The 71,916-nt window shown below is 46.4% G+C and overlaps 3 protein-coding genes across 3 annotated transcripts; all 3 read left to right on the forward strand.

The window, feature by feature from the left end:
- Positions 1 to 24,620: 24,620 nt before the first annotated feature.
- LOC136474939 (EPIDERMAL PATTERNING FACTOR-like protein 1) lies at positions 24,621 to 25,908 on the forward strand. Its single transcript, XM_066472506.1, has 2 exons — positions 24,621 to 25,048; positions 25,144 to 25,908. The coding sequence occupies exons 1-2, from the start codon at positions 24,938 to 24,940 to the stop codon at positions 25,369 to 25,371; spliced, it is 339 nt and encodes a 112-aa protein (XP_066328603.1). The 5' UTR covers positions 24,621 to 24,937; the 3' UTR covers positions 25,372 to 25,908.
- A 4,663-nt stretch (positions 25,909 to 30,571) lies between these two features.
- On the forward strand, positions 30,572 to 35,005 carry LOC136474940 (protein transport protein SEC31 homolog B-like). The gene is made up of 9 exons (XM_066472507.1): positions 30,572 to 30,957; positions 31,048 to 31,705; positions 31,789 to 31,938; positions 32,012 to 32,222; positions 33,130 to 33,249; positions 33,603 to 33,730; positions 33,841 to 33,931; positions 34,327 to 34,476; positions 34,568 to 35,005. The coding sequence occupies exons 2-9, from the start codon at positions 31,347 to 31,349 to the stop codon at positions 34,706 to 34,708; spliced, it is 1,350 nt and encodes a 449-aa protein (XP_066328604.1). The 5' UTR covers positions 30,572 to 30,957; positions 31,048 to 31,346; the 3' UTR covers positions 34,709 to 35,005.
- Positions 35,006 to 35,198: 193 nt separating this feature from the next.
- LOC136470629 (F-box only protein 8-like) lies at positions 35,199 to 36,589 on the forward strand. Its single transcript, XM_066468406.1, has one exon. It carries the CDS (start codon positions 35,288 to 35,290, stop codon positions 36,587 to 36,589), a length of 1,302 nt encoding a protein of 433 aa, XP_066324503.1. The 5' UTR covers positions 35,199 to 35,287.
- Positions 36,590 to 71,916: the final 35,327 nt, after the last annotated feature.

Raw genomic sequence — 71,916 nt, forward strand, 5'->3', positions numbered from 1 at the left:
GAAATCTGAGAAAAAAGGAAAGGAAATAGGAAAATGAGCACTGGGCTCATTCCACTCCCCTTGGCTCACGGCGGCGGCAGCAGCAGCCCACTTCCCCTTCTCTCTTCTCCCTTCTCTTCTCCCTCTCCCATGACTGGGCCGGCCCATTACCGTGCCCCGGCCCAACTCACACCCGCCTCCTCTTCTCTCCCTCTATCTCTCACTGGCGCATGGGACCCAGCCGTCAGGCCCGTCGTCTACTTTGGGCTGATGATGTGAATACCATGTCACTGCCCGTGCGGCCTGGCCCCGCCGCCACCGCTTCGCCTCGACGAAGTTATGGACACCGGGACGCCCTCGTGAGATCTTTTCTTGACCCCACCTTCACATTTCCCCTCTTTTCTCTCTCCCTCACTACTCCTCCCTCGACACGTGGCGGTGAACCCACCTCGTCGTACCGCCATGGACGAGCCTAAGCTCCCTCGCCCACACGTGTGGGCAAGCCTGCACTGTGGTGAACTGACCTAAGGCATCAGGCATGTTTGTTTTCCTCGGGTGAGCTCGGCAGGCGAGAAATATCTCACCGCCGAAACCGACATGGCCGGCCTATAAATAGGCCCGGCCATTGCCGCTCTGACCCCACGCTCTCCACCACCAGCTACAATGGTATCTATGCACTTGCAGATTTATCTGTGTGCGTTAATAAATACTAACAACAGGCGAGAAATATCTCGCCGCCAGAACTAACATGGCTGGCCTATAAATAGGCCCAACCATTGCCGCTCTGACCCCGTGTTCTCCACCATGAGCTGGAACACCCCATCTCCCTTCCCTTTTCTCGTTTTCCCTTCTCCTCCTTGCTCTACTTCGGTTTTCCCCAAATCGGGAGCCAGTGGCGCCATTGAAGCCGCCTCCCTCCTCCTCCTTCTCTGCTATGCCATTGGTCGATTGGGCTAGTAGGTGAGTCCCTGAGCTCCTCCTCTTCCTTCTATTGTAGCTAGTTAGTAGTTTAAACATCTATGTCGTGCTACTACCGAGCACCGTGCTCGTCGAGCTACCATGGCTGACGGCCACCGTTGACCAGGGTCCGGCCAGGCACTACACCACCACCACTGCACTCACCATTCACCCATGTACACACTCGCGTAGATAGTTGATAGGTTTAGGGCCTCTAGGGCCATTTCTGTCGCAAGGCGCCACCACGTTCCCTCTGGCGAGCCACCGCCACCACCACAGGCGCTCACTGTCATCGGTGACCCTACCACCGGCCGCAGCATGACCCCACGGACACCGTCCACTCCTTGTTTGTCACCTCCAAAGCCTGATGTCGTCGACGAGCTCCTCTCCGGTGAGCTCAGCGCCTCCTTCCCTGTTTCATCACCAACGCGGCCGTTCCATCAGTCACCATTCCCCGTCTCCCCCTCCTTTCTCTCGCTGTCGTGTGGGACCAGACGGCAACGACATTGCCATCATCGTCCCGTCCTATCCATTATGTGGTCTTCCACATTAAGCCCCTTAGTTTTTGGCCACGTTCGAGCCCATGACTATTATGATTATTTTGATGATTTCGTATCATCGACACTGTTTTTTGGGATGATGTGGTATCATCCGAGATTGTATGAAGGGATGATGTGGTATCATCCGGGATTATGAGATGGGACGATAAGATATCCTCCCGAGTTTTAGTGTGTTTTTTCAACCCCTGAGAAGCCACGGTAGAGTTATATGAAAGTCTAGGGTAGCACCGAAGCGGGTACAGGGTCTCGTTAGGCCTATTTCAACCACTGATCAGGGTAGGGATTCTGCCTATCATGTGGGGAAATATGTACACCTCTATAGAGTTACTTAAATCTATTCGAATAGCCACGTCCTTGGAATGGGCAGATGCTAGGATGGGATACTATGATTAGTTTTACTTTTATGTGTAATGAAACTAGTAAAAATATGACTTGACACTAACCTGGGATCTAGCTGGAATGGTAATGCTCCACTAGGATCCAACCCTTAATTATAACCACCACCACACCTCTATTTCCACCCTATGGTTACAGCTTGCTGAGTACGTAAGTACTCACCCATTGTTGACTGACAGACTTCAACACTGAGGAAGACCAAGACTACAATGAGGAGGCGCACCACGAAGATTAGGAGTTATGCGAAGAGTCCAAACATAGGAAATGACATCGAAGCTAGGGTTTCGATCGTGCTCAGGCATGCCTATGGATTAGGTTATCGCTACGTTGTAGAATATCACCGTACTAGAGTCCACCATGAATAAGTGCCACTACGCGGCAGTAGTTTTTGCTAGCTCTGTAAGCCTAAGACTATGCCCTTAGGGTTACTGTTGTAGAACCCTTTTTAGATATCAATAAAGCTCGAAACCTTTCTTTTTAGCTGTGTACCAATTCTATGGATTTTGTGCGTACTTGTGCGTGATCCTAGCGCAAGTACAGATACACCTAGGACTCTTAGAAATGAGGGGCCGATAGAGTGGTATCAGAGCTGAGCTTGACCGTAGGACGAAGCCCTAGGTTTGGAACGCATATAATAATGGTAGTTATAGTAGGAATAATAACACCCCACCTGGTAATGCTTTAATGAACGAACTTTTTCCTATTGTCGCTTCATTTTCATTGCAAAATGTTTCTAACCCATGTGGTGAAATTTTGCAGCCATGGATGATGAATGGGAACGTTCAGACTGCTTGACAGTTTGTGGATTTCCACCGCTCCTATGGGAGACACTCCAGGGCTCGGGATACACTGAGCCTCCCATGTACTACTATTGTGAGTACGATGAGGAGGGTGTACTCTAGTGTCAAGTACACCTGCATATTCCAAAGCATCCATCATGTCCCGCATTCTAGCCCTGGTATATCATAGTATTTGGAAAAGAATATCATAAAGCAACACGTCAGGCTCTTGTAGAATTTTGGCAAATATTCAAAGAAGATATTGAGCAGACTCCAGCCAGATTCTTCCCTATGCCAAACCAGACCACTCCCATGTAGCGTGAAAAGGTTTGAGATTTGGGAAAAATTAACCCTTGGGCACCAGAGTATACATAAGTCTTCAACATCAGATACATGCATGCACTCGACGTCATCTACGAGGACCAATAGAAGGAATTAGCAGGATGGATCACCAAGGCCACAGAGATTAGAGATGCGTTGCACCACACCACCATGGAATTATATCTAGCAAATCAAGAAAGGGTAATTCTGAGGCGCAAGTTGACCAAGAGTCGCTAGGAAATGGACACACTCCTACATATCTGGAAGCATGCAAAGAAGATGAAGAAGGGAAGAAACTTGACCACATGACCTACAGCCACAGGCATAGGAAGTGGAATACCAGCCTACGACCCACAGCAACCACACTATGGATACACATCAAGAGAGCCATTTTTGAATCAAGAGACTGTTGCGACCGAAGAATCTTTTACTCATAACTTCATCAACTAGAAGACCACCGAGAATGCAGCACCTTCACAGGTTGCACATGGGTAGGAAGATGCTAATGGATATGCTCGTGAGCTTTGCAAGCTGCGAGATGAGCAGTTGGCCTAGGAAAAGGGGAAGACTACGCTCAAGGAATTTCCCAAGATACGGTTCAAGTAGAAAACGAGTTTGAGTCATTGCAGCTCTTGTAAAATAAATAATATGAGCTGTAGCATCTAGTAGTAGTGCACCCTGAGTAGTAGTAGTAGTATGTCTAGTAGTGCTTCAATGTCCCTAGAGTGCAAGTAGCCGCGTAGTATCATCCTAGCAGTTAATGCGTATGATGCACCCTTGTGTCATATATATGTAATTGTCTTGTGATGTAATATATTGTGTGTTTGTTTAAGCTTGTTTGTTTTGCTTATTTGTTTTCTAACAAAAACCTAGAGGATGTCTTCTCATCCTCGCTGCCCCATAGCAACAGATGGAAAGGAGATCCGACAGGATTCGTGAACGTCGTGAACGAGCCACCGAAAGGCAGATTCATGAAGAAGAGGAACAAGTTGCACCACCCCCAGCGGTAGGCACAATAGAGGTAATCATGGGCATCATAATCAGGAGGCATGGGCAACCTTAGGAAGAAAATATTCTAATTGTAGAAGAAGTACATGAAGAAGGAGAAGATGAAGTTGAGCAAAACATAAGAAATGACCCGGTACAAGGAGAAGAACCATCGCCACCCCCACCGACATTAGCAGAAGTAATGGATAGGCAGACACAATTATTGAAAAATCTTACAAGAAGACCAGACAATGGAAATGGACAAGGAAAAATGGTAGCCTTTATGAGACTTCACCCACCGACATTCGATAGTGCAGAAGAAGACCCACTTTTAGCAGACGATTGGTTGCGCACCATCACCAAGAAGCTAAATGCAGTACGAGCCACCGATGAAGAGAAGGTCAATTTGGCCACCCATCAACCGGTAGGAGCAGCCGATGAATGGTGGGAGAATTATCAAGATGCAGCTAATGAGCCAGATGCTATCACATGGTTAGAATTTGTAGAAGCAATTCATGAATATCACATCCCTAAAGAAATTATGGAGATAAAAGCCAAAGAATTTCGCTCCCTGAGACAAGGACCGATGACAGTGAATCAGTACATTCAAAAATTCATGAAGTTAGCGCGCTATGCACCTGATGATGTCAACACTAACAAGAAGAAGCAGAGATGTTTTAGAAGAGGACTGAATGCAATGTTGAGAGAGCACATAATTACCCACATCTACCTAGATTTCAACACCCTGATGAATTGCACTATTCTATTGGAAGAAGAGCGCAACAGAAGCGAAGGAGAAAGAAAGCGCAAATTCCTGATACAACGTGCTCGCTAACAAGAAAGGACATCACGAGTCCACACCAACAACACCGCACCTGCAAGATATCAGCCAACCATGCAGTATAGGTCATCCAGATCCAACACCTCACAGACCACATCCAACTACAAGAGCAGCAATACCTGCAACAACAATCAGCCCAAGAGCAACAATAATATAACATCAGAGACATGTTTTGGATGCCGTCAACTAGGACACCGTGTCGCCCAATGCCCTTATAAAGCCATGAACTCTGCCCCAGCCCAGTCAGTAGCCAGTAATAAGATAGCCGCCTCAGGAATCGAACGCACCATACCTCCAAATTTTGGACCACCAAGAAGGAATGCCCAAAATTTTGGGCAAGGCCGTGTAAACCATGTGAATGCAGAGGAAGTACAAACAACACCTGATGTCATGTACGGTGAGTTTCTAGTAAACTCCACATCTGCCACCGTGTTGTTTGACTCCGGCGCTTCGCATTCTTTCGTTTCTATGTGTTTTGTGCTTAAGAATAGCTTAAGGACAGTGTTACTCCCCACCCCTCTCTTGATTTGAACCCCTAGAGCTATCCTCAAATGCACCCTAAAATGCCCTCGAGTGAAGATAATGATAAATGGAGTGGAATTTCAAGCGGATTTAGTAGTATTGAAGACTGAAGGATTGGACATAATATTGGGAATGGATTGGTCAAAGAGACACCATGGCAACATATCTTGCAGCGACAGAGCAGTGACCCTAACAAATCATAATGAAATCACAGTAAAATGTTACCCTCAGGACCCGATAGCAGAACCAATGGTTTGCAATGTACAAGCAACAACTATTGAAGAAGTACCAGTCATATCAAAGAGACCCTACAGAATGGCAGCCAATGAGTTGGAAGAACTAAAGAAGTAGCTAAGGGAGTTACAAGATAAAAGATACATCAGACCAAGCTCATCACCCTGGGGATCACCAATTCTATTTGTGAAGAAGAAAGATGGCAATCTCAGAATGTGTATTGACTACCGGTCACTAAATGAAGTCACCATAAAGAACAAGTACCCTCTACCAAGGATTAACGATCTGTTCGATCAGTTAAAAGATGCCAAGTATTTCTCCAAGATAGATTTGAGATCAGGCTACTATCAACTAAAGATTCGGCTCAGCAACATACAAAGACCGCCTTTGTGACCCGCTATGGACAGTATGAGTTCACCGTCATGTCATTTGGATTAACCAATATGCCAGCATATTTCATGAATCTGATGAACAAAGTCTTTATGGAGGAGTTAGACAAATTTATAGTGGTGTTCATCGACGACAGTCTCATATATTCAAGAAGTACAGAAGAACATGAGCAACATTTGAGAGTGATATTGAACAAGTTACGGGCACATGAGCTATATGCCAAGTTCAGCAAGTGTGAATTTTGGCTACAAGAAGTCGCCTTCCTAGAACACATTATCACCACAAAAGGAGTAAAAGTAGATTCGAAAAAAGTCAAGGCCATATCAGAATGGAAGCAACCAACTAATGTGACAGAGATTCGCAGTTTTCTCGGACTATGTAACACCAATAAGTGCATATGAGGAATAGATGTGATTTTAATATGGATGTAAAATTTTTACAAAGATTGACCGGATGCTTTAAAGAGAGACCATATTTTGACTTTTTGATCCGTTGCCTGGATAGGTGTGTGGAGACCATCGTAGAGCTCATTAATTGTTTTTCCGTTCTACTAAACATGCGTGTTGATTAGAGTTCGGATGTTGGAATTTTATTTGTCGGAAGGTTTATGGGAAAATAATTAGATTTTTTTAGGGGAACGAAAAAATAATTAGATTTTTTTAGGTGAAGGCAAAATAATTAGATGCGCTACAGTAACTCGTGGCTACAGTACTCGCGCCTGCAGTGGTGGCCCACGTTGAGTCCTGGCCCATCGCGTGCCTTTGTTTTCATCGAGTCCTTTCTGCTCCCTGTTCCTTGCGCCGTCACTTCTTCAGATCACGCAAAAGGATAGGATAAATGAAGAGAAGGAGAGGAGAGCTAGGGTTTCTGCCATCACCCACATGCCCGATCTTCTCGGAATCTGATCGGAACAGCGAGACGGTTGTAGCGGCGACGATCACGGCGAGGTGGAGAAGAGAAAAGGACGGAGTGGATCGCCAGGGGTTTGTCATCATGTTGGCCGTGGTTTCCATAGGTGAGGTTTCAAATTCTAATCCACTTATTTGGATCAAGTTTTGTGGATCAAATCGTTTGTTTAGAAGTGGTTTAGTTGGAACAATTCCCGAAATTAATTTTCGTCCATGTTCTAAATTTCTGTGAGACTGAGCAGTTTCTGTTTATTGCCGTTTTAGACAATCTTAGTGGCCATAATAAATTGTCACCATGGACAAAATTGTAGAGGACTTCAGTACCTTTCATTTGATGCCAAGATCACCCTCATAGCCTCTGTAGTTTTGGAAATATGATGTTTCTAAGGAGGCTATTTTGCAGTGATGAGAATCTGGACAGTCTTAGATCTATTCATTTATTTAGCCATCGTAATGGACAAATTTGAACTTGTGACCTAAATGAAAGTTGTAGATATTTTCATAATCTTTCCAGATTGTTATAGAACACGGTTTTTGGACGAGTACATCTCCAGTTATGAATTTTATAAGCTTGCTGTCCAGTTTTGACCATCAGAAAAGTTCAGTTAAGTTGAGAAGATGTTTATGCTATCTTGGAGACCTTTTATGCTGAATATTATAATACCAAAGTTGTAGATAATGAAGTTTTGTACGACCGGGTAGATTTTGAGAATTTTTGAATGTTTGGTTTAATATATATGAAAAAGAGAAGAGACAGTGCTGCTTTCACAATCAGTAGTGAAACGGTAGATGTTTGAACGGCGGGTTAGGGGATGCTCTAGTGTTATTTGTTGTTTGTACTTGTTGGTATGATGATATTGGTACTGAGGTTGGCTTGTGATCAGGTGGTTTGCCTTCAAAGCGCGCCTAGCTCTCTCGCTTGATCGTCGCTAAAGGCAAGTAAATGTGGCGAAGTGGTCCCCATGCTTTGGCTTTGTTGTTTGAATTGCCACCACTAAATTTTTAGTATTTCACACTAGCCACATAATCTGAAATTTAAAGTTATATGCTTTACCTTGAAGCATATGAATTTATATCTTGTGGTTATATTGTTGAATTATGAAGTTCATACATTGCAACATTTGCATTTGCACCTTTTCCATTGATTTGCATATGAAGTAAACCGTAGCCAAATTGGTGCGGTAAGTACCGGTACAACAACACACATTGATGAGCAATGTGGTTGCAACAACGCACGTTGATTAGCAATGTGGTTGCAGCCCTCCCTCACTCCCTCTCCTTGGGACGTGTGGGTAGAAGTGAAGTCATGCATCGCATTGCATCTTTTGCATTTGTATTTTTGAAGTATATTTATATTTCTATGAAGCAATTGTGCTATCTAAATTTGATGATTAATCTAATTGTGATTTAAATAACTCTATTAAGGTAGTTTGCTTGCTGAGCTTTTCCATAAACCTCATACGCTTGTTTCCCTCATCTCAGGTATTTGAGCTTCTTGGATGCTTGGCGAGATGGGAGTAGCTTGCACACATGTTGTACACTTCAAACAATCATATGTAACATGCTAGTTCGTTTTAGAGTTGTTTTGTATGTTGTATTAAACATCTGAGGTTTGTTGGTTAGGTTTGAGAAGATGTCTCTCATCTTTGTCATCGTAGAAGACTTAATTTAATGCTTAATCTAGATGACGTGTTTTTGCTTCCGCGTACTCCGTTGTTGTACTGTAGTGTTGAAATTCTCAAGAGGATTGTTGCGTTTTCTTTTGGGGTGTTACAGTTGGTATCGGAGCTAGGTTATAGGTTCTAGGCTTGAATCTACGACAAAGAAAATGGTTGGAACTAATCAAGGACTACAATCTAAGTGTACAATATCATCCGGAAAAAGCCAATGTAGTCACAGACGCATTGAGCAGAAAGTCATTTTGCCACTACATGACAACTTTAAATCGAAGGCTAGATCTAGCACAAGAAGTTCACCAATTGAACCCACGGATCATACCACAAGGCACCCTGAATGTTCTACAACTATGACCAACACTAGAAGATTGGATCAAAGAAGCCTAGGACCAGGACAAAGAAATACAAGACCTCAAGGAGCAAAATAGTAAGAAGGAACTCCCAGGATTCAGAGTAGATGAGCAAGGAAAATTATGGTATGAAGATCGGATATGCATACCCCAAGATGAAGCCCTCCAAAGATTAATATTGGAAGAAGCACACCATTCCGCATATTCTATCCACCCAGGATCAACCAAGATGTATATGGTCCTCAAACAAAAATATTGGTGGACCGGAATGAAAGGAGATATTGCCGAATATGTCGCCCAATGTGATACCTGCCGATGAGTGAAAGAGGAACATCAACGACCCACAGGATTACTTCAACCATTGCATATACCAGTACGAAAGTGGGATTAGATCAACATGGACTTCAAAGTAAGGCTGCCCAAGTCACAAAATGAACATGATTCCATATGGGTCATAGTGGATCGATTGACAAAAGTGGCACACTTTATATTAGTTAGAGCCGATTACAAAGGGAACAAGTTAGCTCAACTGTACATTGACAACATCGTCTGATTGCATGGAGTACCTAGCCGAATCGTATCAGACAGAGGGACTCAATGCACAACATGATTTTGGAAGAGTTTACACAAAGCACTGGGAACACGTCTGGATTATAGTTCAGCCTATCACCCACAAACTGATGGACAGATAGAGCAGATAAACCAGATATTGGAAGACATGTTAGGAGCCTATGAACTCACTTATGGAAAAGACTAGGAAAATAGCTTGTCATTCGCAGAATTCTCCTACAATAATGGTTATCAAGCGAGCCAGAAGATGTCACCATTTGAAGCATTATACGGAAGAAGATGCCGAACACCATTAATGTGGTCAGAGGTTGGAGAAAAAAGCCTATTTGGACCAGATATGATCAAGGAAGTCGAAGAACAAGTAGCCAAAGTCAGAGAGAACTTAAAAGCAGCACAAAGCAGACAAAAGAGCTATGCAGACACCTGACGAAGGCCGTTGGAATTTTAACTAGGAGGTTATGCCTATCTGAAAGTATCACCAATCATGGGCACTCAAAGATTCCAAGTCAGAGGGAAATTAGCACCACGGTATATTGGGCCATATCAGATCATTGAAAAGATTGGAGCCGTAGCCTATCATCTGGAATTACCTCCAGAGATGTCAGATATTCATGATGTGTTTCATGTGTCTTAACTAAAGAAATGCTTGAGGGTACCAGAAGAATAAGCACCTATGGAAGCCATGGATTTACAACTGGATTTACACTATCAAGAAAGACTAGTCAGGATATTGGATGTTGCACCTAACAAATGAGAAGGACAACAGTAAGATTCTGTCAGGTACAATGGAGTAATCATACTGAAGCATAAGCCATATGGAAAAGAGAAGATGATCTTAAGAAAGAATTTCCCTATCTATTTGAGGATCAGTTCGAATCTCGAGGACAAAATTCATTTTAAGGGGGGTAGGTTTGTAACACCCTGAATTTTGACCTAATTTAAAAACCACTAAAAATTTAAACTTTTTAAAACTTTGCATAACAACCAACACACATAGTTAATTAACCTAAGAATTAATATGAATAGATCAACATAGGAATAAAAACCATAGATGTAGAATTGTGTGCTTGAGTGTTTGCTTGCTTGCTTGAACATATGGTGGTACACCTTGCATGCTTTCTTATTTAAATTCAAATTCAAAATGCATTCAAACATAGTATAGGAACTCTGAGAAAAAGAAAAAAATGAAAGGAAATAGGAAAATGAGCACCAGTCTCATTCCCCTCCCCTTGGCCCACGACGGCAGCAGTAGCAGCCCACTTCCCCTCCTCTCTTCTCCCTTCTCTTCTCCCTCTCCCACGACTAGGCTGGCCCGTTACCGCGCCCCGACCCAACTCATGCCTGCCTCCTCCTCTCTCCCTCTCTCTCACTAGCACGTGGGACCCGACCATCTGGCCCATCATCTACTTTGGTCCGATGACGCGAATACAGTGTCGCCGCCCGAGCGGCCTTGCCTCGCCGCCATTGCCTCGCCCCAATGAAGTTATGGAGACCGAGACGCCCTCGTGAGATCTTTTCTTGACCCCACCTTCACCTTTCCCCTCTTCTCTCTCTCCCTCACTCTCCTCCCTCGACACGCGGTGGGGAACCCACCTCGCCGTACCGCCATGGATGAGCCTGAGCTCCCTTGACCACACGCATGAGCAAGCCCGCACTATGGCGAACTGACCTAAGGCATCAGGCACGTGTGTTTTTCCCTGGGTGAGCTCGGCGGGTGTTGATTGTCATTAACATCAATTATAAACCATCAATATAACTTGCATATATACTTAATTCCATCACCAAACATAGGTCTAGGTATTTAAACTAATAAATTTCATGAGTTTTGGTGAATCTGTGTTTTTAGCAGGGTTTAATTAGAAATCCGTCAAGGAGGACCTATTCGTCAAAGCATATCACGTTTATCTGCAGCGAAACCGATGTGGGAAGACTCTAGAAGACTCCAAAGGGCGAACCACCAAAGATGGGGCCCACCTATCATTGAGACAAGCTGTCTGACCCACCTATAGGCCGACCAGCCTATGGGGCCCATAGGTCAGCCTTCGCTTCGAATGACGGTTCTCCACCGCCTCCTAGATTGCATCTATGTTGTTCTTTCAAGTCGGTTTGATCCGAGGGTCCTAAATTGATGCTACCCCCTATATATATAGCCCTGTACCCCCTCTAGGAGAGCCATCCCTGAAACCCTAATTCATATCTTTAGGATTAGAGCCATTTATCAAGAGAAGATTAGTCCTCCATAAGATCTCGTCTTATGAATAGAAATAGTGAGATAGAGAGTGAGGGAAGAGTTTGGAGGAGGTGTTGTCCTATCAGTGCTCTCTCTATGGCTTGTACCTTGGTGGATCCAAGTTGTACTTGAGCTTGCCTCTAAGATTTCTCTGGTAATCAACTTCTAACTTAAGTAAGCATCTTGTTTATATTATTAATTAGGATCACGACTCTTTGAGTGCTTTATTCCTATTCTAGAGGGCATAAAGTATTAATCATAAGTGTAAGTGTGGTGCTTAGACTTGGGTTAATCATGGATGCACCCTACATTACTGATAAGTGGTAGCTCGCGAGTGTGACTCTTATAGCCTCGTTGAATACTTTGTAGTCCACCTCTCGTTTGTAGGCCAAGTAGGACCCAGTTATGAAGGAAAGCATCCTCTGCTGGTGTCTTTCCCTAGTAATGTCCCTAGTTGAATAGTAGAAGACATAGCTTACCAAAGTCAGAACAAAAGAACCTTAGTTATCCTCTCTATGCTCCTATTTATCCTAACCTTATTGCTACCCTTAGTTAAGTTAGACCGTAGTTAGTCTCACATGTTTCCATGTTGATACGATACTTGTAGTACTTTCGGGTGAAAGCTACAGTGGTATCCGTGCATTTGCGGATTTAGCTGTGTGCGTTAATAAATACCAACAATGGGCAAGAAATATCTCGCCGCTAGAACTAACATGGTCGGCCTATAAATAGGCCCAGCCATTGCGGCTTCGACCCCACGCTCTCCACCACTAGCTCCGTCATGAGCTAGAACACCCCATCTCCCTTCCCATTCTCCTTTCCTCCTTGCTCTACTTCGGTTTCCAACAAATCAGGAGCTGTTGGCGCCATTGAAGCTGCCTCCCTCCTCCACCTTCTTTGCTATGCCATTGGTCGATTGGGCTAGCAGGTGAGTCCGTCAGCTCCTCCTCTTCCTTTTTGTTGTAGCTAGTTAGTAGTTTAAGCCTCTGTGTCACACTACCATCGAGCACCGTGCCCGTCGAGCCACCATGGATGATGGCCACCGTCAACCAGGGTTCGGCCAGGCACTACACCACCACCACTGCACTCACCATTCACCCATGTACACGCTCACGTAGATAGTTGATAGGTCTAGGGCCTCTACGGCCATTTTCATCGCACGCCGCCGCCGCGTTCCCTCTGGCGAGCCGCTGCCACCATCACGAGCGCTCACTACCATCGGTGACCCCACCATCGGCCGTGTTGTGACCCCGCAGACACCGTCCACCCCTTGTTTGTCACATCCAAAGCCCGATGTCGCTGACGAGCTCCTTTCCAGTGAGCTCGGTGCCTCCGCCCCTGTTTCATCACCGTCACAGCCGTTCCGTCTATCGTTGTTCCCCGTCTCTCCCTCCTTTCTCTCACTGTCGTGTGGGACTAGACGACAACGACATTGCCGTCGTCGTCCCATCCCATCAATCCTTTCCCTTCCCTCTTTTCTCTCTGACATTTGGGCCCAAGGCCATAACGACGCTACCGCCATCAGCTGCCGACTAGTCGGCTGGCCCCACCTATCATACACACACGCACACCACACACACAACACTGGGTACGTTTAGGAAAACACTAGGTACACCCGGTTAGTGAAAATAGAAGGCTATAAATCCACTTTCCTAGCTTAGAAAAATTCCTAGAAAATTTGTAAATAAACTAGATGCATTAGGGAATTTAACCATATAGTTTGCACCCATTTTCACACACCAAAAAATACATGTAAAATCTCACTTAGATAATGTAACACCCCTGGTGTTACGAGCTTGTCTAGTACCGCGCTTTAGGCTTAAGACGAATTTTCAAAACGAGTTTCTCGAATTTTTGATTTAAAACGTACTTGATGCGATGAGTGAATCTGGTCACTCAGTTTTGTCGACTCGAATCAACGCCCCAATTGAACTACGTAGTGCATAGAAATATTTAGGAATATCCGTTAATGATTCTAGCAAGTAATTGGCGGATGGTTTGTTATGTTAGATTAAGCATGAAAAGCAACTTTTATAAATAAAATCAAATCCCTTAATAAATAGAACGATATATATATATATACTCACGTGTTTATTTTGAAAAGCTCGCTTAGTAGAAAAGCCTTGGTTTAGTTATTGACTAGCGAGCGAACAACGATGATGGGACGTCTCCCTGCCCTGCTCCGTCGCTTGTCGTCGGTAGTATGTTCCCCTTGTTCAAAATCAATCAACTCCAGTTTATTAGCGTCGCGCCGCATCGTCGAGTTCCATCGTCGTGCCACTGCTCCCCCTCCATCATGTCCTTTCTCTGAGAACGCCTTAAAGGAAGTTGGCTGGGCTGCTGCTGCTGTGTATGATCTTGCTTCTTTTCCTCCCTCGCTACTCGCCATGACGTCTCCTCGCATTAACTTGGCCTTGTCTTTGCTAGCTAAGCATGCCATTCTGTCCCTGCCCACGCTGTGTTCCTTGACTTACTGTGCGCGCGCAGGCATTGCTTCCAGCCACGTTGCGCCAGGCTGCACTTGCTGCTGCTCCTTATCTCTGCTTCTTGGGGACGCCCGCTCACTCTCATGCTCATCTCTGCTCTTTGCGGTCTGCCGTGGCTGGCGAGAAAAATTGACATCTGCTTTTGTGACACACCTCTGACGAACTGCACGTTCTAGACTTGTTATCCAAACATATGATTATAGCACGTTGGCAGAACACAGACAGAGTGTGACTATTGGGAAGCCTAAAGGACATCATGAGTGTACACCAGCAAGCAAACTGAGATTACCGGAGGAACATGAACACTCTCAATCATCCTTTACCACCTTTAACGCATTTTAAAACCAAATCTACATATCATCATCCAATGCGGATGTACCTGACCCTGGTATAGTCCCGACGTGCCAAGGCAAGTCAGGCCGGGTCACCTCCGTGTCGGCAGCGTTGCTTCTCTCTCTCTCCCTTTCTTTTTCTGCAGCCGAGGAGCCCAGTTCCTACTCGTCCTTTCCACTGGCTCTTCCTTTCCGTGCTTGTCTCCTAGCCGAACCACTGTGCTGCCGCGTGCCCTCATCCGCGTCACCTTGGCCTGTTCCTGGCGCCCCTTGCTCGGCACTCCCGCAACTCCCGCGCCCAGTCCACGCCGTCGTCGTGGTTCGCTGCCTCTGTGGCATCCAAGCTCCAGTCCGACCGCCGCCCGGTCCCTCATGAACACGTGCGAGCACTCTGCTGCGGCCTCGCATCGCTGCCTCCCGAGCGCTTTCCGCTTCCACCTGCCGTCGTTTCCCCCTCGCCTCTGTGCCTTCCTCTCCGAGCCTACCGTGGCCGGAGCCCCGCCACGCTCTCTTGTAGGCACAGTCCTGACCATGGTTGCCCCCATCATGGTCCTTCACCACGCGCGAAGCCCCATGGCCACTGCCTCTCGCGCGCAGCGCCTTACCTGCCACTAAGGCTCCTGCCATGCCTCACAGCCACCCCGTGGCGCACGTGGTCACGCCGCGCCGCGCCTTCTGTTCACCGTCGCCACGCTGCACAGACCACCACGTGCGAGTGTGCCCGTGCCCTGGTCCCACGCTGGGCCCGCTGCTCCACGGCGCCCGTGCCACAGCGCCTAGCTGCACCGTGGTCCGTCGCTACCCCGCGCCGTCGTCCCCCACCGGTGGGGGCGATGGTGGTTGGGATTTTGCCGGCCGTGCCCGTCGGTCAGTGCTCCTCTCTGGGTGCTCTGCTTTGGAGGATGAAGAAGGGTATGAATCCAAGCTAAAATATTATACAGGGTCTTTATTGCGAAATGCATGACTCATACAAATAGTATACGCTGGACTGCTAGTTAGTTTCAATAAAGCGCAGGGTCTTTTTTGCGTTTTCACAGGGTCAATTGGGCTGGCCGCGCTGGGCCGGCTTGTTTGGGCCGCTGGCCGCGCGCCCCGCCTAGGCCTCTGGCCGACCTGCTCCTGTGCGCCCGTGTGGGCTGTCAGCGCTGCTCCGCCGTCGCTGGGCTGGCAGGTGCCTGCGCGCCTGGGCCGGCTTGTGCCTCTGTGCGTTGGGCCGGCTTGCCGCCGCCCGCGCTGGGCCACGCTCGCCGCACGCCGTCTGCCTAGGCTGGACTGGTGCCGACTGGGCTGCCTAAGCTGCTGGGCCAAAATGGGTTGCCTCTGGCCCTTTTCGTTATTTAAATACTTTTCTAATATAGGTTTCTAGTTAAATTGTAAAATCAATATAAAATGGTATAGGAATCCAAAAATGGTGAAACAAGTTTTGTTAGTCTCCTAAAATCAGGATCCACCTGTTAGTATATTTTGTTCACATAGTTTAAAAATATTCTTGGAAGCTATATAATTAATTTATGGTACTTAATATTGTAAAAATATAAACTTGTAGGAATGGTGGTGATAAATTAGTAATATTGTTGAATCTAAATTTTGTACGGTAGGCTCCTAGCAATATTAGGTACTCACTATAATTATTGTAGCTTTAGGATAATTAGTTTGCTAGATAGATAATAATGCCCTATTTCGAATAATGGTTAAATCGATAGAATGAAATAAAGAAACACCTTGGGTTTATATAACTAAAATAATTGTTGGGAAATAACGTCTTATTCGACAACTTGGATATGTAGACCAGCGTTAGAGCTATCTCGTTAGCTTGTGAGGCATGATCGGATTTCTAAGCATTTCAACTGTCGTTGATTATTTACATCTATGCATTTGCATCAATGCATATCATATAGATACGATGATGGGTCAACGGATCAATTGAAGGATGATTGGGAATTCGAAGATGGTGTAATGGTATTCTCTCTAGGAGATGATGCAGTGAGCTTTTTATCCAGTTGATGGTGGATGATCTGAAGATGCAGATACTAACTTTTTAATATATATCTTACCCAAGCAAGCCCCGGTGCATAGCCCCTACTTTTTTGCAGTTTAAATTATATTTGTGCATTAAGTTTTAAGGAGTTGAATGAAACCCACTTGCATATATATATCTTTATACTATGAGTCTTACTAGTATGACAGGATCAGGTAGATTGCTATGCTACATAAACAGGTAGAAGTCGAGTGATCGCCTGTCACTCGTGAGATATATGAAATATGTTACTATATCATTATCACTTGGAAATTATAAATGGTGGAAAGGAAAATTGTGACCGGGCAGGGATATGGTTGGGTATTGGTGGGTGTAAGAGGTTGTGTCGTCGTGGACGCGGGGCATGGCATGGTTACACTGCTTTCTCTGTCTGTGTCAGTTAAGGACCGATTGTTGCATAAGCCATCGAGGCAAGTCACAGATTTATTATCCTGGGCACATACTTGTGTATGGGTGCTTGGAAGACTTATTACTCTCTTGTCATGGGTTTTGGCTCTTTTCGGACCGACTGTTAGGGTTTCTTTTTGGTGGAGCAGGTCCTTGCACCGCACTGAGTCCAGAACTCAGGGGCGAGGGCTTGGAGTCTCAGTTTGGACGGGGACCTAGGACCCCAGGACAGGAGGGTGATGGGTTGGTCCTGCTTGTGCCTTAGGTATAAGCGGGGCATGTGTTTTCAGGGTACCCAGCTAGGGACATTGGTTCACGAATCGCCGTCGAGTCGGTATGGCTTGTCTTATGCCTAGCACCGTAGTAAGAACTGAAAGATGAAAGATGGAATGGAAAAAGGAAATCTGATTGCTTACCACCTGCTTGAAAGTAGCACAAGTGCTTACATAGAATGGTTAGTTAATGAACCAATGCGGCTATTAATAAAAATCGAATATAAGGACGCACGCTTAGTAATGCTTCCTGCAAATGCAATAAATCCACAAGCTAGATAGCCTTGCATATCCTTGGAGTCTTTTCTTTTCTCCTGTTGGGTAAGTCTTGATGAGTACAATTGAGTACTCAGGGTTTTATTCCCCCTGTTGCAGGTGACAGGTGGATGCTAGAGTTGACCCTTGTGTGTGGATACCTCCTGGTTAGCTCAGCGAGGATTCCTTTATGCTGCGATCGTAGTTGTTATTTATAACTCTCACCAAATGCTTTTATAAATGAAAGTTTCATAATCTGTTGTCGTAGTTTATATATCAATACTTCATCATGTCATGATTAGATATTTATTTCCGCTGTAATTCTGATCACATGTTTATATTCCGCTGTTCAATTAAACTATTTATAACTCTGATAATATGATTACATTCCACTGTTATAATAATAAATATTATACTCTGATGTTGTATTAAAAGTGATGTAAGAAATGGTTAAGAATGATGTAAGCTTTATTCTCTCATTCGTGATCCTGATAAAAAATGTGGATTTTCGGGTTCTCCCCTGGGGTGTGCCTGATGGGACCGAGTAATTTAGTGTTCTCCTTCGAGTGCTTAGTGTCTAATGGAAGACGAGCACTGCTGGCAGGCATTAGATTAGGCGATTCTACCACAGATAATTAACTATAGAATAAACTTATAAAATGAATAACTTTTGCATCCTAGCTCTTTTTTAGGTGAAACCACTTCTAAAATTCATCTAAAATCTAGCTCTATGCATTCATCCTAGTGCCACCATATTATTCTATGTTTGCTTTTCCTCTTTTATTTTGTGTCTGGCAGTAGTCTTATTCAATAGCTATGTCGACAGATGACGGTGACTACCAGGAGAGTGAAAACCCCGACTACGAGAACGTGCCGGAAGTAGCCAACAACGAAGGCAAGTCCTAGCTCCCCCTCTCTCTACCATCTTGCTTAATCGCCTATAAATGAATAACTTGCTTAATTATTATCATGGAATATGAGCTCGGTTATTGTGAAATGATTAAAGTTGGATTAAGATAAATGGTTATCTTGTTGAATTATGAGCTCCACGATATAGATGAACTTAGGGGATACCTTATGTGGGATAAGTTATCTTGACGGGAATGCCTAGATAGGGTTCCCGGAGAGATGCTCGTCTCGGTCACATAAGGACCGGTTCGTAGTCCCTCTCACCTAGTGCGATGTTACGTACAACCACATGTCTATATGGGTAGACTTGATCTCACACCCCGTTAGATAGAAGTATGATTTCTACTAGGAAGCCAGTGTTGGCAGCAGAATATCAGGAGAAGACATGAATGCAGATCATCCGTGGTCCAGTTGGCGTGGTTGCTATGTGGTCTTCCACGTTAAGCCCCTTAATTTTTGGCCACGTTTGAGCCCATGGCTATTACGATTATTTTGTTGATTTGGTATCATCGGCACTGTTGTTTTGCGATGATGCGGTATCGTCCAAGATTGTATGAAGGGATGATGTGGTATCATCCGGGATTATGAGATGGGACGATAAGATATCCTCCCGAGTTTTAGTGTGTGTTTTCAACCCCTGAGAAGCCGCGGTAGAGTTATATGGAAGTCTAGGGTATCACCCAAGCGGGTACAGGGTCTCGTTAGGCCTATTTCAACCACTGATCATGGTAGGGATTGTGCCTATCATGTGGGAAATGTGTACACCTCTGCAGAGTTACTTAAATCTATTTGAATAGCCACGTCCTTAGAATGGGCAGATGCTAGAATGTGATACTATGATTAGTTTTACTTTTATGTGTAATAAAACTGGTAAAAATATGACTTGACACTAACCTAGGATCTAGCTGAAATGGTATTGCTCCACTAGGATGTAACCCTTAATTATAACCACCACCACACCTCTATTCCCACCCTAGGGTTAGGGCTTGCTAAGTACGTAAGTACTCACCTATTGTTGACTCACATACTTCGACACTGAGGAAGACCAAGACTACGACGAGGAAGCGCACCCGTTGTTGACTCACAGACTTCGTCACCGAGTTATGCGAAGAGTCCAAACGTAGGAAATGACATCGAAACTAGGGTTTCAACCGCGCTCAGGCTTGCCTGTGGATTAGGTTATCGCTATGTTGTAGAATATCACTGTACTAGAGACCACCATGAATAAGTGCCGCTCCGCGGTAGTAGTTTCCACTAGCTCTGTAAGCCTAAGACTATGCCCTTAAGGCTACTGTTGTAGAACCCTTTTTAGATATCAATAAAGCTCAAAACCTTTCTTTTTAGCAGTGTACCAATTCTGTGGATTTTGTACGTACTTGTGCGTGTTCCTGGCGCAAGTACAGATGCACCTAGGACTCTCAGAAATGAGGGGCCGACAAAAGGGTACTTGCTCTCCGTAAGACTATGGCTCTGTTTGGATCATTTTCGTATTGTTAAAAACTAGTTTTTGCCTCTAGTTTCTAAAATATAGATTCTGATCATAAACTGGTGGGGGTGTTTGGATCCCCCGTTTTTAAGAATTTGCATTCGTTTATTGCTCTATGAGTCACAAAAACTAACAAAAGCCGAGTATCAACAACTTCCTGGTTTTTAAGAATCTAACAGCAAAAACGGGCCTGTTTGGATCCCACTCAGTTTCCAAAAGTCAAATTCTTAAAATCTAGCAACAACTAGAAGGATCCAAATATGACCTAAGACCAGACCACAAGTGCGTATTTTCAGGTTTCCAGTTACCACTCCAATGATTTATTTTTGAAGTACTTTGACAAATTTCAAATTAATTAATGTGGCATTTACTCAGGATAAATAGACATTCTGTACATCTAGATTAGTATGTCAAGACCCCTTACTATATTTTTTTATAGTTTGCTGAACCTTTTTCATGCCAATTTGGTGAAAATGTTGAACATTTGGAGACTCGATTTGTTAGTGTATACCAGTATATATTTCTTTGTTGATCAGTTCCGTTTCATTCACCAACCCGAACATTTGGAGACTCGATTTGTCATGAGCCTCGGTATATTTTTTGATGGGTCAACGACGCTAATCTAATGGTATTCGCCTATCTACTGTACTTTTCAGGACAGCATCCAATGGCCTACTCTACCAGTGACGCTTTGACGCTTTCCCCGCCCAGCGGCGCAGTCAACGCTAACCAAACCAATTAACCAACGATGCAGACTTTTTTTTGACAAGAAACAACCTTTATTATCAGCAGCAACAGCTGCTATCAGGGAATAGGACTCCCAATTTACAAACTGCAGTGCCTCACGAAGAGGGCAGCTGGCTACATGAGTGACATTGGTACATGAGAAGTTTCCAATGATACAATTGGTCGACGAGCTCCTAAAGGCCTGATTAGCTAATACATGAGCAGTTACATTGAGGTCTCTTTGGACTTTGAGGACTTTCCAATTGTAGTTGGCAGTTGCATTCAGAAAACTTCTGGGTGTAAGGCTTGATATCCCACTGTGGAGGCGAGTCAAAATCAGATCCATTGAAGAAGCTTGCAAGAAGTTGGCTATCAGTGAGAAAAGATATGTCACTGATGCCAAGCAATGAGCTTATCTCAGCAGCAAGCGCCATGCCAGCAGATTCTGCCATGTGGACAGAACTGATATGCGAAACTTTTGCTTTTATATAGCATTTCATGTGATGATTCGGATCCAGGAAGAAAATTCCTAATCCAGTTGATCTTGCATTGTTGCTAATGCTATCAGTTGCTATGGAAGCATCTGAGTAGCGCCGAGAGTAGGAGTAGCAGGATGATCTTGTAGTAAAGTCTCAAGGTCGATAGACCTGTCGAAAGAAAGCTGAAGATTCCGCAGTATCCTAGCGCAGCGCAGCTTTCCACAGCCGCGTCGTCTGTGGGAATCCGGACCGGGAGGCGCCGCGTGCCCGCGTCTCAGCTCCAGTCGAAGCGTCCCATCCATTCTACTGCCATCTCGCAATCAGCAACGCTTTGCTTGCCTACAGTATCCCCTTCCCCCCAGCTGTCCTTGCTCCCGCCTCCCGTCCCGTCGCAACACGGCAGAGCCCAGTGACCTTCCCCTCTCTGGCTCGCTCTCTCGTCTCTGCCCATGGGCCATGGAGCAGGAAAAAGCTCTCGGTCTTTGGAGATCACGGTCGCCGACTCGCCGGACGCAGGCATAGCCGCATAGGCACGGACAGATTCCTCCGCCACGGCGAATTGAATCCGCTGCCCCGCCGGAACCGGTCTAATTCAATGAACAATAAACAGTGAGCATCATCATGTCAGGAGCCGCAGTAATGGCGTTCCATGTTCGTACCATCCGAGACCGAGAGGCCCGTCGATCGTCGTTATGGCCGGCCTACCGGGGGGATAGGCACCGGATAGTACCGCTACCACATGCCATTGCTGGGCACTTTTGCAGCCGCAGCTTGGAAACCTCTGCCTTCAACATGGCATTGGCATGGTTTGGGCTTGCTGCGACGGCGACGCGGTGCTGGTCGGTCTCTTTGACCTGCCGGTGCCGATGCGTGAGGCCTGGCATTGAACACTGAGAAAAGTGAAAAGACACTGGCGTCGTCGAAGTACGGGTAGATACGTATGAAAGACCCATGGAGACGTTTGACGTATCGATGGCTGGAACAAAGTCCCGTCTTGTTTACCGTATTTCCTGCCGGCTTTTCACCCTGCGGCCTGCGCTCGATCGACCACTGCCACCGGATCTACTGCTCGCCAGTCGCCCACGGGCTGCTAGCCTGCCATGCTACTGGCTGGCTTACACGAGGAACAAGGCCCCGAATGTTTGACCGATCGATGGACACACCTGTGGTTCGATGACTATCTCAGTACTGTAGTCGTTACACGAGTAACGGAGATTGTGAACCTCGGGTCCTTTGAGCTTGTTCGGCTTAGCAACAACCCGGCTTATTCGGCTTTTTATTTTAGCCGGAGCAGTATTTTTCTTTCACAACATTACAATATAAACAGTATTTTTTAGCGTAAACAGTAAATAATCCATACGGACCGAATTATGAGAGTGTCCTGGTGGCCACCGCTGAGAGATGCTCGTTGCTTGAATTATTTTAGAGTTTCGTTGCTTGGATTATCAACCGTACGGAACCCTGCATTGTTCGGCTGGAAGCTGCTGCTTGGTGCTTGCTCAAGGACGATGGGTTGCTCAGGGACTTGGATCATCAGATGCATCATGCATGCAAGGTCGCCACTCGCCGGTCTACTTCGTCTCTGCTGGGAGGATTCAGAGATTGGACCATCCATCCATGTAGAACCGAGCTTTGCCTCAGCTAGTGTAGATAGCTTGGCTGGTAGGGTTGCAGCCAGCATTAGCACTCATCAGCTTTCGTACGGTGCGGGGTCCTCTTTCAGCCTGTTCGTTTGCTCGTATTTGGCTTATAAACTATACAGCCAACGACCAATATTTTTCTCTCACACCAAGCCAGCCAGCAGTACTTTCAGTCATGGCTTATAAGTTAAACCAGCCCAAACAAACATGGCCCTGCTTGCTCCTTCGCCATCACCTACCACTGCTACCACATCCCCGATTTCATTCCAAGCGTCCCGCCCGTGAGGCGTCATTGGTTCATTTGCGTTGCGTAGCTGATCCATTCATTAGAGCATCTCCAAGCTACTCTCTAAATCATCATTTAGAGAGTCATATGAGTAAAGATCGTTTTCTATATCTTTATACTCTCCGACAACTTTTTTATATCTTGTGCATAGTCTAAAGAGTCATTCTCGCCGTTATCTTTGCCTAGCAAGAAATTTGAAATAGAGGATATCTATATTTAGATATCCAATTGAAGAGGCTGTTGGAGGGTATTTTTCAAAAAAAAAAAAATCTCTATTTCTATAAAATAGGAAAGATATAAAGAATCAGATGCTCTTAGTCCACGACTCCATTCATTCGTTGTGATACGACAGTCGGTCAAAGTGTAAGCCCGGCCATGTCCCCAGAACGATAGCGACAGTTGTGGCGCCATCCAACACAATCCTCTCCTTTCATTTCGCTCCTCGATCCTTGAGAGGCGATGATGGAGAGATGGCGGGCGCAGTAGAACGCCACTGGCATGGACGACCAAGGCTGTGTTAAACGAAAGGAAAAAGTCTACTCCACCCCCTCAACTATGGGGGTTGGTCTACATAACCCCCTCAACTATGAAACGGTCTGATTTACCCCCTGAACTTTTCAAAACCGTCTATCCTACCCCCAGGCGGTTTTTTGACGGCGGTTTGCTACAGTAACAGGGGTTTTGCTACAGTAACGGCGGGTTTGCTACAGTGTCGGGGGTTTGTCTTTTTCCTTATTTCCGCTGAATCTTTGAAAAATCATAGTAAATCACAGAAAAATCATAAAATGGAAAATCTAATTTTGTTGGACTCCACATGAGTAGATCTACACAGTAAACATATAATACGGTATGCTTTAGTACAATTTTTTTTGTAGCTTTAGATTAATTGGAAAATCCAATTTTGTCTGTAATTAATTAGAATTTATCTATAACTAAGTTATACATAGTCCAATGAGTATGAAATTTTTACTATAGTTCAAGCATATAATAATTAGCGTACCATAAAAATTTCACCATAATTGGACCATAGAAGCTGCAGCTATGAATTATTCCAATTAATTACGGACAAAATTAGATTTTTCAATTAATCTAAGGCTACAGTAAAAATTTTGTACTAAAGCATACCGTATTATATATTCACTATGTAGATCTACTCATGTGGAGTCCAACAAAATTAGATTTTTTATTTTATGATTTTTCTATGATTTACTGTGATTTTTCAAAGATTCACCAAAAATAAAAAAAGGAAATTCAAACCCACCATTACTGTAGCAAACCCACCGTTACTGTAGCAAAACCGCTGTTAAAAACCGTCCGGGGGGTAAAATAGACAGTTTTGGAGAGTTCAGGGGGTAAAACAGATGGTTTTGAAAAGTTCAGGGGGTAAATCAGACCGTTTCATAGTTGAGGGGGTTATGTAGACCAACCCCCATAGTTGAGGGGGTGGAGTAGACTTTTTCCTTAAACGAAACCAAGCAGCGATAGGTTTACAAGGTGGTGGTCACCGGTCCTGTCCTTGCCGTGGTCTCCATCCGGCCGTGGCTCGCGTCCTGGCGTCCCCCACGTTTGTACATATATATGGCCCATGTCATCGTCTCGTTCCTCTGCTCCCTTTTGCAAACCTCCCCCGTCATAGGCCACTGTGACCTGCTTCTCTTGAGCTCCTGTGCCACCGTCAATGCTCATCTCCATAGCCACCTCAGTAGCTCGAGGAACCACATAGCTTTTACTTTACAGCAGCATCTCTCTCAAAGCTTTATAGTACTAGGTTTTAGTTTATGGAAGAACCTACACGAGACAGAAGCTAGCTAGCTTTCTTCAATAACAACCTCGGTCCACCAGCAAGAAGCTTCCCTGCTTCCCTTTGCCCTCGATCGATCTGCCCAGACGTCTCCATCCATCCATCCTTCCTTCCTGCTGGCTGTAAGAAGACATGGTCTCATGGCCGTGAGCTGCTCACCTCGCCGAGCGCTCATCGCGGCCGTGTCCCTCTGCTTCCTTCTCGGCGCCGCGACCAGCATCCGCACCAGCACGACGTTTTCCCCTTCCCAGGTACGAGACCGTCACGACGTTTTCCCTCCTGACTCCTGTGTCGCATACGTCTCTGAGAGAGACTGACAGTGGCGTTGCGTTTTTGTGAGGTGCAGAACCTGGCGGAGGACAAGTCGCGGCTGGGGTCGACGCCGCCGAGCTGCCACAACCGGTGCAGCGCCTGCAACCCCTGCATGCCCGTCCAGGTGACGACCGCGCCCGAGCTCGGCCGCGCGGCCCGTGTCACCGACGACACGGTGACGGTGGCCGGCTTCTCGCGCTACTCCAACTACAAGCCGCTGGGGTGGAAATGCCGCTGCGACGGCCGCCTGTACGACCCCTAGCGTGCTGCTGCTTCCCTTCTCCATGGCGCCATGCGACTCCAGTGCGCACTCTGCTCCGGTCCGGCAGGAGAGACTGGAGAGCAGCCGGTTCTTCGTCTCGCGCTCGTGTGTGTGTCATCTGTTCTTCGGAACCCATGGCGGCTTGCTTCACAAGCTTATCACTCTCTCTACTACTAGCATGTAGTTCGAGCTTGCAACCTTCGCAACTTGTACTGCCCGTAGCCGTAGCCATTTTTTGCTCTCTGCTGAAGCAATTTTACTCGCGTGTAAAGAGTGATTGTGAGCAGTAAATCCTAGTAGTACCACTGCTAGCAGTATTTGCCCAGTGTTCTGGCCATGACAGATTGAAGGCAGGCAGGCATGTGACTCGCCTGACAGCTCTGCTGGTAGCCTGAATCTACCGCTGGATCCCAGTGCCGCCGATCCGCCGGCTGGTATGCTGGTTGCGTTGTAACCTTCCGTGACGTGTGGCCGCGCGGGGCACACACCGGGGGAGCCTGATGATGATGCGTTTTTTTTTTTGTTTTGATAATATGATGATGCGATTTTTAATTGAGACTGTTGCGTAGTTACTGTGGCCATGGCCGCCTTCGTACGGCTCTGATGGCTCGCCATGTGTTTTGTTTACTGAGGTGTCTCCCTCGTGCCCAGCCGTCCGTTTGGGACTGGGAGCGAGGGATCGCAGTGTGGGGTTCCGGCCTCGTCGCGTCGCGTGGCGCTTTGGCGGCAGCTGCATGGGCGTTGCTCTTGTCGGGCTCGCGGGGTCGGCTTGGCTCTGGGATCGCGGTAGGGACGAGGACCATGCAGGTTTCAAACTTTATGGCCTGTTTATGATGCGAAAATAGTACTGGTCCGCCTCCTATGCTTATCTTCTGCCACTAAAAAAACAAACCGTAGATATCTTTTGATACCATATTTATTTTGGTTTGTCCAACCCGTATGATACCCCGCGCGAAAGAAAAAAAAAAAACTGTCATCCCTGTCTGCTTTGAAGGAAACAAATCGATCACCTGAGACCACATGCATGAAAGAAAACAATCATCATGCATGGAAGAAAACAATAATCATACATGGAAGGAAACAATAATCATTTACTCTTTTTTCAAATAGTGGTCTTCATTTCGGAACCTTTCATGCAGTTTAATAATGGCTGGGGAGCAAGGCTTGCGAGAACTTACTCTTAATTGGGTTGCGAGCTAGGGATGTAGCACTTCAATGGGTGTCTTGGTTGAGTTCTACAATTGCCAAAAAATGATGGTGCTGATAAGATTGATAATCCTGTAACTCTGCAGTATCTTTTTTTTTTCAAAAAAGGAGGGCAAATGCTACTTATGGTCGAATCCATATTCTTTTTGTTGTTTTGATTTGATGCCCACAGTCCACATGTTAACTTTCAGATGTGTTTGTAAAGAATCAAAAGGAGTTAGCCTAATGCCAATCTTTCTTGTCATTCTTTTCATTCTTTATATTTATACTAGGTAGCGTGTCCGTGCGTTGCTATGGGATAACTAACAATTTATACTAAAAACACACGGATCGCGCGATAAGATAACAATACTGTAAAAATTAAATACCAACGTTAAAGTGATATTTAATCCAAAAAGCAAAGTTTATGAATTTAACACAGTCACGGAGTGTGCGGTGTCGCAGGCTCACAAACTCTACTTTATGGACCTTTTCGTGATGCGACTAAGATAATATTTTATATTGACAGGAAGAAATCTCCGATATCCATTTATTTCATTGTAATCCATTTATCTGGACAATGTTTGAGGTGAGGGCACGGTTACAGTTTTTAGTAGCTTTGCGATATTATCCGAAGCTATGAGATGATTGATGTCTTGCAATGATCATTTTATTAATTTAGTTTTCTATATATGTTTAATTGTTTATTCAGTCTATTTTATAGGCACACCGATAGATAATGGATGATAAAATTCAAACATCCATAATTTATGTCTTTGACTTTGAGCATGAGTTTTGTTTTTATTTTTTAATTGATATATTGTCCTTTTATTTTTACCATAGCGTTAGCACGGGCATGCATGAAAAACGAAGATGCCTTTACACCGTAGAAATCTTTCAAGAAGATCATACATAAATTATTCTTATATTGAATATATATACAATCACCTAAATATTTTAATTAAACTACAAAATTTTGAATTAGGATACGAGGTAAGACATGTAAACAGATATTTCAAAACTACCTGTAGAGTCCAAAGAACTTAATAAATAAATCATTCTGGAGGCAATGCAAATTCTCTCTAATCTTTCATTTGGTGTAGTTAGTGTTATCATAGTACCCGCATGTATTCATGGGAAATAATTTTTGGTGCGACATTTCAGCATGGGTCCATCGTCTTGCCAATATCCTTGAGGTAGATCATATAAAAAATTAGAGTCCCTCTATAAGATTGCTCACAAGAGACTCAAACTTATATCTGATCATGGTAATGTTGAATTGCTTTGCATCAAAAGCATCGGCAATGATAAACGGGGACATAGGTTTTAGTATGCATAGTGGATGAAAACTCAACATTGGCCTTCTCAGCAGCTTTTCTGAGCCTTTGCAATGCTAGCTTGTCCTTACTCAGATAGTCAAGAGGTGCACCATAAAATTATGTACCACTAAAAAAAGTGTCACCATTGGTTGCCTTGACCTGAAAAATATGTCGAAATTAAGAATTACAACAACTAATTCAACATCTTGGAACAGACACTCAAGTGGATACCTTATTCTACAATATATGTCTGTGTGGAATAGTCCTAAAGCAACACATATTTATACGGTGAGTATAACATACTTTATTTTAAAATTTTATGAGAGATTTTTTTTAAGACACGCAATATTATCCATGTGACATGCACTAATATTTACATATATACTTGAACCTGTGTGTACAGGATTATATGGAGACGCAACGGAACTTATTCATGAATTTATTGGCGCATGAAAAAAATGAATATCGGAGAATTCTTTCTGCCGATATAAAATATTATCTTAGCCATATCACGAAAAAGTTTATACAGTAGAGTTTGTGAGCCTACGACGCCGCGCTCTTCGTGACTATATTAATTTTACGAACTTTGCCTTTTGAATTAAATGTCACTTTAACATCGATATTTAATTTAACAGTATTATTATTTTATCATACGATTAGTGTGTTTTTAGTATAAAAATTTAATTGTTCTATAACAACGGACGGACACGCTACCTGGTATATTATATTCAAAAACTTTCTAAGGCCCGTAAGGCCGTAATGATTTGATGGAAGCGGGTAGCTATGATTGGAGATGAGATCTGTCCGTTTTTCTCGTGAGAGAATGAATGTTCGGCTGTTCTGTGGGGACATGTTTGTCGACCGTGAAAATCGGCCCTTGAAAAGTGGAGCTATATGACCGTGTTTGATCATAATGCGTACGGAGTAAAGTTTATAGTTAAGTTAAAAGCTAAATTTTAGTTCACTTTACTTTATTTGTATAGTCTAATAAATTTTATTTGTATGGTCTAATAAATAAATTAATATTTTTTAGATGGGCTAAACTTTAGACAGTAATTTTATGGGCATGTTTGGTTCACTTACAAAATTTACCAAGCCAAGGGTTTGACAAGCCATGATTTTAGCTAGTATTTGGTTGGCAACAAAACTTGTCAACTTCTCACATTTGGCTTGCCAAATCCTTGTGGTTGCCAAAGATTTGGCAGCCAACACCGTGTAGATCTTGACAGCCAACACCAAGTAGTCCCTATACCCACCGCCTCATGTCTAGTGGCTAAAGTTTAGGCCATGTTTAGATCTTATAGTCTAAAATTTAGGTGGCTAAAGGTAAGGACTAAAACTTTAGACCATTTCATCTTACTTGTGTAGTCTAAAATTTTATATGGTTGACTAAATTTTAAACAACACCTTAGATCTTCTATTGGAGCTTCAAAACTTTAGATCATAGATCCAAATGGGTTCCTAGACCACCGGATCCAAAGAGACCTTAAACCTTGGTTTTCGATAGGCAAGGCTTGTCCAAGGGCTAATTTATTGGCCCGATTTAGATGGGCTTTTGCCATAGTGATGGGAATATGTGGCAAGACTCCTCCAATTTTGCAGTCGTCGCTCTCCCGTCGTGGTTCATGGCCTAGAACGTATCTCTGTTGAGAAATCAGTTTATCATGACATAGGCGCAAGAACAATAGAACATAGAGAATGAGAGAGGGAAGAGAGCTCTTTATTATTTCATTGCATATACATGTACATATGTTGTGTCTCTCCTCCAACTTCCCATTCACCTCCTTTTATAGAGGGGGGAGAGGTTGATGTTACCCCAGTAATTTCCTGGAAGCTTCTCTCTCATAAATTGGCCACCACCAAAGTCTCTTGTTCATACTGACTTTTGACTTCGGTTTCATGTCAATCTCGGCGGAATTCCTATCTTGGCTTGGGTCGTTTGGCGGAATTCCGATTAGACTAACCAATCCTCAAAAAAATGCAATTGGGTTCTATATAACTAAATGACGGTCTATATTTTTATTCATTGTTGTCGGGTTTGCAAACTCTATTGTTCTCCAATTGCTTTAACGTGCCAGGTACTAGAAAGGGAGCTGTTTTGATTTGATTAAAAGCCAAAATTTTCTTGTTACTTCTCCACTACAACGCTGCTTTAAAAAAAAGAAAAAAAGAAAAGAAGAACATAGGGAAAAGTAACAAAGTGAAATTAATAAAAATGGAACATAAAAGGGGAAAGTTTAACTAAAAAAGATCAACCAAAAAACAAAAAAGTGGATATAATTTTTCGGATTGGGCTAAGCTTATGTTTAAATATGCTTGCCATCCACCCTAAGTCGCACCTGTGTAGAAGATTTAGGGCCTGTTTGATAGGACTCTGGCTCCTCTAAAAATAGTTCTAGCTCCGGTTTCTCTGAAGAAGCAACTTCTCTAAAGGAGCTGAAGCATTTTTGAAAAATGTTTGACAAAATGTTTTATCCTGTTTTTTGAATGGATGAAATATATCTAATGTCCATAGTGCTCCTATCTCTTTGATTTTAATATTTGATGTCAGCTAGTACTATGGGTTCATTAGCTAGGTAACTATGATTTTATCACTAAAGAAAACTATTTTCCTTCAAAAGAATATCAGTATTAGAAGGAAAAAAAAAACAATAGTACATATCTATCCTTGCCTTGACGGTTCCTCTCTTATCCATCCACCGGTTCCCTTTTGCCATCTCCACATCTCTCCGTGCCCTTTTGCCATCTCCAGTTCTCCGCATCTCTTTCTACTGTGCATACGCGCGGCAGACGGCCGCCGGCGTGAGAAACGGCGCGGCCGCAGAATGGATTGCACCAAGGGTGCTTGCTGCCGCGTGTGGGACGGCGTTTGGGAGGCCGAAGCGGCCGGGCGGAGCGGATCCGGCATGGCGAGGAGCGGCAGCACGGACGGGTGGAGCAGCTCCAGCGTGCCTGGCGTGGAACACGGCCAGGCGAAGCGGCTGAACGCGGCTGCCGGTCATGGTCGCGGGCGTGAGGGCGTTGGGCAGAAACGTTACTCGGCAAGAAGACGGAGGAGGAGCCGGAGGAACTGGAAGCCCAGGTTTGTGCAGCTCTGGCACTCCCGTAGAAAAGGGCTCCGGCTCCCAACTGCTCTTCTTGAGAATCTGTTTTTCTTTGCACCGTTTGGCAGGGCTTCACTCGTAGCCGGAGCAGAAGCCGCCCCAGGAGCAAACGAGGCCTTATTATAGCGGCCAGTTCGATGGGAAGAATTGGAAGAATATTTGGCCCATCAGTCTGACGGGAACAATCGCGGCGGCCCGGCCCATGCTATCACCTTCGAAATGTGCGGTCCGCCAGCTATGACCCCGGCTGGCGGCAGACCCTGGCCCCCGTCCCGTCCCACGTAACAAATTCTCCCTCCTCCCTCCCTCGCGGCTCGTTTGTCCTTTCTGGAAGGTGCCGAAGGGGGAACCGCGAAAGGGAGCAGGCATGGCGGAGGTGTTGGCGTCGGCGTCCGTGACGGCGTCGGCCCTCGCCTTCGGCGGCTCGTCTGACGTCACCTTCCTAGCTGCGGGCACCTCGCCGGGTTCCAGCACCGCGCCGGGTTCCAGCAACGCGTCCGGTTCCAGCAACCCGGGCCTCCTCGTCTACCGCACCGCCGCCGCGTACGTCGACGGCGTGCTTCCCCTCGTCGCCCGCATCCCCTCGCCGGCCGAGTTCTGCCGCGTCGCCTGGTCCAGGCCCACAGAGGCGTCGTGCTATTCATCTGCACTCCCCACCGGGCTCATCGCTGGTGGCCTGAAGAGCGGCGTGGTCGCCGTCTGGGACCCCCGTGAGGCGCTGCTCGAGTGAGTTTTCTGACGACGCGTGCGCGGCCGCAAATCTAGCTCTCTTCTCCTCCCTCTCATCACCCCATTTTCCGTCCCCGCAGACCCTCGGATTCGGGCTCCGATTCCAGCATAATCGAGGATTACTTCTGCCCAAAGGATGTGCTGCAGCAGGTCCATGGCACCACCCCCAATTTGGTCGCCGGTGGCCACGACCACGAGAACCCCGCGACGGCCGTTTCGGATCCCCACAGGTCCGTCTCGCCACCTCACATCTCAAGCTCCTGCTCCTTGTGCACCTTCATCACTGCCGTGTGCCGTCTGTAGGAATGACAACCTGATGCTGCAATCGGAAGATGGCCGCTCGGAGTCGGGAGATGGTCGGTGGTTCTCCCAGTTTAGGGTAATCGATGATTACTTCTCTCCAGATGGGCCTCCACAGCCGCCAAGTCTGGACTCCACTAGTGGTGATTTGACTCTCCCTGCATCATCGTCCGCTTCCATGGTTGCCCTGATGTCATGTCACTCTGCTGGTCCAGTGAGTTTTCGTTCTTCCTCCCTGTTACTATCCAACTTTATTTGCAAGCAGAGCCAAGCACTTTTCGTAATAGCCATAGTATTGAGAGCACAAGTAGAAGTAAGAGGAGCTAGGACTAGAGAAGTAGAGAGAGGGGAGCTATACCTATATTGCAATCAAGTAACAGTGAATTGGGATGCTGAGATGACAAAGTTTAACTGTACAGTTTGGCCTGTGTTAATCATGGTTTATGAGTAGTCACCTATGCGACAAGGTGTGCTAAGGGTGCTGGGCGTCGGTGTCGTCTTGACATGCGCGCGTGTGTGTATGGAGTTCACTATATCCGATCTGGTGTTGCCTAGTTGCTGCAAGGCGTCAGGCTGCTATGCTTGTGCAGCTGTGCTCTCTGTTGTGTTTGCTCTGCTGGTTGTGCTATATAAAATAGTTCATACTTTTATATAAATTACTTTGTATCACAATACTGTCTACAGCTTGTGCTTGTGTGGTATGTGCCATACTACCACTACTAATCAGTTATCATACTCTGTGCTCTGCTATGCTCATTGGTTCATGGATTGGTGTGTACGCTTTGCTCTACGGCAGGATTTTTGTTTATAGAACACAAAGCACATGGATTGATTTTATTGGAGTCATAGTTGTGTTATTGAATTTTGTCACTGTTCATGTGTGTGTTTCCCTGCTACTAAAATTCTAACATATTCAGCCCCTTCGTGGTGGCTCGCTTCGATGCCTAAAAAAACCCATGGTGTTGATAGCTATTGCTGTTCTTATTATTGATGTTTATACACTGGCAAGTTATTGAAGATTAACTATAATTGCTGTACTCACTTTATCTTTTCTTAGCTATATTGCATTTGTTAGCTGAAAATTCTTATCTGGTTTCTGACTGCATAATCAATCTGTATAGGTACTCGGTTTGTCGTTCAGCCCTACAACACCACACTTTCTTGCTTCTGGTGGAGCAAAAGGGACAGTACTCATATGGGATCTTATCAACCCTTCTGCAGAAAGAATTCCCCATTTTCAGGTACTAAAATAAGACAATGGTTTCTTAATGAATAAAACTGTCTAAATGGATGGATATGCATAAAATTTAGTGTTTTGACTTACTATTTAGTTATTTATAAGAAGAGATTTGAATAATATCACAACTTATATGAATTATAGTAGGTATGGTTGTATTTATAAAATTTTATTGTTTTGTAAGCTGCTGGATATGTGTTTATTGACATACTTTTGCAATAATGTCAGAAGATATTTTCAACCAAGAATATGTGTTTCCAGTTCTGGTTTGGATAGGATGTCGCCCAGATTTTGATTACTTGGTTTTCTTAAAAAGAATATTAAGGTTGACCATCTAGTATTTTGATTTTTTTGCAGTATAATGAAGATGATAATGTGCAGATCTTGGATCTGTCATGGAGTGCTCTTAAACCCAATGTTATTACCTCAGCATCAAATGTTGGTGTTAAAATTTTGGATATAAGTGCCAAATCATCTGTGATTGGGTAAATTTTCTTCTTATGCTTCAAATGCATAGTTGTACTAACGAATTTGTTCCCTATTAGGGAAATACCTACTTGGTTGTTACTAATGAAACGAATTTGCTCTTTCTTAGGAAATTTTCTTCGATGGAAAATTGTTCAGCTGTAGAATGGTGCCCAACTGACAAAGATACGATGGTCGTAGCTTCTGGAAACTACTGTAAGGTAAATTAATGTTCAGCTCTGTGCTGCTGTGGTAACCTGATATACCTAGCTTGTTTGGATGTAACAAATATGCTACTTAAAAGCTGGGTTCCCTTTGTTGAAAAAAAGAGTAAGAAACCAAATAGCAAACAAAAGTCCTCTAAAAGTTGTTTGCTTGCCTTGTACTGTTTTGTACTTTTTTTATTTTAATAAATTTTTGCACTGTTGGGGTGTAAACCCCTCCAGTTTCTCTCCAAAAAAAAAAAAAAAAAGCAAACAAAAGTCCTCTAAAAGTTGCCACTGCGGCTTGTCTTGAAATAATCCAGCCACGCACGAACTTGATAAGCAATTTTTTGTAAGCCCACCACATAACCTTCCTTTTCATTCAACAATGAACAGTATCTGGATTTAAACAGGTCTGGGATGTTCGGAAAGTGGACAAGCCATTGCACCAGTTCAGTGATACCAATTCCCTTGTGGCGATATCATGGTGTCCATTTGAGAAAGAAATTGTGCTAGCATGCACTGAAGAGAAGCTTCTTTTACTGAATGTGAAGAAGGGCGAGGTAGGAATATTAGTGGAGAAATCATTTTATCTGTTGGTTCCTTTACCTTATATGACTCCAGTGTGTTGCTTCTCCTTTTTCTTTTGAGCAGGTTGTACATGAGGTAAAAGCACCTGGCAAATGCTTGGCCGTTCGCTGGAGCCAACACCGTGTCAACCATTTTGCCTTAGCTACCTCGGGAGGAAGACCGGTCCACGATAAAGTGGAGATGTACAGCGGTGTGGGTAATTAGGTTGCATTGACTGACGTGAACAAATGCGCGAGAAATGGATCGAGCGTGTCATTAGTTTTCTAATAGGTTTGTTTGTTATAGCGCTCTGCTCTACACGGATCGGTTGTCAGTAGGTTTTTCTTTGTTAGAACTTAGAAGTGCTCTGCTCTACACACAAAACAAATGCTCGGATGGACCTGTTATAGTGCTCAATAGGTTTCCAATAGGTACGGTTCTTTGTTATAGTGCTCTGCTCTACATAAATCATCTTTTATTTGTGGATCTGTGGTACAGTATTGAAATCTGCTTCGAGTCGTGTTATCATGAAGTGTTTTTTTTTTTTTCTAAAAAAAGCTGCTATCATGAGGTTGGGAGTCCGAATAGTGTTCAGTGATTCGTTGCAGGAGTACTATACACCTGAACATGCTATCTAATCCAACTCAGGTAGTTGTCCCGTGTACGTCTACAAAACGGATACATACATGCATATACATATATACAGGGTGCCGGGGCGAGCGGACGGGGTTTTTCCTTTGTGCGTTCCCTGCGAAAGAAACAGTAGGATCGGAGGCCTGATCGTACGATAGGCGGTGACCGGTGATGGATTCTTTGGTCGACGACGTGCTAGCCGAGATCCTCCTACGCCTGCCGCCCAAGTCCGTCCTCCGCTGCCACGCCGTAAGCAAGCGCTGGCGGCGCATCGCCACCTGCCGCACCTTCGTAGCTGCCTACTCCCGCCACCAGCGGCTGGAGCTCCTCGTCTACCCCGACGGCTACCATCTTGACCGCAACGCCAAGAACATACTCGCAGGCCTCGACCCTCTCAACAGCGACTACTCGGGGTGCCGCCGCTTCCTGCGCCTTGACGACGGCAGGTCGCTGCGCCTCGCCGACTCTCGCGACGGCCTCCTCCTGCTGGCGGCAAGCGACAACGGCACCTTCCTCATCTGCAACCCGGCGACGCGGCAGTCGGCCGTCCTGCCGTCGCTCACGCCCGACCCGTGCGCGTCGGCCGTGCCATCCGGGCTCTACTTCCACGAGCCGTCCGGCGAGCACCGGCTGCTGTGCATCGGCCGCCTCCAGCTCCAGCACGACAATCATCCGCCATCGTCCTCTGACGCCGCCACCGTATCCGTAACAGGGCCGTTCCACTACTACATCCTCTCGACCGGCTCCGCCGCCGTGCGGCGGCTCGGCCCTGCCGGCGGCTTGGGCGTGGCTCCGTCCGCGTGCGTCGCCCTTGCCGGCGTCCTGTACTGGTCGCACCACCCTGAGTCCGGCACAAGCGTCGACCTGGTCGCGTTCGACACGGTGTCCGAGAAGTTCCGGCTGATCCCGCGGCCTCCGCTCACGCGCCGCCACTACCTCCGGGTGTTCGACATGGAAGGGACGCTCGCCGTGTCGGCGGTAGCGGAAGGGTCGCTCCACATGGACGTCTGGGCCCTTGAAACAGAAGGCGACCCCAGCAGCAGCGTCGCCGCCTGGGCTCGCCGCCTCCGGATCGACCTGCCTTGGCAGCGGTTGCGCGAGTCCGAGTTCCAGCCCATCGACCAGGCCGTGGCTGTCGTGGAGGGAGGCCTGCTCCTGGTGGTCGGCTCCGGTTACTTGCTGCTGTACGACGTCAAGGAGAAGAGGAAGGTGAGCAGGGTCTACTACGGCGAAATCGGCAACGTCAGCCGGTGTCTCTACAGGGCGAGCCTGGTGCCGCTGCCGGTGCCGCCGTGCCCCGGTACAGCCGACGCATCGTCGTCGCTGCATTACTATCGTCCAGATGATCCATACCCGTCCTACTTCGGGAGGAGTCGCGACTGGTTTGTACCCGACCTAGAATATGCGTGGTACCTGCGTTACAAGGATATAGACTCTCTCCGTCCTGACATATTTGTAAAGGATCACAGTTAATATTATAAATTTTGACCGAATTTATAGAGAACAAACAATAACACTAGCTTAGATATTAAACAAGTATAATTATTAGGAAATGTAATTTATCTTTATTAATGTGGTAGTAAGTATTGATGCCTTTCTCTATTTACTCTCAAAGTTAAATTTATAATAATTTGATTTATTAGAGCAAACTTCAGTCTCTTATATTTTATAGGACGGAGGAAGAATACATGCTTAGGAGTATATTATATTTTTTATGCAAAAGGAGTATATATATTATAAAGATGAGCACGGCCTTGCCATGCCATTCATTTAAGTGGGCCATATTGGTGCTTTAATTTTAAGCACTGTATATTCTTTTTTTAAAAATCATACTGCACATGTAAACCTTTGGTATAACAAATACATTTGTATCTTGATTGTCATGGTGGTGGTGCAGGCTTAAACGGCAATTTATGCTCTAACTAGGAGTGTAGTTTAGATATAGAACCTATTTTGTAATAAAATACAAAGAAAAAAATCAAATAGATGATACAACAAGAAATTCAGTTTTACTTGAAGCATGGATGAAAAGTTGCAACAACTAGTAATAAAATAAAAATTTGAAGCCCGAAAATAGTTTAATAGTGTGACTAAAAGGATGCAACAAGAGGTGATATAATTTAAGCTTATGTTCAACATAATACATAAACTTGATATTACTCACCTGATTGATGCTCCCCCAACGGAACTCCACCTTAATCCTCATATGATATACTTTAGAGAAAAATACAAATCCTATAAATTAACGTACTATTGCCTCAGTCTAAAAAAGAATGTAATTATCGCATTTCGAGAAGTCAAACGATTTGAACTTTGACCAAAGTTATATGAAAACACTAACATTTATAATATAAAATAAGAATTATTAGATTAATCACGAAATATATTTTTATAACAAATTTATTTAGAGACATAAATGCTAATACTATTTACTATAAATTTGGTTAAAGTTAAGATTGTTTGACTGACACTATTCCCATAATTACATTTTTTAATGGAGGGGGTAATCAAACACATATGAATTATATACAGATCAATGCCACCAAATTAAATACTCTCTCTATTCTATGATACTCCCTCTGTTCCTGAATAAATCAATTCTTAGAGTTATTTTGTCGGTGCAGAAAGTGACCAACACGTAAATATTTGTAGTTTTGTTGTATGTTGTGATCGGAGGTGGCCTAGCACTCAATGACACAGACATTATGATGAGGACATCACTACTTCATCGCATACAATCCAAGTAGAGGAGGAGGTCTAGCATGGGCGTCCAATTCATCTTTTTCGTGGTGGAAGCCCAGTCCAACTCAAGTTCGAGTCCGGTTCAGGCTCCAGGACCAGTCTGCCTTAAACTGGTCACCCAGGACGCATCCGGACTCCGTTTTCGATGATCCACATATGGATGGAAAGCTAATTGGATAAGGAAGCCAACCCAATTGGTCTCACATCAAAATCCCTTCGGAATCAACGGGAATCATCGAAACAAGTCAGCGTCCAGAATCTATCAGGGTGCTGCGACACCGTCTTTTGGTCCGTTGGACAGTGTATCGTGTTTGGGCCCATTAGGGGGCACATCCAGGGGGGTGACGCCCAAGACTCTATAAATACCAGCCCTCGCTCTCCTTAGGATTTGGTTGTTGTTTAGTTCTTGATTTCCTCGTGAAACAGACATCGTTTTGCTGCAACTATCGCCGCCAAGGCCGCTTGCTGTGAACCAGGGCCCCAGTTCTTGATCTTGTTCGCCTGTGGCGATTAGTCCTTTCGAATAAAGACTTGAACTCCTTGATTTCATAAGCCTCATATTTATTTGCAATTTCAAATTGCGTTCATCCCGTTTTTGCTTGTGTTCTTGATTCGCTTGCAGGAAAGCCTTCTCGGCGAGGTCAATCGCGTTCGCGTGGTTGATAACCAACGGAGCAGTGGTGTAACGGTTGCGGGGGGTCTGAATCAATCTTGGTTCGAAGCCTAGATCGTGAACGTCGAGTCTCCACCAATCGACGCTATCATACCTTTTGGAAGATCGGGCCTAGTCTACATCAAGTGGTATCAGAGACCTTATTGCCCGTTAGGTATAACTTTATTTCCCCCTTTAGATTGTTACTGTTTTTGCATTACCTACAGTCCACAAAAAGCCAAAAAAATATACATCGTCACATATTTCCTGTCCTATAGCCTCATTGTGCCGTGCAAGTTCGTCTCTGATTTGCGTTGTTGAGTTTGTGCCCTAGGTCAAGTTCTTGTTGCTGGTTTTAGATCATTTTTAGTCCAGTTTGTGTTTTCCCCTTTGTTTTTCATCATAATCCGTGAACACCTTCAAGTATTGCTGTGATTCCTTTGTATTCATCAAACCCTAGTCCACGCCATCTTATTTGTTACACTTGTCTTCACTGTTTCATCAAATCCTTGCTGTCGTGACCAATTTTGCTTACATTGTTCCCGTTTTGTCCTCTAATTCGGAGTCCGTTCTTAAAACTGGTCTAGTTTTCGCATACGAACTCAGATTTCGACGTTCCATATATCAAAATCGATCAGAAATTTTTTTTGGATCCGTCCATCCCCGTTTTATCGGGGTTGAAGATTTTTATTTTGGTCAAAAAGTGGTCACAAGATCCTCTTTTCGTGGTCACAAGGTCTTTGTCGATTTCGAGCACGTCTTCTGAAAATTCCACAGGCCACGTCTTTCACTTGTTTAAGCTCATATTTTCTGTGGTTACTTCTTTTGTGCTCCTAAGTGAAGAAAAAATATCAAAAAAAAAGAAAAAGAAAAAGTCAAAGAATCCCAAAAAAACAACGACAGCCAAAAAATAAAGAAAAAAGAGGGGCAAAAGTGGAACAATATCTAGAGGAGCACATAGAGAGCGTCATTTGAGCTGTGTTTGCGTGTGCTGATTTGTACCTTATACCTAATCATATTCTTGTTGTTCACATCACTTGATACATCTGGTACTTGGAACGTGAGTAGGCCAGCAACTTGGGGTACTTATTCAGCTTTGCTATTCAGTTGCGAATTTTGTTATTCTTTGCTACTATATTGTGCCTATCCAAGCTCCACTTTCTTCTAACTAAGTACATGTTTACCTTGCAACTGTTACACTCAAGCTACAACGGTATCACAGTCACCGACCGATTGCACCGCCTGTTGCTTTGGTAAGAACACTTGTAAGACCGTGGTAAGACGCTTGAGAGTTGAGTGCCTTATTTTTCCTTGTCCACAACCTAAGTAGTTGGTAGGGATAATACTATTTGTATTGTCTTTTTCTTTCTACTAACAATGTCAGGAAAAGCCGAAGGCAACGGCCAAGGAAACGAGGACGCACCTATAGATTTCAATGACTGTGTTTCTAAGAATGAGCTCCATGCCGTTCTTGATGACAAGTTCAATGAGATCCTTCAATAAATCACCAATTTGGCCAAGAGGATTGAAGATGTTGAACAATGACATCCGGAACCACGTCCTGAAGATGATGATGATAATCTCTCTGAGGAGGACGATGGTGACGCGGAGGCTGAAGCCGAAGCTCAACGACGTGCTGAGGATGCACGTAACCGTAATCGGTTGAACTTTAACCGACGCGGTATGGGAGGTAACAACCAAGGTAACAATGATCCTTTCTCTAAAATCAAGTTTAAGATACCTCATTTTTCTAGTTCTGCTGATCCTGAAGCATATTTAGATTGGGAGATGGTTATAGATAAAAAATTTAGCTCCCATCAAGTACCTAAAGAATATAGAGTTAGACTTGCTACTAGTGAGTTTACTAGTTTTGCTCTTTTCTGGTGGAATGATATTTGCAATAATGCTAATGCTAATGCTCAAATACCTCAAACCTGGACTGTACTTAAATGACGAATGAAATCAAGATTTGTTCCTCTATACTATCAGCGTGATCTGCGATTAAAACTGCAACGTTTAAATCAAGGTAGTAAAACTATTGAGGAATATTATCAGGAGCTTTTAATTGGTCTAGCACGTAGTAACATACAAGAGGATGATATGGATAAGTGTTCTAGATTTTTTGGAGGTTTACGTCGTGAAATACATGATGTTCTTGACTATAAAGAATGGACTAGATTTTCCCAGTTATATCATTATACTATTAAAGCTAAAAGGGAAGTATAGGGACGACAACCTAGGCGATCCATGACTCCATCCATGACTCCATCCATTCCTTCACGTCAAACCGAGGTGAGTAAATTTTCTAATGTGCAGACACCACCAGCGCCTGTAAAGAAGAATTCTCCTATCACACCTTCTTCTAGTGGATCTGCTACACCTTCCTCTAGCAGCTCTTCTAAAGTTGTGTGCCACCGCTGCAAGGGCATGGGACATATTGCTAAAGAATGCCCCAGCAAACGCACATACATTGCTACTGATGATGGTGGGTATGCTAGTGCAGTGATGGAGAGAATGAATTTGCACTTGCAACTGATCTTTATGCAGATAAATTTGTGGATAGTGCTGAAGATCCTGATGAGGTAATTGATAGTGTGGCATGCACTGCAGACTACAAATCAATCCTTGTTCAGCGTGTTTTGAGTACACAAGTTGAGCCAGTAGACAAGCTACAACGCCATAATTTGTTTCAAATATTCCTCATTGTCAATAATTTCCGTGTTCGTGCTATAATTGATGGAGGGAGCAGCAATAACTTGGTAAGTTCTGAGCTTGTCAAGACTCTTGGTTTATCTACACGTGCTCTTCCACATTCATACCATGTTCAGTGGTTCAACAATAGTGGTAAAACAAAGATAATACAATCTGCTTGTGTGCAATTTTCTATCGGGTCATACCATGATTATGTTGATTTTGATGTCGTGCCTATGCAAGCTTATTCATTTTTGTTAGGCCACCCTTGGCAATATGATAATAATGTTGTACATCATGGCAGGCAAAATAGATATACTTTTATGTTTAAAGGAAAGACCATTGCTTTACTTCCTTTATCACCTGCTGAAATTATGCAATATGAAAAGGAACTTGCTGAAAAGAAAAAGAAAGGCCATGATAAAGACTTTAGCAAACCAACAAATGAACCATCAAGTAACATGAAAAAAGTTTTATTTGCTCTTAAATCTGTTCTTGTTGATCATGATGAACCATGCTATGCTCTAACTTGTACATCGCCTATATGTCCACTTGGTCCTACTCCTAGTGCTATGCCTCTTGTTGGTACTAACCTTTTGCAGGAGAAGGAGGATGAATTCCCAACAGGGAAGCCACCATGGCAGCCGCCTTTGCGAAGGTTAGGGCGCCAAGATGAACGTCTTCTTCCAGAACCATCGTTGCTGTCATCAAATGGAGGAGACGATCTACTTCAGTCGAGGACGACTTCAATTCAAGAAAGGGAGGATGATGAGGACATCACTACTTCATCACATACAATCCAAGTACAGTAGGAGGTCCAGCATGGGCGTCCAATTTATCTTTTTCATGGTGGAAGCCCAGTCCAACTCAAGTTTGAGTCCGGTTCGGGCTCCAGGATCAGTCTGCCTTAAACTGGTCACCCAGGACGCATCCGGACTCCGTTTTCGATGATCCACATATGGATGGAAAGCTAATTGGATAAGGAAGCCAACCCAATTGGTCTCACATCAAAATCCCTTCAGAATCAACGGGAATCGTCGAAACAAGTCAGCATCTAGAATCTGTCAGGGTGCTGCGACACCGTCTTTTGGTCCGTTGGACCGTGTATCGTGTTTGGGCCCATTAGGGGGCGCGTCCAGGGGGGTGACGCCCAAGACTCTATAAATACCAGCCGTCGCTCTCCTTAGGGTTTGGTTTTTGTTTAGTTCTTGATTTCCTCATAAAACAGACATCGTTTTGCTACAACTGTCGCCGCCAAGGCCGCTTGCTGTGAACTAGGGCCCCAGTTCTTGATCTTGTTCGCCTGTGGCGATTAGTCCTTTCAAATAAAGACTTGAACTCCTTCTTGATTTCATAAGCCTCATATTTATTTGTAATTTCAGATTGCGTTCATCCCGTTCTTGCTTGTGTTCTCGATTCGCTTGCAGGAAAGCCTTCTCGGCGAGGTCAATCGCGTTCGCGTGGTTGATAACCAACGGAGCAGTGGTGTAACAGTTGCGGGGGGTCCGAATCAATCTTGGTTCGAAGCCTAGATCGTGAACGTCGAGTCTCCATCAATCGACGCTATCATACCTTTCGGAAGATCGGGCCTAGTCTACATCAAGTGGTATCAGAGACCTTGTTGTCCGTTAGGTATAACTTTATTTCCCCCTTTAGATTGTTACTGTTTTTGCATTACCTACAGTCCACAAAAAGCCAAAAAAATATACATCGTCACATATTCCCTGTCCTATAGCCTCATTGTGCCATGCAAGTTCGTCTCTGATTTGCGTTGTTGAGTTTGTGCCCTAGGTCAAGTTCTTGTTGCTGGTTTTAGATCATTTTTAGTCCAGTTTGTGTTTTCCCCTTTGTTTTTCATCATAATCCGTGAACACCTTCAAGTATTGCAGTGATTCCTTTGTATTCATCAAACCCTAGTCCACGCCATCTTATTTGTTACACTTGTCTTCACTGTTTCATCAAATCCTTGCTGCCGTGACCAATTTTGCGTACATTGTTCCTGTTTTGTCCTCTAATTCGGAGTCCGTTCTTAAAAGTGGTCTAGTTTTTGCATACGAACTCAGATTTCGACGTTCCATATATCAAAATCGATTAGAAAATTTTTTTGGATCCGTCCATCCCCGTCTTGTCGGGGTCGAAGATTTTGATTTTGGTCAAAAAGTGGTCACAAGATCCTCTTTTCGTGGTCATAAGGTCTTTGTCGATTTCAAGCACGTCTTCTAAAAATTCCACAGGCCACGTCTTTCACTTGTTTAAGCTTATATTTTCTGTGGTTACTTCTTTTGTGCTCCTAAGTGAAGAAAAAATATCAAAAAAAGGAAAAGAAAAAGTCAAAGAATCCCCAAAAAACAACGACAGCCCAAAAATAAAGAAAAAAGAGAGGGGCAAAAGTGGAACAATATCTAGAGGAGCACATAGAGAGCGTCATTTGAGCTGTGTTTGCGTGTGCTGATTTGTACCTTATACCTAATCATATTCTTGTTGTTCACATCACTTGATACATCTAGTACTTATAACGTGAGTAGGCCAACAACTAAGACAAGTGCTTAGGGTACTTATTCAGCTTTGCTATTCAGTTGTGAATTTTGTTATTCCTTACTACTATATTGTGCCTGTCCAAGCTCCACTTTCTTCTAACCAAGTATAGGTTTGCCTTGCAACTGTTACACTCAAGCTACAATGGTATCACAGTCACCGACCGATTGCACCGCCTGTTGCTTTGGTAAGAACACTTGTAAGACCATGGTAAGACGCTTGAGAGTTGAGTGCCTTATTTTTCCTTGTCCACAACCTAAGTAGTTGGTAGGGATAATACTATTTGTGTTGTCTTTTTCTTTCTACTAACAATGTCAGGAAAAGCCGAAGGCAGCGGCCAAGGAAACGAGGACGCACCAAGGAAATGAGGAAAAGCCTAGATCGTGAACGTCGAGTCTCCACCAATCGATGCTATCATACCTTTCGGAAGATCGGGCCTAGTCTACATCAGATTATACTGGTTTAGGCAATGTGCCCTACGTCTAGTTTGAGTTGATCGGTGACTTTATTCCTGAGTCCAGGTGCTCGAAGTTTGCTGTGGGGTTACAAACGGAAGGGAGAAAGATGGGGGGTACAAGAGGTCTAGTCGGACTCCGTTCTGAAGGGCCTAGAGTGACGGGAGCTCCGCTATGTGCTAAGTGTCAGCATTTTAATATGATGAAAGAGGTGACAAATAACACCAATCAATTAATGGCCAGGGCTCTATCTATGAAAATTGTCAGCATTTTAATATGCTAACTATAGAAGAAGGATAAAGAGTTGGCCTAGAAATAATTACATTTCCTTTGCTTGCACAAATCAGTGGCCACATGCATGACTGCACAAGAAGAAATGTAACAGAACATTAAAGGGGTCAGGTAAGTCATCATAATAAATTACAATGTAAAAATAAAAAAGAAGTTTTAGTTTTTGCATGATGACCAACAAGAATAACTTTGAATATTTCTAGACATTAGAAAATAATAGAGCATAACACTTGTCGGGTTCATAAACCCGGGGTCCCCAATAGACTCGCTTTCCTGTAAAAAAACTCAGCCCAACAGATGGCGTTGCGACAACGCGCACCTCTCGGGCCGGCCTAGGTACATAATGATAGGCCAGGGCAATGATCCGGTCTCCGACCAGAAGGCCCTGGCTGTAAGGTCGAGATGGCGACTAGAGGGGGGTGAATAGTTGTTTCTAAATTTAATCGCGTCGGCTAACCAAAACAAATACGGAATTAAAACAATTCGGTCTAGCCAAGACTACACCTCTCTATCAAAGTTCACAAGCACCTTCTAAAGATCCTAGTTAGGCAACAAATGTGTCGGGCTAGCTAGAGCTCACCTATTCAATTCTAGGAGCAAGGTCACACAAACCTATGTGTCGGTGCAGAAAATGACCAACACGTAAATACTTGTAGTTTTGTCGTACGTTGTGATCGGATGTGGCCTAGCACTCAATGACATAGGGTTTATACTGGTCCAGACAACATGCCCTATGTCTAGTTTGAGTCGGTCAGTGACTAATCCTGAGCCTAGGTGCTCGAAGTTTGCTATGGGGTTACAAATGGAAGGAAGAAAGATGGGGGGGGGTACAAGAGGTCCGGTCGGACTCTGGTCTGAAGGGCCGAGAGTGACGGGAGCTCCGCTATGTGCTAAGTGTTCGAACGTTTGTTGTTCGTTGGGATCCTTGGTCGTTCGGATCGTGTGTGTTGTTCGAGTTGTTGTGGACTGATTCTTTTTTCTTTGGGAGAGAGTGCACATCCTTTTATAGACGAAGGGGATGGCCTTACAAGTGAGAGAGAGAGAGAGTGTACGTATGCTAAGTCTCGTTGCCCATGCCATCGGGTACAAGATGATGGTAGTCGCCCATAACACTGTTGTTGTCAGATGCATGTGGGAGGTTTTATCGTATTCACCATGTATGGTAGATGACGGCGCCCACAACACTGTTGATGTCCAGAGGCATGTGGGGGGAGCCTTACCATGTTTGTCTAGTATGGGAGTTGATGGCGCCCACAACACTGTAGGGCAAATGTCGGCGCCCACAACACTGCTTGGGTTCTGGCATACCTTGGAAGGTTGTAGGGCACCCTTCTGACATGTCCTATCGGTTCTAGTCGGCTCTGACTGTGCCAGTCAGAGAAGAGCTATAAACAGGGGTTCAATGCATCCCTGGTCGGAGACGCGGGTCGAAGTTGGAGGTGGTGTCTGGCTAGGCCTTCTGGTCAGAGAGGCGGGCCAGAGTCGGAAGTGAGCGCTAGTCCTCCTTGGCCAGGCCTTCTGGTCAGAGATTGGATCGCCCTTCTGGCCTGCCGTTTAGGTATTTGGGCCAGCCCAGGAGTTGTGCATCGTTCGTAATGTCGTCTGCTGGGTTGAGCCTTTGCTAAGAAGCCGGTCCATGAGGGACCCCGGGTTTATGAACCCGATAAGAGCCCCCGAGCCCCTAGACGATTCGGGTAGAATCGTCTGGAGGATTTTGGTCTTGATGGTGGGTGCGTGCGAGCGCACCCGTGGGTGTAGCCCCTGAGCCCTCGGGTGATTCGAGTAGAATTATCTAGTTTTTTTACGTTGCTAGCGGGGGAATTTTGTGTTTCGTCAGTGGGTGCGCGCGAGCACACCCGCGGGTGTAGCCCCCGAACCCTCGGGTGATTCGAGCAGAATCGCCTGGGGGGTTTTGTTAGCGGGCAGTTTAGGGATCGAGCGAGATGGAGCTCGTGGATCCTGGCGTCGGGCGCAACTAGGCACTTTAGGGATCGGGTGAGACAGAGCTCGTGGATCCTGGCATCGGGCGCAGCCGAGGCACTTTAGGGATCGAGCGAGATGGAGCTCACGGATCCTGGCATCGAGCGCGACCGAGGTAGTTTAGAGATCGGGCGAGACAGAGTCGTAGATTCTAGCGTCGGAGGTGCCGATGTAGTTTAGGGATCGGGTGAGATGGAGTCGTGGATCCTGGCGTTGATCGTGCCGAGGCAGTTTAGGGTCGAGGGAGATGGAGTCACGGATCCTGGCGTCGAGCGTAGCTGAGGCACTTTAGGGATAAGGTGAGACGAAGCTCGTGGATCCTAGCGTCGGGCGCAGCCAAGGTAGTTTAGGGATCGGGTGAGATGGAGTCATGAATCCTAACGTCGGACGTGCCGAGGCAGTTTAGGGATCGGGCGAGACGGAGCTCATGGATCCTGGCGTCGGGCGCAACCAAGGTAGTTTTGGGATTGGGCGAGACGGAGTCACAGATCCTGGCGTCAGAGGTGCTGAGGTAGTTCAAAGATCGGGCAAGACGGAGTCGTGGATCCTGGCGTTGATCGTGCCAAGGCAATTTAGGGATCGGGCGAGACGGAGTCGCGGGTCCTGGCGTCGGGCGTAGCCGAGGCACTTTAGGGATTAGGCAAGACGAAGCTCATGGATCCTGGCGTCAGGTGCAGCCGAGGTAGTTTGGGGATCGAGCGAGACAGAGTCATGAATCCTAGCGTCGAACGTGCCGAGGCAGTTTAGGGATCGGGCGAGACGGAGTCACGGATCCTGGCATCGGACGTGCCGAGCCCGTTTAGGGATCGGGCGAGATGGAGTCGCGGATCCTAGCATCGGTCGTGCCAAGGCAGTTTAGGGATCGTTTGCAACACCCAAAAATTTTACTACAAATTAGCAATGAATTCTTAGCCTTTATTACATTTTCTAGGTATTTTTCAACTTAGGCCAAATAATAAATATTGGATAAATAAAATAAACTATAAGGTTTAGAAATATGTTTGTTGCATTCATGCCGAAGCATATTGTTTTTGGTTGAGTATAGGGCTAGATGATTTGAAGTCGAATTCGAATTTTATTTGAATTTGGCTTAGAATTGAAAATAGAGAAAATAGATTTGGAAAAGGATTTTATTTTAAAAAAAATTCATCTTCTTCCCTTTTCGGCCCAACCGAATCAGCCTAGCCCATTTTCTCTCCTTTCCGCGCTGGCCCGCTGGCGTCCCAGCCGCGCCTCCCCTTCTCTCTTTTTCCCCGCACCGGCCTACTACTGTGCGGCCTTTTCTTCTTCCGCGCACGCACCGCACGCGGCCCAGTTCGACCTGCTTCGCTCGGCTTTCATCGCCCGCAGTGCGCCCGCTCGCCCGCCTCTTCCTTTCACTCACTGCACCTTCGGCCCCACCTGTTAACGCCCTTTTCTTTCCTTCCTTTCTTCTTCCTCGCGTGTCCTTTCTTCTCTGCCCGGCACCTTCCTTCCTCAGCGCCCGCCGTTGACGCTGCCGGCATGAAATCTCACCGCTGTCGCCACTTATGGAAAGCGGCCAATCCCGCCCAAATCCGACTGCTCTCCTTCCTTCTAGCACTCACCTCTCAGCCTATAAATCCCTGCACCATCCCTTCTCCCTCCCCCATCCTCTTTTTTCGCCTTCCAGCAGTCGCCGCCGCAGCTCTCCCTCGCCTGCGCCTCGAAGCTCGGTGTCGACTTGCCTTGAAGCTCCACAGTGACCTCCCGCGCCCTTAGGTACCCCTGGTTTCACGAATTGGTCACGAGTTTCTCGAATTCATCCTCACCCGCATGCACTCTCTCTCTCCAGAGCTCCACCGCCGTTGACCTAGCCCCTGGAGCCCGTCCCGAACGCCGAGAACACCTCCATCCGACTCACGGTGAGCTCCCCATCCTTCCCGTGCCTTCCGTTCTCTGTTTCGTGCGCTAGAATGCCGCATCATGGTTCACCATTGCCGCTGGCCATGGCAAGTTCGTCAGAGTCACTGTACTAACGCCAAAAGTTGACCCACACGCATTGGCATTGTCGGATCTGCGCTGGACGGTCAAGATTAGATGAACCGTTTCGATACATGACCGGTCCACCGGTTGGGCCATGGACCCGGTCCACCCCGCCACATCAGCGCGCCCACACATGCGTGGTGCACCGCGCCAACCAGAGGGCACCACGCGTCCGCCCAGTCAGCCGATGACGCGGTCAATCGTGACCCGCCGAGCACTTTTGCGATTTAGCCCTTCAGTTTTCTCATAATCAACCCGCGGTCCATTTTAATTCAAAGTAATTATTTTTAGTCCTATTTTTATTTGGTTAGGCCCCTGTATTTTCTAGATTTAGTACCCACAGTCCTATAACCGTGAATATTCATATTTTAAATTGTTTTAATTCAAAAAATAGGTTCAGTTTATTTACAGAAATGCCATTATATCTTATTTCTTGTATAACTTTCACGTTTTAAGTCCGATTTGAGTGATTCTTTCGCTCACGTGTTTGTAGCAATACATATAATAGATTTATAAGCTTTTTTTACTTATGTTTTTACTGTTTGGTGTACTATTCTAATGGAAGTCTATCTTGTATGCATGTAATGATTGGTATGATGCTTGATTGGTGATTGGATCACGATTAGAGGGTGAGCCATTTGAGGTGACTAAGGACCCACAGCAGGATCAGTAGTACTTCTAGGACAACTTTGAGGAAGGCAAGTGTACCAAAGGCCCCTTGTTACCTATGAACTATTACCATTCATATTCATGCATGTGTTTAATTTGAAATGCCTTTAAGGACTTTACCTAGATGATTTCTTGTACCACATATCCTTGATACCTTGGGTTTTTGGGTAGGCATTTTGGTTTGATGCTGCAGCACTTAACATAAAATAATTGTGAAACATGATTAAAGGCTATATGCAATGTAATAAAATGGAGCTTTTTAGTAACAGATAGGGGGCTAGAGTACGGGGTTGAGTACTCTAGTGCCTCTCCCTAAGCACTTAATCCTAAAGCGGCAACCCAGGAGGGACCGTACAACCCCGAGTGTCACATGGCTCTGACTTTAACCTGTTAACTAGATTGTACTAGCTCGTCTGTAGCTCCAATAAGGGGTAAGAGGTATCTTTCCTTTTTCTGTTAGGGTGTGCACCGTGCTGTGATGCCCACGTGTGCCATTCCTTTGTAGCTATGACTTGTTAGTGTAACTAGCTAAGGGTTTCATAGTGAAACTCTGCCACACTTCCTAGGAAGAGGTGTAGTGGGTCTCACGAACCCTGGCATTGGGAATCATGGCTCGGTGGGTAAAGATGTACAATTTCTGGAGAAATAATTAACCTGTTATAACAGCCGTGCTCACGGATACGAGCGGTCTAGATCCTTCAAGATTAGTAGTTACTATGGATGGTGGAAGGTTGGGAATTGAGATAAATATGACTATACTTTAATATCACTTGGGAATTGGGACTGTTCATTAAAGTAGTGATTCAGGATGCTAAAATTCGATCAACTAAAATTGTGAACCGTAGTCATACAGTGTCAAACCTTTTTGAGCCTCATAGATCCCTTTGATATACTTGCTAAGCATGGTGAGCTTACACTTGCTTTACATCCAATGAAAATCCCAGATGGGTAACAGATAATGGATATGAAGAGTTTTTGGAGGATGTTTAGGACTACTAGGGAGACGTTCACCAGTTGGAGTCCCTTTGGCAGTTTGGGCTAGTTATTCCGCTGTGATTGTAATAATATTGCCTTTGAGCAAACTTTGTATTAATTTTATGATGAGATATGCGATGTAATAAGTACTTTACTTTGATACTATTGCAATTTGTGATATATGTGTGTGTTTGGACATCCTGGGCGCACATATATGAGTACCTGGTTTTGCTATACAAAATTGGGTGCGATAAATTGGTATCAGAGCTATAACTGACTATAAGACGAACAACCTAGTTAGAAATGGACGTTTTTAGGATCACATTATCTTTATTTTACTACCTTTAATTTGCTATAAAAGTTTTGCTTATATTCTGTTCTTTATCTGTTGCCAAAAATTATTTTGTTCTAATACTCAACCTTTTCATTCTTATAGATGGCCCGTACCAAGCAGACCCCGCGCAAGAGGACCATCGTGATGCCCACCAGGAGGACTAGGTTCACATTGGGAAAGCGTGTCCTGGCACATCTGGTGGAAGCTCTGAGGAACTAGGAGGAGGAACCGCTTGTGGAGGTGCCCATGGGGGAACCTCTGGAGGACTTGCTGGAAGATCCAATGGATGAAGAAACAGAAGAGGTACCCATGTTCGAGGAGCCCATTGAGATAGAGGAGTCTGAGGAGGATCCTATGGAGGAGCATGAACAAGGTGGACAGGAGGGAGCTGGTGACCCCGACGATGGAGATGACTCTGATGATTTTGATGCTGATGGAGGTGATGATGGTGGAGACGGTGGAGATGGTGGTGATGATGGAGGAGATGGTGGAGATGGTGGTGATGATGGAGGAGACGGTGGAAATGGGGGTGATGACAGTGATGATGATCACAATGCACTGTTGGCTCAGGGATGGACCGTGGAGATCCACTATGACTTGGAGGGTGATGCCTACTACCACCCCAGGCTTCTCGCACTTGTACATCGCTACCACCCTGGAGGCACTGTTTAGTATAGGACAGAGCATTGGACCGACCCCGACTACACCGACTTCTGGGAGACCAAAGTGTACATCCAAGAGGGAACTCGGGTGCGCTACATCCACCGTGCCATCACTGCACGGCTCACACGTGCGGCCGTCATCAGGGATGTAGCTCGACAGGCGTTGTTGGTCAACCGCGACCGCCACTTCGACGACATCGCCTGGGAGGACGACCGATATCTTCCCCACCGTTGGAGCGGCCAGTCTACATGCAACATTGCTGCACCACTTGGAGGCAAACCTGAGGCTGAGGCCTACCTTGTTGTGCTTGGCTGAGACCAACACCGACTTGGATCAGGTCTTGGACGAGCTCGATGTCATGGGGAAGGCCTATCTGTAGCTTGCCCGTGAGAACGCACACTAAAGCAACAGCAAGGAGGTCCAGATGTGGAGACGCCAGGTGTACCTGCTCAGTCACCCCCGAGGAACAGAGGAGAGTTTGGAGACCCTAGCACCAGCACCAATGTCGACCCGTACCCATAGGAGAGTCTTAAAAATATCTAATAAACACGCGTAGTTACGCGAAAAGAGTGTTTAGTTTCTTTTAATGGTTGAACAAGTGTTACTTTCATGGTTGGATGTTTATCATTATGAATAATGTTTGATTTGGATCTTTGATATGATTGTGATGGCTTGTGGGCATGTCCACGGTCATTTAGTTAAGGTTAAGGTTTAAGGATATTATGAATAAATAGTTGGGTTTCGTTTTATCATGCTGTCCATTCTGTATCATTCTGAGCAGTCTGTCTTTATCAGTTCATATCTCATAATCTAGATGTCCAATAGTCATGAAAATTTTATGGAGATAAGTAGACTTCAACATCTTTCTTTTGGCTCTAGAATCACCCCAATACCTATTATAAATTGTGAGATACAGCTGTTGTAAGTTGAGGTTTCTATGCTGTCGGAGTTCTGGAACAGTACTGCTTGTCGTCTGTATTTGACTAAGTAAACTTCAGAATCTGAAAAAGTGTTCTAAATGAAAGTTGTAGAGAATTTCATAAGATTTCCAGAAAGGTAAAATACGCAATCAGATGATAAACATAGAGTGAGATATACTCGTTTTACTGCATTGCTGTTGTCCAACTCGCCGGAAAAGTTCAGAGCAAATATCTTCTTGTATACCCTACATATATCTCTTGCCTACACCTACTCTTGTTACACCATTATGTTTTAAGGGTTTTATGCTTGGACATGTGAGACTTATATGATGCATCTACAGATGGTGAACACTAGGAGGAACAACCAGGGAGGCGAGGAACTGCCACCACCACCCCCAGTCACCATGGAGCAGCTGATGATGATGCAGCACAGTTGCTTCAGCAGATGGCCCATAACATGCAGAACATGGGGCAAGGGAATGATTATGCACCCCCTCACATCAGAGATAAGAGGGGAGAGTTCCTGAAAGGACACCCACCTGTATTCAAGCACTCTGCCGACCCACTCCAGGCTGATGACTGACTATGTGCCATTGAGAGGCAACTGGAGATTGCCCAGTGTGATGATAAGGAGAAGGTTTTATATGCATCTGGACAGTTGCAAGGAGATGCACTGGACTGGTGGGACTCATTCCGCTTCGGCCATACCAAAGCTGATCCCATCACTTGGGCCGAGTTCCATAGTGCCTTCCGCTCTCACCACGTGCCTGTGGGACTGATGAAGCTAAAGAAGGAGTTCTTGGCTCTCAAGCAGGGGAGCATGACTGTTGCTGAATATTGTGACAAGTTCATATAATTGTCACGGTATGCACCAACTGAGGTAGATGAGGATGGAAAGATGTAGGAGCTGTTTATGGAAGGTCTGAATGATGGTCTCCAGTACCAGTTGCTGTCTCACACTTTTGCTAACTTCCAGTAGCTGGTGGACAAGGCTTTAGTAATCGAGAACAAGCGCCGCCAGATGGAGGACAAAAAGAGGAAGTTTCAAGGACATCAATTCGGGAGCAACTCTCGCTTCCGTGCCAACCCTCAACAAGCTCAACCTCAGCAGCGCTATCAAGGTCAGTCAGGTCTCAACCGTAACCAGCAACCCCAGCATGCACAGCAGCAGTACAAGGCACCAGCTCAGCGCCAGCAGTAGCCCAACAATGTACCTATGAGGAACAATGCCCCCAATGCTCCACAGAGGAATGGCGCACCAAAAGTGCCGAATGCAGTTAATGATAATAAATGCTTCAATTGTGGAGAGCCGGACATTACTCCAACAGATGCCCCAAGAAGATGGCTAACTCACAGCAGAATTATGTTCGGGGAAAGGTGAACCATGTGACTGCTGAAACAGCTCAGGAGGCACCAGATGTGGTGATCGGTACGTTTTCAGTCAACTCAAACTCAACTATAGTACCTTTTGATTCTGGTGCTTCGCATTCCTTCATAGCATATACATTCATAAAGAAGCATGGTATTCCAGTAAGTGTTATGAAGGAACACATGTTAGTAAGCTCACCTGGAGGGGTAATGAAAGCAGAGTGGATATGCTTACCTGCTAGCCTCAGCATAAGGGGGGTAGAATTTCAAGCAAATCTTGTAGTCATAAACTCATCTGGTATTGATGTCATCTTGGGTATGGATTGGTTAAGATTGTAGAAGGCAGTTATTAATTGTGGCAATAGTTCTGTGAATCTTACCACTTCATCTAGAGAGGAAGTTGTGTATGTGGCAACTCAGTCAGCTGCATAAATCTGCCGGGTTAATTGGTTGGAGGGCACAACCTTAGAAGATATAAGGATAGTAAACAAGTACCTAGATGTCTTCCCTGGGGAATTGCCAGGTATGCCACCTGAACAAGACATCAAGTTTATAATTGAACTTTTACCTGGAACTACACCCATAGCTAAGAGACCTTATAGAATGGGAGTGAATGAATTAGCAGAACTTAAGAAACAATTAAGGGAATTGTTAGATAAGGGTTATGTTCAACCTAGTTCTTCACCTTGGGGTGCACTAGTACTGTTTGTAGAGAAGAAGGATGGTACACAGAGGATGTGCATAGATTATAGGTCACTTAATGAGGTCACAATTAAGAACAAGTACCCACTGCCTAGAATTGATGACCTGTCTGACCAGTTGAAAGGGGCTTGTGTGTTTTCCAAGATCGACCTTCGATCTGGATATCATCAGTTGAGAATAAGGCATACTGACATCCCCAAGACTGCTTTTGTGACCCGATATGGACTGTATGAGTTCACAATCATGTCTTTTGGTCTGACAAATGCACCTGCTTACTTCATGTATCTGATGAACAAAGTGTTCATGGAGTACCTTGACAAGTTTGTTGTCGTGTTCATTGATGACATATTAGTGTACTCTAAGAATGAAGAAGAACATGAAGGACATTTGAGGTTGGTGTTGCAGAAGCTTAGAGAACATCAGCTTTATACCAAGTTTAGCAAATTTGAGTTCTGGCTAAAAGAAGTATCTTTCCTTGGTCACATAATCTCTAATAGAGGAGTAGCAGTGGATCCCAAGAAGGTTAGAGATGTGTTGAGTTGGAAGCCACCTAAGGATGTTAGTGAGATTCGGAGTTTTCTTGGTATGGCTAGGTATTATAGGAGATTCATCGAGGGATTCTCTAAGTTAGCAAAACCCATGACTGCTTTGTTAGAGAAGAATGCCAAATTTGTATGGACTAAGCAATGTCAGGACAGTTTTGAGGAGTTGAAGAAGAGACTGACTTCTGCCCCAGTGCTTATCTTACCTGATCTCACAAAAAGCTTCTCCATCTATTGTGATGCCTCACAGCAAGGTCTAGGCGACGTTCTTATGCAAGAAGGTAGAGTTGTTGCCTATGCATCCAGACAGCTGAGAAAACATGAGTTAAATTATCTGACTCATGATCTGGAATTAACAGCCGTGGTACATGCTCTCAAGATTTGGAGGCATTACCTAATTGGTCATAAGTGTGAGATTTATACGGACCATAAGAGTTTAAAGTATATATTCACATAGTCAGATCTAAGTCTGAGGCAACGCAAATGGCTAGAGTTAATCAAAGATTATGATTTGGATATACACTATCACCTGGGAAAGGCTAATGTTGTAGCAGATGCCCTGAGTAGGAGGAGTTATGTGAACATGGCCTATACAACTCAGCTACCTAAGGAGTTGTGTGAGGAGTTCAAATACCTGAATTTGGGTATTGTGGCTAACACCATGGAGTTAGAGGTAGAACCTACTCTAGAACAAGAGATTCGTAAGGGACAGCTGAATGATGAGAGGATCAAGGATATTGTGGAACGTATAGTGATCGGTAAAGCCCTAGGATTCCACATGGATGATCAAGGGACAGTATGGTTTGGCAAAAGGATTTGTGTACCAGAAGTGAAATCTATTAGGGAGTCTATTTTGAGGGAAGCTCATGACTCAGCCTATTCCATACACCCAGGGAGTACTAAAATGTATCTTGATCTTAAAGAGAGATACTCGTGGTATGGACTAAAGAGAGATGTAGCTGAACATGTGGCCATATGTGACACATGCCAAAGAGTTAAGGCAAAACATCAAAGGCCAGTAGGGTTGCTATAGCCTATGAAGATACCCGAGTGGAAATGGGAAGAAGTTGGAATGGACTTTATAGTTGGATTACCCCATACACAGAGAGGATTTGACTCTATCTGGGTAATTGTGTACCATCTGACAAAAGTGGCACATTTCATTCTGATCAAGGTAACTTATTCAGGTGCAAAGTTAGCAGAGTTATATATGGAAAGGATTGTATATTTACATGGAGTACCAAAGAAGATTTTTTCAGATAGGGGTACACAGTTCACATCACATTTTTGGTAGAAATTGCATGAGTCAATGGATACGAAGTTGAACTTTAGCTCAGCTTACCATCTGCAGACAGATGGACAGACCTAGAGAACAAATCAGATCTTAGAGGATATGCTAAGAGCTTATGCTCTGCAGTATGGGACAAGTTGGGATAAGAGTTTACCTTATGCCGAATTCTCCTATAATAATAGCTACCAAAAGAGTCTCAAGATGGCACCGTTTGAGGCATTGTATGGTAGAAAGTGCAGAACCCCATTGTTTTGGAATCAAACGGGGGAAAGTCAAGTCTTTGGACCAGATGTTTTGCAACTGGCAGAAAAACAAGTACAAACAATAAGGCAAAACTTGAAGGTTGCACAGTCTCGACAGAAAAGCTATGCGGACATGAGGAGAAGAGATTTGGTGTTTGAAATCAGTGACTTTGTCTATCTCAAAGTTTCACCTATGAAAGGAGTTAAGAGATTTCATACCAAGGGAAAGTTGTCACCTAGGTATGTGGGACCATTCAAGATCATCAACAGGAGAGGAGAAGTTGCTTACCAGCTAGAATTACCGGAGCAGCTCTCAGGTGTTCATGATGCCTTCCATGTGTCGCAACTTAAGAAATGTTTAAGAGTACCTGAGGAACAACTACCTTTGGAAGAACTGGATATCCGAGGGGATTTATCATACAAAGAATATCCAGTGAGAATCTTGGAAATAGCAAAGAGAGTCACAAGGAGCAAGATAATAAGAATGTGCAAGGTTCAGTGGAACAGACACTCTGTGGATGAGGCAACTTGGGAAAGAGAGGAAGATCTGAGAACTGACTATCCCAATCTCTTTGAACCATCCGAATCTCGAGGACGAGATTCATCTTAAGGGGGGGTAGGTTTGTAACACCCAAAAATTTTACTACAAATTAGCAATTAATTCTTAGCCTTTATTACATTTTCTAGGTATTTTTCAACTTAGGCCAAATAATAAATATTGGATAAATAAAATAAACTATAAGGTTTAGAAACATGTTTGTTGCATTCATGCCGAAGCATATTGTTTTTGGTTGAGTGTAGGGCTAGATGATTGGAAGTCGAATTTAAATTTTATTTGAATTTGGCTTAGAATTAAAAATAGAGAAAATAGATTTGGAAAAGGATTTGATTTTGAAAAAAATTCATCTTCTTCCCTTTTCGGCCTAACCGAATCGGTCCAGCCCCTTTTCTCTCCTTTCCGCGCTGGCCCGCTGGCGGCCCAGCCATGCCTCCCCTTCTCTCTTTTTCCCCACACCGGCCGGCTACCGCACGGCCTTTTCTTCTTCCGCTCACGCACCGCACACGGCCCAGTTCGGCCTGCTTCGCTCGGCCTTCGTCGCCCGCAGTGTGCCCGCTCGCCCGCCTCTTCCTTTCACTCACTGCGCCTTTAGCCCCACCTGTCAGCACCCTTTTCTTTCTTTCCTTTCTTCTTCCTCGCGTTTCCTTTCTTCTCCGCCCGACACCTTCCTTCCTCGGTGCCCACCGTTGACGCTGCCGACATGAAATCTCACCGTCGTCGCCACTTATGGAAAGCGGCCAATCCCACCCAAATCCGTCTGCTCTCCTTCCTTCTAGCGCTCACCGCTCAGATTCAACCTCACCCACACGCTCTCTCTCTCTCTCTCCAGAGCTCTGCCACCGTCGACCTAGCCCCTGGAGCCCGTCCCGAACGTCGAGAACGCCTCCATCCGACTCACGGTGAGCTCCCCATCCTTCTCGTGCCTCCCATTCTCTGTTTCATGCGCTAGAATGTCGTATCATGGTTCACCATCGCCGCCGACCATGGCAAGTTCACCAAAGTCGTTGTACTAACGCCGGAAGTTCACCCGCACGCACTGGCATTGTCGGATCTACGTTGGACGGTCAGGATTAGATGTACCGTTTCGATACATGACCGGTCCACCGGTTGGGCCATGGACCCGGTCCACCCCGCCACATCAGCGCGCCCACACATGCGTGGTGCACCGCACCAACCAGAGGGCGCCACGCGTCCGCCTAGTCAGCCGGTGATGTGGTCAACCGTGACCCGCCGAGCACTTTTGTGATTTAGCCCTTCAGTTTTCTCATAATCAACCCGCAGTCCATTTTAATTCAAAGTAATTATTTTTTAGTCCTGTTTTTATTCGGTTAGGCCCCTGTATTTTCTAGATTTAGTACCCGCAGTCCTATAACCATGAATATTCATATTTTAAATTGTTTTAATTCAAAAAATAGGTTCAGTTTATTTATAGAAATGCCATTACATCTTATGTCTTGTATAACTTTCACGTTTTAAGTCCGATTTGAGTGATTCTTTTCTCACATGTTCGTAGCAATACGTATAATAGATTTATAAGCTTTTTTACTTATTTTTTACTGTTTGGTGTACTGTTCTAATGGAAGTCTATCTTGTATGCATGTAATGATTGGTATGATGCTTGATTGGTGATTGGATCACGATTAGAGGATGAGCCATTTGAGGTGACTAAGGACCCACAGCAGGATCAGTAGTACTTCTAGGACAACTTTGAGGAAGGCAAGTGTACCAAAGGCCCCTTGTTACCTATGAACTATTACCATTCATATTCATGCATGTGTTTAATTTGAAATGCCTTTAAGGATTTACCTAGATGATTTCTTGTACCACATATCCTTGATACCTTGGGTTTTTGGGTAGGCATTTTGGTTTGATGCTGCAGCACTTAACATAAAATAATTGTGAAACATGATTAAAGGCTATATGCAATGTAATAAAATGGAGCTTTTTAGTAACAGATAGGGAGCTAGAGTACGGGGTTGAGTACTCTAGTGCCTCTCCCTAAGCACTTAATCCTAAAGCGGCAACCCAGGAGGGACTGTACAACCCCGAGTGTCACATGGCTCTGACTTTAACCTGTTAACTAGATTGTACTAGCTCGTTTGTAGCTCCAATAAGGGGTAAGAGGGTATCTTTCCTTTTTCTGTTAGGGTGTGCACCGTGCTGCGATGCCCATGTGTGCCATTCCTTTGTAGCTACGACTTGTTAGTGTAACTAGCTAAGGGTTTCATAGTGAAACTCTGCCACACTTCCTAGGAAGAGGTGTAGTGGGTCTCGCGAACCCCGGCATTGGGAATCATGGCTCGGTGGGTAAAGATGTACAATTTCTGGAGAAATAATTAACCTGTTATAACAGCCGTGCTCACGGATACGAGCGGTCTAGATCCTTCAAGATTAGTAGTTACTATGGATGGTGGAAGGTTGGGAATTGAGATAAATATGACTATACTTTAATATCACTTGGGAATTGGGACTGTTCATTAAAGTAGTGATTTAGGATGCTAAAATTCGATCAACTAAAATTGTGAACCGTAGTCATACAGTGTCAAACCTTTTTGAGCCTCATAGATCCCTTTGATATACTTGCTAAGCATGGTGAGCTTACACTTGCTTTACATCCAATGAAAATCCCAGATGGGTAACAGATAATGGATATGAAGAGTTTTCGAAGGATGTTCAGGACTACTAGGGAGACGTTCACCAGTTGGAGTCCCTGTTGCAGTTTGGGCTAGTTATTCCGCTGTGATTGTAATAATATTGCCTTTGAGCAAACTTTGTATTAACTTTGTGATGAGATATGCGATGTGATAAGTACTTTACTTTGATACTATTGCAATTTCTGATATATGTGTGTGTTTGGACATCCTGGGCGCACATATATGAGTACCTAGTTTTGCTATACAAAATTAGGTGCGACGTCGTTCAAGACGGAGCTCGAGGATCCTGGCATCGAGCGCAACCGAGGCACTTTATGGATCAGGCAAAACGGAGCTCGTGGATCTTGGCATCGAGCGCAACCAAGGCAGTTTAGGGATTGGGCAAGACGGAGCTCGTGAATCCTTACGTCGGGCATAGCCGAGGCACTTTAGGGATTGGGCGAGAAGAAGCTCGCAGATCCTGGCGTCGGGCGCAGCCAAGGCAGTTTAGGGATCTTAAGCCTCCAAGCCTATTGGGCTTTGGTAGGGGTCGGTTGAGTTTTGTGCGTTACCCCATCCGTGGTTTCTCACAACCGGAGGGACCGAGCTAACATCGGTTGCCTCGATGGCTCGAGTGACGCGCTTAGTGAGCTCGCTAACGAGCATGTTTGAGTGAAATATGGGTCCATTGTTCATGACGGGATCGACATAGCCCTCATGTGATATTCCACTGCTCCTTAACCTATAACCCAATAGATACCTAGGTCATTCCGAAGACCGACCCGGGTGGCCCGCTGTCCTCCCCTCGATGGGGATTCTGTGGGTTTGGCTTGAGGTTAGGATCGAACGAGAAGGTTGAGATGACCCTATCTGCTTTAGGGCAGACTGGGCGAGGGCCGCTCTGGGCTCATCTGCATTTTCTCCCCTGGCTTTGTTTGACGTGAGGCGGCCTCGAGCCCTTCATGGACTGACCTTCGAACCCCGGTTGGTCGTTGCTCATGTTGAATGAGGCAATTGCCACTTCATGACGCAACACGGAGCATTGTGATGCATTTAATTGCACATGCTATGCCTCAGATGTATGGAATGAATGAATGCGTGTATGAATGATTATATAAAGAAATAGTGGGGTTTGGTAATGTTACCTTGATGACTCGAGTGATGGGGTTTAAGGAGCTCCAATCAGAAATGTCTGATCGGGATCCGCGCTTGTCATTCACGATGGAGTCGGCACGGCCCACTAGAGCGTCCCTCTGCTCCTTACCTGTCTCTCAACGTTTGCCTAAGCCGTCCGATTGACTCAAGAAGCCCGATGGTCTCTCCTGGGCAGAGATCCCGTAGTTGGGCCTTTCCAAGTCTCGCTTGGGAAGGCGGAGGGCTGCCTACGCGTGGTGGCATTTTGTTTTTCATGCCCGGCGTGCGATAGTGGTGGGCCATACTCAGGCCACGTTCTGTCTGACCAGGCGCCGTTCCATCAAGCAGGGTGCGTCCCATCGGTTAGGGCGCATCCCATTGTTTCCCATCCGCATTGAATGTGGGAAGGGAGAGGGTTTTTTGCTCCAATCCTTTGCCCTTCTTCAACTGCCGCATCTCCTCCTTAAATAGGGAAGGGAGCGAGAAAGGAGAACTCATAGACCCGTTCATGATTTTGGAGCGCAATGTCGAGCTAGAGGTCATCCAGCGTAGATGAGGTGGTGCTGGCCGCCTTCATCGAGAAGGGGCTGCTTCCACCCAAGGAGGTGGTGCTGTCTACCTTTGTTGAGAAGGGGCTACTTCCACCCAAGGAGGTGGTGCTGGCCGCCTTCACCGAGAAGGGGCTGCTTTTGTCAAAGGAGGTGGTGCACTAGAGGGTACTGCACGGCGCTGACTTTGTCACTGTCTGTGAGGCTTTCATCGGGATAGAGCCGCATGTGGACTCCTTCTGGCAAATCTTCTCCGGGCAAGTCTTGTTGGAGGGGAAGACACTCAGGACTATGCTGGTGGGGGGTTTCACCCTTGTAGCTACTCAGGTTGGTCAGTTCATAAAGTTTGATGAGACATCCTCTAGCCATGGCGGCCATACGTTGGCGGGCAGCATCCGTGTACAGGAGCTGCCTCGACTACATGAGAAGGTCTGGAGCTCCATGCTCTTCTGTTGAGCATCTATAGATGCGACGCCCTTGAGGTACCCATTGCGCTCACTAAAGTTGAGGGAGCAGAACTGGGCGGGGCCCTTGCAGTGGAGGTTATGTCCAGCGGCATGTGCCGTGGGCTCACCTTTGGCATCAGCCAATGCCGCCGAGCGGCCGTAGTAGCATTTGGAGTAGAAGTAGTCATGAAATATAATCGTTAAGTTCATGGGGGAGACCTTGTGTGAATAGTTTTTGTATCAATGAATACATCAGTTCTGGTTTGTGATAGAATCACTATCCGTTCCTTGTTTTTTATCCTATCATAGCTTTGTTTTTATCCTTTCTTTTTCGCACCTACCCGTTCGTTCCATAGGCTACAACTTTAAGAACCTGGGCGTGGCCCGTGAGGCTCGGTTGCTCGTAACCATAGATTGTGGCGGGGTGCGCTCGGTCGGGAGCAAAAACAAAGTCACATAGGGTAATAAAAAAGGAATGGAATGCCCTTTTGCTCGGGCAACACCCCTTTGTTCAGACGGAAAGTTTTTACCATGTGATAGTAAAAAAGAGAGATAATATTTAGTATTGTACCCTCATGGAGCCCCCGAGCGACCTAGGCTAAAAGTGTTTAGGCTAGGGTGCTTTATAGGAGCAAGTGTTGAATAAAAGCGGTAAGACCGAATTTAGGGGAAAAACGACGTACTAGTTCAATGTTCCAAGTGTTGGTGAGAACGTTGCTGTTGTCGTCGTTCAATCGGTAGGCGCTCGGTCGGATCACTTTAGTCACCGTATAGGGACCTTCCCATGGTGGAGAGAGTTTGTGTTTCTCCTTCATTAATTGGGTCCTCCAGAGTACGAGATCACCGACTTCGAGGATCCTCCCCCTGATCTTCCTTTTGTGGTACCTACGGAGAGTTTGCTGGTAGCGAGCGGAGCAGATGACGGTCATCTTGTGGGCCTCCTCGGGCAGGTCAACCGTGTCTTGCTAAACCTTCGCGGCTCGGTCATGATTGAAAGCCTTCACTCTTAGGGCATCATGGTCGAGGTCAGAGGGCAGCACTACTTCAGCTCCATAGGCTAGGAAGAAGGGTGTGAACCCTATGGATCGGTTTGGGGTCATTCTTAGGCTCTAGAGGATCAAGGGGACCTCTGTAACCCATCGCCTAGCATACTTGTTGAGTCGGTCGAAGATGCGTGGCTTAAGTCCTTGGAGGACCATGCCATTGGCATGCTCGACCTGACTGTTAGTATGTGAATGTCCGACCGAGGCCCAGTCAATCCTGATGCCATATCCATCACTGAAGTCTAGGAACGTCTTTCTAGTGAAGTTAGTCCCGTGGTCAGTGATGATACAATTAGGAACGCCGAATTGGTAGATGATTTTGAGGAAGAATTTGGCTGCCTCTTTCGAGCAGATGTTGGTGATGGGTTTGGCCTCTATCCACTTGGTGAACTTGTCGACCGCTACGAGCAGGTGAGTGAAGCCGCCCGGGCCCTTTTTGAGGGGACCTACCATGTCAAGGCCCCAAACCGCAAATGGCCAGGTGATGGGGATGGTTTGAAGCTCCCGTGCCGGCAAATGAGTTTGCCGAGCGTAGAATTGGCATCCCTTGCACCTACAGACGACCTCCTCTGCATCTCGTAGTGCGGTGAACTAGTAAAAACCTTGACAGAAGGCTTTTCCAACCAGTGACCTTAGGGCCATGTGATGTTCGCAGATCCTGGCATGGACCTCGAGAAGGAGCTGCTTCCCCTGGTTGGTAGGGATGCACTTCATGAGCACCCCTAATGGACTCTGTTTGTAGAGTTCATCACCGAGCACGATGAAGGTCTTGGCGCGTCGAGTGATCCATCGAGCTTTAGTCCTTTTGGGTGGGAGAGTCTCCTCGAGGAGGTAGGTGAGTAGCGGTGCTCACCAGTCGGCTTGATCGAGTGCCAACACAGCGACGTCGACGGGTGACATCGTCACAGAGGCATTGGGGTCGGAGCCCTCGAGTGCCGGCTTGGTGTCGGGGTTAGAGCCCTCGGGCGCCAGCTTGGTGTTGGGGTGTGTCTGGATCGAACCTTCTAGGATGCGGGCGGACAGCTCATGGAGATCGTTGATGAAGATCCCGCTCGAAGACAGATCCCTCTTGGTGGCCAATTTTGCGAGAAAATCGACGGCATAGTTGTCCTTCTGGGGGACATGATGCAGCTCGATCCCCTAGAATTTGTCCTCAAGCTTATGCACCTCTTGGCAGTATGCTGCCATAAGGGGGGGTTTTGCAGGAGGACTCCTTCATGACTTGGTCAACAACCAACTCCGAGTCATCGTGGATGTAGAGTCACATAGCGCTGAGCTCGATGGCGATACACAACCCGTTGATGAGGGCCTCATATTCCACGGTGTTGTTTGAGGCTGAGAAATGGAGGCGGATGGCATAGCGGAGCCTGCTCCTATTCGGGGAGCTTATAATCACTCCAGCCCCCAAGCTGGGCGCCATTATAGACCCATCAAAGTACATTTTCCAGTACTCGTGGGTGACGTCCGGGGTCGGTAGCTGGACCTCCATCCATTCGGCGACAAAATCCATGAGAGCCTAAGATTTAATAGCGATATGGGGGATATACCTAATGTCGTGGCCCATGAGTTTGAGTGCCCACTTAGAGATTCATCTCGCGGCGTCGCGGTTGCGGACGATGTCCTCGAGCGGGTATGCAGTGATGACTATGACTCCGTGGTCGGTAAAGTAGTGCAGGAGCTTTCGGGTCACCATCAGCACGGCGTATAGGAGTTTTTGTACCTAGGGGTACCAGACCTTGGGGTCAGTGAGTACCTCCCCAAGAAAGTATACGGGTCGTTGGACCTTAAGGTGGTGTCCTGGATCCTCCCTTTCGACGACCAGGGCAGCGCTTACCACATGGTTGCTTGTTATGATGTAGAGGAGGGGTTCTCCCCGTTCAGGAGCGACAAGCATTGGGGCCAACGTCAGTGATGCTTTGAGGCTCTCTAGAGCCCACCGAGCTTCCTCAGTCTAGATGAAACCGTCTGTCTTTTTGAGGAGCTTGTAGAGTGGCATCCCCTGTTTGCTGAGCCAGGAGATGAATCGGCTCAGGGCGGCTAGACAGCCGATGAGTCTTTGTACGCCCTTGATGTTGCGTATAGGACCCATGTTGGAGATGGCTGTGATCTTTTTGGGGTTGGCCTCGATGCCACGCTCAGACACAATGTATCCAAGCAGCTTCTCTTTCGCAACCCCAAAAATACATTTCTCGGGATTCAATTTGATGTTGAACCTTCAGAGGTTCACGAACGTTGTAGCCAAGTTTGCGATCAAGTCACAAGCTTGAGCCATTTTGACCACTATGTCATCAACATAAACGGCAATTACTCGGCTTGATCAGTCTGATCGAGCAGGTCGATTTGGTCAGCGAAGCATTGCTGCATGCACCTTTGGTAGGTGGTGCTAGCGTTCTTCAAACCTAAAGGCATGGTTACATAACAGTACGAACCATATGGGGTGATGAATGAGGTTGCGAGTTGATCAGACTCTTTCATCATAATCTGGTGATAGCCTGAGTTGGCATCTAGAAAGGAGAGGATCTCGCACCCCGAGGTAGAGTCGGCTATCTGGTCTATACGTGGTAAAGGAAAGTGATCCTTTGGAAACGCTTTATTGACGCACATTCTCCATTTCCTGGTCTTCTTTTTAACAAGAACAGGATTGGCAAGCCAATTGGAGTGGAATACCTCTCTGATGAATCCGACTGCTATGAGCTCGGCGATCTCTTCGCCTATGGCCCTACGCCTCTCATCATTGAAGCAACGTAGGCGCTGCTTGGAGGGCTTCGAGCCTAGGATGAGGCGCAACGTGTGCTCGACAACCTCCCGTATAGTTGGCCATTTGGCCCGGGCACTACGGGCCGCCCCAAGCATGACACGAATTAGCATGGCCCAGGAATGGCCTAGCCCAATAGCCTTCGTGCTAGTGCCTGGCATGGCCCAGCCTTAGTGCTGTGCCTAGGCCACCATTCTGGCCTGTAGTGCTGGCCCGGGCATGACACGCTATATGGGCTGGCCCGACAGTGGCACGGCTCGGCCGTAGGTGGCCGTTGGATCCTCGGCGTTGCTCCCATCCGACCGTTGGATCTGGCCATTGGAATCAGGGGTATAATACCACAGCGCTCTCGCCTCGCTCTCAGTCTCCATTGCCCTAATTCAGTTGCTCTCAATCTCACTCTCTGTCTCTCTCGCCTCGCTCTTGGCTCTCCTCTCTTGGCTCTCCCCCATAGCGCTGTCTCACCCGCTCCTCTCTTGCCTTGCTCTCCTCTCTCGGTGAGTCAGCATCAACACGTCGGTGACTCGCTCGCCTCTCTCGTCTCTGACTTCCTCTCTTCTTCTCGCTCTCCGATGGCCTTTGGAGCCATCGCTGGCTAGCACTGGCACAATCCCTAACCCTAACCCTTGCTCAATCCCTAACCCTAACCCTTGATCTCTCTTTGTCCTCACCGGATCCATCATCGACCTCGCCGGATCCATTGGTTTCCTCGCCAGATCCGTCGGTTTCCTCGCTAGATCCGTCGGATCTTCGGCCTCGCTCCCATCGGACCGTTGGATCTGGCTATTGGAATAGGGGGTATAAAACCCATCTTGGTAGGCTGGCCACATCCCACTCCATCGTGGCAGTGCCCTAATTCATTTGCTATCCTCTCTCGGTGAGTCCGCGTCGCCGCATCGGTGACTTGCTCTCGTCTCTCGCCTTTGACTTCCTCTCTTCTTCTCGCTCTCCGGTGGCCTCTGGAGCCACTGCTGGCCGGCACTAGCATAATCCCTAACCCTAACCCTTGATCTCACTTCGTCCTCACTAGATCCGTCATTGACCTCACCGGATCCATCGGTTTTCTCTCTGGATCCGTCGGTTTCCTCACCAGATCCGTCCCTCGTCGTCTATGCTCGTCGGATCCGTCCCTCGTCGTTTGTGATTCTAATTAGTTTGTGATTCTGAACATTTAGACTTTGTGATTCTGATTAGTTTAAAGTGTTGATCACTTATAGGGCCAGTGCCGGCACAGGCACTGCTGGGCCGCCGTGCCCAGTGACACGGCACGGCACGGCTAAGACCTGATAGTGTCATGCCTGGGCCGACACATCGGCACGGTGGCACTAACAGGCATGGCATGACTAGTCTACTGTGTCGTGTAGTGCCGTGCCTGGTCGGGCCATGCCCATGCTAGTGCCATACTGTGCAGCCCGTTTGGCCAACTATAACCTCCCGCTATATGCCTGACATGTCAAATGGCTTCCATGCGAAGACATCATGATTGGCCCATAAGAAGTCGACGCGCTCGCATTCCTATTTGGCCAGGAGCTGGGTCCCAATCTGCACCATCTTGATAGGGTCAGTGGGGTTGATTCCCACCACCTTGGTTTCCTCGAGTGGGCAGAAGGCGGTTGAGGCGATTGGTTTGTTGTAGTCCGGGACTACTGGGGTCGACGACTCCCTGAGCTATAGGAGCTCGGACGAGTTGATGACGATGGTGGTGAGCTCAAAATGCTCACGGTCGCACATGAAGGCATGCAAGATGGTGCTGCCTACAGTGATGATGTCGTTTGGTCCTAGCATCTTCAGCTTGACGTAGGTGTAGTTGGGGATCGCCATGAATTTGGCATAGCATGGCAGACCCAAAATGGCATGGTAGGATGTTGGGAAGTCCACCACTTCGAAGGTGAGGACCTTCGAGCGGAAGTTGCCTCGGTTGCCAAATGTGATGGGCAGGTTGATCTACCTGAGTGGGTACGCCTACGCTCCTGGGATCATGCCATGGAAGGGAGAGCCCATTAGGTGGAGTTCCAATAGGGGATGCGCATGGCGTCGAGGGTGTCGACATAGAGGATATTGAGGCTACTGCCTCCGTCCATCAGCGCCTTAGTGAGGCGCTTCTTGCGGACGATGCGGTCAACGACAAGCGGGTAGCATCCCGGTCTAGTGATGTGGGAGGGATGGTCCCTCTGATCGAAGGTGATCGGAGATTCCGACCAGCTAAGGATGGAGGGGATGGCCATCTCGGTGACGCATGTCTCTCTATAGCGTACCTTGTGCTGGCGCTTAGAGCAGATGGCGTCGGATCCCCCGAAGATCATGATGCATTCCTTAGGGTCAGGGAAGCTGTCCCCATCCTTGCTAGCTGTGCCTCCTTTCTTGGCTGTCGCCTCTTTGCCATCTCCTTCTTTCGGCCCGTCGGCCTGTCGTAGGAAACGTTTGAGGAGCTCGCAATCCTTGTAGAGGTGTTTGACAGGGTAGGCATGGTTGGTGCACGGGCTATCCATGAGCTAGTTGAAGTGGTCAGGCAGGCCCTGCTGGGGCTCCTTGCTCGTGCGATCAGCTGCGATGACCAACGCGGTGTTGGCTGGTCGGTGCTGATCCTTTTTGTTCTTCTTGTCCCTCAATGTGGAGGGGCCCTCATCTTGGTCCTCGTGCTTGGCCTTGCCTTTGTCTCAGCCTCCATTGAAGACCACTCTGACTGCCTCCTTGCAGGAGGCTTGGTTTGTGGCGACGTCGAGCAGGTCATGGGTGGTACAGGGCTTCAGGCAACCAAGCTTATGGATTAAGGACTCATAGGTTGTTTCGAAGAGGAATGCACTAATGACGTCCGCGTCGACGACATTAGGAAGGGGGTTGCATTGTTGGGAGAACCTACATATGTAATCCCATAGGGACTTGCTAGGCTCCTGCTGGTAGCTCTTGAGGTCCTAGGAGTTACCATGGCAGACATACGTCCCCTAGAAATTTCTAACAAAGACCCTCTTGAGGTCCGCCTAGTCGCTGATGCTGTCTTGCGGTAGGAATTCAAGCCATGCCCGAGCATGTTCCCCGACACAGATGGGGAGATATTGAATGATGAACTGGTCATCATCCAACCCTCTAGCTTAGCAGGCGAGCCAGAAATCTTCGAGCCATATACTGGGGTTTGTCTCCCCAGTGTATTTGGCGATGTTGGTGGGCGGTTGGAAGCGTGGTGGGAACAACGCTCTCTGGATGTGTCGGCCGAAGGCCTATGGTCCTAGGCCCTTCGGGTTGGGACTCTGGTCGTCTGGCCAGCAATCATGCCTAGGGCATGTTTCACCACTCCCCTCGACGGTCTAGCTAGGACCCGTGTCGCCTACCCGCTCTGCCGCCCGATGGATGTCATCATCACGCCGGGCCTGATGCCGGTTGCTGATGACGCTGGACCAAGCCATTCGTGTACCAGCAGTTAGTGTGGAGCAGGCACCAGGTCAGACCATGGCACAGCTATGGCCTCCTTTGCCACACCTGGCGGCTATAGTGGTGAATGGATGGAGCGATCTGTTTGGTGCGTCCCCGCTCCACTGGTGGGGAGAGAGGCCGCAAGTTGGAGTGGCTATGCGGAGCTCTCCGCCAGTTGAACGGCGACAACTTCCACCAATGCCTAGAGGTTCCAGTGGACCACCCGCTCCTAGGGGTCGACGGGCTTAGGAACACCGCGTAGAAGCATTGCCGCAGCGGTGATGTTCTGGCTAGCTTGAGCAAACTATGGGGGTCATTCCCCTTGCCCATGATGTCACGCTGGACCTAGCGGGCACAACCCCAGGCTCTGCTCGCCGGGTTACACACATGGGGTGCAACGTGCTACACCGAGCGCACCGGCGCAGGTGGCGGCTGGTTCTGCCGCCGTTGTCATAGCTCCTCGGCATGCTCTTGTGCGAGCGCGAGGGCCCCCGCATGAGGATCCAGAGGGGTGTGAGTCCGTAAGGACTCTGCTACCACTGGCGGCTATCCCAGAGCATCCACCATAGCGCACTCCTAGGATGGACAGTGGCTAGGTACCACGTCACCGATGCTAGAGTTGTCGCTCTCAACCTCGTTATCCAGGAGTTCGTGGAAAGTGGTGGGAGCATAGCTCGCCATTCCCACGAAGTCAGATGTGATAGGGGGCTGTGCTAGCATCCTTCGGAGCCCCCGAGCATTCGCGTCTATGGGGGATGCGAGGCCATAGGGGAACCGGTCATATGGTGGTTGTGGTGCAGACAATGCGGTCCCTCCAAATAATCGGCGGAAGATAGTAAATAGCGAGTAAATAACAGCATATACATTACTCACAGCGGGGTTTGAGCAGAGAGTTTGCTCGTAATGAAGCGTAGGTGCCTCATTGTTGAAGATGTCATGTGTCCCGGAGCCGATGGAGGGCACCCCTCCAACGGGTGCTAGAACAAGTGCCTCCTCATGGAGGTGTAGTACGCCGAGCCAGTTGGCAATGAAGTCCAGGCTACTAAAGAGCAAGGCTTGGGATGGCTCAAAGATGGGTGGAACCCACATCCCAACAGGTGGGAGTGCAGGAAAATCCAGCGAGCCAAAGCGAGTCATATCGCTCAAGCCCACCATGGCGTAGATGGCGTAAAACTGGGCCATTCGATGACCAAATGTGTGAACGTACAGGGCCTTCCCCACGGATGGCGCCAACTGTTGGTGCAGAAAGTGACCAACACGTAAATATTTGTAGGTTTGTTGTATGTTGTGATCAAAGGTGGCCTAGCACTCAATGACACACGGATTATACTGGTTCAGGCAACGTGCCCTACGTCCAGTTTGAGTCGGTCGGTGACTTTATTCCTGAGTTTAGGTGCTCAAAGTTTGTTGTGGGGTTACAAATGGAAGGGAGAAAGATGCGGGGTACAAGAGGTCTGGTCGGACTCCGGTCTAAAGGGCTGAGAGTGACGGGAGCTCCGCTATGTGCTAAGTGTTCTGGCGTGCGCTCTATGTAGCTTTAGAGTGTCTAAAGCTACATAGGGTGAATCAATGTAAGTGAACTGAGGGATCTCCCCATTGGGAGAGAGTGCATCCCCTTTTATAGATGAAGGGGATGACCATACAAGCACGCGAGAGAGAGAGAGAGAGTATGCATGCTACTAAGTCTTGTTGCCCACGCCGTCGGGTACAAGATGATGGTGGCGCCCATAACACTGTTGTTGTCAGACGCATGTGGGAGGTTTTACCGTATTCACCATGTATGGTAGATGACGGTGCCCACAACATTGTTGATGTCCAGAGGCATATGGAGGGAGCCTTACCGTGTTTGTCTGGTATGGGAGTTGATGGCGCCCACAACACTATAGGGCAAATCTGAGCATTCGAACAACTCAACAGCTCTAGAATTCAATAGCTACACCGAGCATACGCTCCAATAATTAGCGCATGTTAAAGCACCCATCACTCTCGCCGCTTCGATTCAGAGTCCGACTGGGCCTTTAGCACCCCCTTCTCATTCTTACTCGTTTGTAACCCCACAACAAACTTTGAGCACCTGGGCTCAGGAATAAAGTCACCGACCGACTAAGACTAGACGTAGGACACGTTGCCTAAACCAGTATAAATCATGTGTCATTGAGTGCTAGGCCACATCCGATCACAACGCACGGCAAAACTACAAATATTTACTTGGTCACTTTTTGTACCGACAGTTGGCGCCGTCCGTGGGGAGGACGCCGTGTGTTCACGCTTTTAGTCATCGGATGGCCCATCTTTCCACCATCCTTGGCATGGCGGGCTCGAACGATATGATTTGTTTTAGCTCGCTAGAGTTCCCCATGCTCTCACCTGTTGGGATGTGGGTTTCTCCCGTCTTCGTGCCACTCTAGACTTTCCTCTTTGGGAGTCTGAACTTCGTCGCCGATCGACTTAGCTACTCTACCTGTGCGCGGAGGTGTGTGTCCCGGAGTCCACTAGAGGAGGATCATCCTCCACTGGCCCTAGGCCACTCGACGACGTCAACATTGAAACACTCACGCTTCACCTTGAGCCCATGCTGGGCTCAAACTCCATAGTGAGTAACATACATGTTGTTCTTTACTCGCTATTTATTACCTTCTGCCGACTCTCTGGAGGGACCCCGTCATCCCTACCACGACTGCCATACGACCGGTTCCCCTATGGCTTCGCATCTCCCATGGACGCGTATGCATGGGAGCTCTGAAGGATGCTGACATTGGCCCCTCTCACATCCGAATTCATGGGGATGGCAGGCTATGCTCCCGCCTCCTTTCATGACCTCGTGGATGATGAGGTCGAAAGTGACGGCTCTAGCATCGGTGATGTCATGGCACCTGGCCACCCTCTTCCTAGGAGTACGCTATGGTGGACGCTCTAGGACAGCCACCAGTGGTGGTGGAGTCTCTACAAACTCACACCCCTCCAGACCCTCGTGTGGACGCCCTTGCGCGTTCATAGGCCCACACATGCGTAACCCAACAAGCGGTGCTTGGGGTTGTGCCTGTCAGGTCCAGCGCAATATCCTAGATGGAGGGACCAACCCCCCTAAGCTGGCTGACCCACTGGAATACGCAATCCACTAGAACCTCCTGGCGCTGGTAGAGACCACCGTCGTTCAATAGGCGAAGAGCTTCGCGTCACAACATTGGCTCATGGCCTCTTGCCCCACCGGGGGGGCT

Source organism: Miscanthus floridulus, chromosome 8 (genome assembly GCF_019320115.1).
Source record: "Miscanthus floridulus cultivar M001 chromosome 8, ASM1932011v1, whole genome shotgun sequence".
In the NCBI taxonomy this organism is placed as follows: Eukaryota; Viridiplantae; Streptophyta; class Magnoliopsida; order Poales; family Poaceae; genus Miscanthus; species Miscanthus floridulus.

What these genes read in the sequence shown, in the direction of transcription:
- LOC136474939 (XM_066472506.1), top strand. Translation starts at nt 24,938, where the DNA reads ATGGCCGTGAGCTGCTCACCTCGCCGAGCGCTCATCGCGGCCGTGTCC. An exon ending in CGACGTTTTCCCCTTCCCAG is followed by an intron (nt 25,049 to 25,143) that starts GTACGAGACCGT and finishes TGTGAGGTGCAG; the next exon opens with AACCTGGCGGAGGACAAGTC.
- LOC136474940 (XM_066472507.1), top strand. Translation starts at nt 31,347, where the DNA reads ATGGCGGAGGTGTTGGCGTCGGCGTCCGTGACGGCGTCGGCCCTCGCC. An exon ending in AAAGAATTCCCCATTTTCAG is followed by an intron (nt 33,250 to 33,602) that starts GTACTAAAATAA and finishes ATTTTTTTGCAG; the next exon opens with TATAATGAAGATGATAATGT. An exon ending in CTTCTGGAAACTACTGTAAG is followed by an intron (nt 33,932 to 34,326) that starts GTAAATTAATGT and finishes GGATTTAAACAG; the next exon opens with GTCTGGGATGTTCGGAAAGT.
- LOC136470629 (XM_066468406.1), top strand. Translation starts at nt 35,288, where the DNA reads ATGGATTCTTTGGTCGACGACGTGCTAGCCGAGATCCTCCTACGCCTG.